This window comes from Schistocerca gregaria, chromosome 2 (assembly GCF_023897955.1).
Source record: "Schistocerca gregaria isolate iqSchGreg1 chromosome 2, iqSchGreg1.2, whole genome shotgun sequence".
NCBI classification, from domain to species: Eukaryota; Metazoa; Arthropoda; class Insecta; order Orthoptera; family Acrididae; genus Schistocerca; species Schistocerca gregaria.
In genome coordinates this window covers 101,019,075-101,091,163 of record NC_064921.1, presented here as the reverse complement: position 1 = coordinate 101,091,163, position 72,089 = coordinate 101,019,075, and the positions used below count along the sequence as shown (strand labels likewise).

Sequence of the window (72,089 nt, the reverse complement as noted above, 5' to 3'; positions counted from 1 at the left end):
GCATTTTACAGGTCCACAAATCCTTTTAATTTGTACTGATTTTTCTTTAGTGTGGTTTCCATTGCCACCCGGAACGTCCGAATTGGCTCTCTGATATCTTTACCTTTTATAAAGCCAAGAAGGTATACGACTCGTGTATTCTGATAAAGAATCAGGGAAAGGTCACTTCATAAGCTACGGAAATCAGGAAACTGGCATATCAAGCTAGGGGCACTCTGAAAAAGAGAGTCTTGCGCCGCGAGACATGTTTCCCTTGTGTCGCTAGAGCGTCATAGTGGAAGAGTGGCTGAAAGTGATGGTGAAACCAGCTCCAGACTAAGACATTTTTTTCCACTCCTATAAAAAGGGTGAAGAGACTCTAGCCCACGTTCGTGAAGGGCACTGTTCTATGATACATGGCTCTAATCAGGTGAGGGTATTCAATAGCTTATGGTGGTCGAGCGGGGCACATACAGTCCAATACGCTTCTTTTCAACGGAATGTGAACAATAGTAGATATAAATGGGGACCTGGAAACGTGTACAGTGGTTGTCTCATCCATTTTTACTTCAGTAACCAATCAGGCACATATATCTGGTATAGTTTTTTAATCTCTCCTCTAGCAAAGTCTGTAGAGTTACACTTCGCTAAAGTCTTGAAAACTGATTTAGTTCATGTTGCCATCCTCTCCCTCTCCCTCTCTCTCTCTCTCTCTCTCTCTCTCTCTCTCTCTCTCTCTCTCTCTCTCCCTGTTTGTGTGTGTGTGTGTGTATGTGTGTGTGTATGTGTGAGTGCGTGTATGGACGTGCGCACATCGTATACCTTCTTCTCTACATTGATGGCAACATCAACAGCGACCAATGCCGCAAGTGGCCCACGGTCTCTCAATATGACGTCTGGTACCTGTACATATGGTTTTAAGCCGACATCGTAGCTATTCCTCCGTGAAATGCTATCATATCAGAAAGTACACTCCTGGAAATTGAAATAAGAACACCGTGAATTCATTGTCCCAGGAAGGGGAAACTTTATTGACACATTCCTGGGGTCAGATACATCACATGATCACACTGACAGAACCACAGGCACATAGAAACAGGCAACAGAGCATGCACAATGTCGGCACTAGTACAGTGTATATCCACCTTTCGCAGCAATGCAGGCTGCTACTCTCCCATGGAGACGATCGTAGAGATGCTGGATGTAGTCCTGTGGAACAGCTTGCCATGCCATTTCCACCTGGCGCCTCAGTTGGACCAGCGGTCGTGCTGGACGTGCAGACCGCGTGAGACGACGATTCATCCAGTCCCAAACATGCTCAATGGGGGACAGATCCGGAGATCTTGCTGGCCAGGGTAGTTGACTTGAACCTTCTAGAGCACGTTGGGAGGCACGGGATACATGCGGACGTGCTTTGTCCTATTGGATCAGCAAGTTCCCTTGCCGGTCTAGGAATAGTAGAACGATGGGTTCGATGACGGTTTGGATGTACCGTGCACTATTCAGTGTCCGCTCGATGATCACCAGAGGTGTACGGCCAGTGTAGGAGATCGCTCCCCACACCATGATGCCGGGTGTTGGCCCTGTGTGCCTCGGTCGTATGCAGTCCTGACTGTGGCGGTCACCTGCACGGCGCCAAACACGATTACGACCATCATTGGCACCAAGGCAGAAGCGACTCTCATCGCTGAAGACGACACGTCTCCATTCGTCCCTCCATTCACGCCTGTCGCGACACCACTGGAGGCAGTCTGCACGATGTTGGGGCGTGAGCGGAAGACGGCCTAACGGTGTGCGGGACCGTAGCCCAGCTTCATGGAGACGGTTGCGAATGGTCCTCGCCGATACCCCAGGAGCAACAGTGTCCCTAATTTCCTGGGAAGTGGCGGTGCGGTCCCCTACAGCACTGCGTAGGATCCTACGGTCTTGGCGTTCATCCGTGCGTCGCTGCGGTCCGGTCCCAGGTCGACGGGAACGTGCACCTTCCGCCGACCACTGGCGACAACATCGATGTACTGTGGAGACCTCACGCCCCACGTGTTGAGCAATTCGGCGGTACGTCCACCCGGCCTCCCGCATGGCCACTATACGCCCTCGCTCAAAGTCCGTCAACTGCACATACGGTTCACGTCCACGCTGTCGCGGCATGCTACCAGTGTTAAAGACTGCGATGGAGCTCCGTATGCCACGGCTAACTGGCTGACACTGACGGCAGCGGTGCACAAATGCTGCGCAGCTAGCGCCATTCGACGGCCAACACCGCGGTTCCTGGTGTGTCCGCTGTGCCGTGCGTGTGATCATTGCTTGTACAGCCCTCTCGCAGTGTCCGGAACAAGTTTGGTGGGTCTGACACACCGGTGTCAATGTGTTCTTTTTTCCATTTCCAGGAGTGTATGTAGTTCTTGTTGCTACACGATAGGTTATGATTGCTATTGACGGGCCTGCTCGATTTCTCTGTGGATACTGACAATAAGTGCGAGCCAGTATTCATTAAGTGCATACTGTGTTGCCAAAGATTCGCCATTTTAGTGGTGATTTATTGGACGAAGACACAAAGGAACACTGAAAAAACCTAAGATTTGCACCATGTTCTTGTAACTGATTAATATTTGTGAGTGAAACTTCGCAGTGCTATGTAAAGGTAATTAAATTTGTGCAGCCATCTTTGGAAAGTGTGAACAATTCACCCTACTTTGTCGTATTCACAATATGAAGCCACATCCTGCGGACGCAGACTGGGTGTTGTTAAGCGATTCACTGTGCGTTGCCTTGAAGGGACCACCTAGAAATTTTGTGTAATCTTACGCCTAAGTTTGCAGCTATGAACAAAATTTAAGTAATGGTTTTCACTTTTTGTTTCCTAATAGTTTGTAAGTGTATTCATAATCAGTCAGATTTCTTTTTTTAATTTTTTGTTGCCTCCGAAGGCGACATTTCTTCTTTTAGCCTTCTTGGCTTCGAATAGAAAACTCCTAAAAATAAAAATATGAATATATTAAAAGACATACTATTTACACCATGAGTTGCACTAAAAATGTTATTTTTCCAAAACCGGTTTTCGTGTTTATAACCCATCTTCAGAAAAGCATTATCAAGAACTGTTACTCCCTAAAATTTGACAGCACTAACACACATGACAAACTGTGTGCAATGTCATAGGTAATATTTCAGATCCTGTCATATTAACTGACTAGCATGTTGTTGCTGTAGCAATGCATTAATCTGTCACTGAGGATGGGTTCTAAACCCTAAAACCGGTTTTGACAAACATAAAATTTCTAGTGAACTCATGGTATATGGACGATGTCTTCTAATAAATATCTGAAAGCCTCGGAGCACCAATCATTCAAGGTGTATCAAAAAATATAAAATGTATTGACACTTAGACGTGCATAGTATTTAACAGCTGTTACACTATACCACATTCGAGGAAACTATCTGGCCCAATAAAGGAAACAAGTCCCTTGACTGGGCTGATGATACGTGATCCTATTTTTTAACTATTTCATTAACAGTGAATATTTATGACTTCTTTGTCTACTATACTGAAAAGCAAAATATAATATTCAACTTACAATGCAAATAAAATATTTATTACAATATGCGAGATTTTATTAAATATTTTCTTTACATGGCCCATCAACAGCAACCTTCTCACATGCCGGTACCAATACAATACGTCAGTGAAAACTTTATTCGTATGGCAACATTGGTTAAAGAAGTTCACTGCTTCAGAGCACACTGGTGTATTTCGGTATAATCTGTGGCCTATTACACTGGGACAATCTCTGAACTAGTGTACCGTTATCTTAAAACTTATTACCGTGGAACAAGCTACACAAATACATATTACGTAAGTGAGAATCCATTAAACCTTTTCCAGTCTCATTGATAGTTCAGCTTTTATCTTAATGTGCGTCAAGGAAGCACGACAGTTCTTCACTGACGTAAAGCTATTTCAACAACCCAAACGCAGTCGAAATATTTTAGACCTCGCAGCTAAAAACTGACCTGAACTTACCGACTTTTTCTGTTTTCTTTTTTTTAATTCTTGCCGGACCAAACCGCTGAGGTCATCCGTCCATAGACTTACACACTATTTAAATTTGAACTAATTTATGCTAAGAACGACACACACAAACGACACACACACACACACACACACACACACACACACACACACACACACACACATTCCCGAGGGAGGACTCGAACACCCGGCTGGAGGGGCCACGCAATCGGTGAGATGGCGCCTCAAACCACACGGCCATTCCTTGCGGCAATTTATAAGTCCATCATTATTTTGTAAACAGCAGATAAGCTATTTTTATCATCCTACTTAGACGGTGAATGGACTATATTTAGTTCCAGTATAATGGACATAGAGGAATTACGGCAAAGATTAAAGTGATTCTAAATCTCGCTCTACTGAAATATGCACCAAATATATGGATTTAGGACGGAAATCATCCATCACGGTTTAGCAAAAAAATTCAGAAAATTCTGAAAAAAAACAGGTATTATTGCACTCTCGGCTCAAAAATGGAAGCAGAAATATCGACAGGCAAAAGTTATCAGACGTTCCTCTGCCAATGAAAAACATCGATGGGCGAAGCATTCACGACTTCTGTAGCCATACGTTAGCGAAAGATATTGTGAAAAATACAAGACGATTCTGATCATACGTAAATTGCTAAACAGATCGAAGATTTCATGCAGTTCTGTCACTCTTCGACCTGTCTGTTGTGGCAAAAAGCTAAAGTTTTAAATCTGCATTTTAAAAAAATCGTTCACGAAGGAGGATGGTACACACGTATCATTGTTTGATATCTCGCACTGAACTTCGTACCGATGACACAGACATCCATGGCGCTCAGAAGCAACTAAAGAGTTTTCCTTAGGTCACGAGGACAGGATGGGATTATAATTCTGTTTTACACTTTTAAGTTCTGGTCGCTTATTTTAATCCCTGATCTATCGCTCAAGGCATAGTCTTACGCGAGGGGAAAAACCGCAGGTGATACCCGCGTACAGAAAGGGCAAGAGAACGGATCCGCAAATTACTGATTAATATCCTTAACGTCGGTTTCAGCAGGATTCTGAGGACATTCTTAGTTCGAATGTAAGAAATTTCGTTCAGACAGAAAAGCTCGTGTGCATAAATCACCACGCATTTTGAAATCACTCATCATCCGAAACTCAGCTTTCCATTTTCTTGCGCGGTATTCTGCGTTCCATGGATGAAGGACAAAAGGCCATTCCATATTCCGAAATTTCCAGAGAGAGTTTTACATAGTGGCCCACTGTAGAGTGTTGATGTTAACGAACGTCCCTGCATACGTAATAAGTTGTCGTATAGCGGTGGCCGACCGGTTCTAGGCGCTTCAGTCCGGAACCGCGCTACTGCTACGGTGGCATGGATGTCTGTGATGTCCTTAGGTTGGTTAGGTTTAAGTAGTTCTAAGTTCTAGGGGGCTGATGACCTCAGACCCATAGTGCTCAAAGCCATTTGAACCATTCGTATATGTATATGGGCCGAAGGCTTCGTAAGTAGTAGTTCCTTGTGCTGAACAGGGAGTGTTTATGAGAGATAAGGGTATCTTCATGAGCGCCCAGTGAGTTGTGTTGGGAGCGCTCCTGTTCTCTGGAGGTTGCTTCCGTAAGAGCGTGTAAAAATTTAACAGGTAGGGAACCTACGGCCAGAGAAGCCAGCTTAAGGAGAAAATAGGAATGATATCACATTACGTGTACTTCTCTCTTATCCATCTTTTTGATTTGCAGCTCCTTGTATTGGCCGTGTTTGCAGTTAAAATTTTTGGATCTGAGGTCCGCCAGTTACGCAAAACACCGTTTTTCTCAGTACCCAAATATGTTTCGGCATCACTGTGCCATAATCAGTGCGTTTTCGTTTTTATTTTTCTGCAGTGTGAATATTTTGTTACATGATTGTAAAATTATGTGAATTTTTAGTTCAAACAACAAATGTAAAGATATTTACAAAAAGAAACGATCTGCTGCTTGAACTAAAAATGCACATAAATTTATAATCATGTAACAAAATGTTCACATTGCAGAAAAATAAAAACTAAAACGCACTGATGATGGCACAGGGATGCCTAAACATGTTTGCGTACTGAGAAAAACGGTGTTTTGCATAATTGGCGGACCTCAAATCCTAAAACTTTTTACTTACATTAATTACAGTTAACTGCAAATGCCATCATTTGCGGATGTACCATTTATACTGTATCTTACAAAATATGCTGAAACTGACGGCCATCCACCTCAATGGAAGCATGACACCGGCGAACAAGATTCTGAAGCACTCTGAAAAATATCCCTGGTGTGTTTCGAATCACATCACAGATTGCTAAGATTCTGGCAACCAGTGACTCGTCGATCGAGAGAAATAAGCAATCGTCGTTACGGATGATGTCCGTTAGGAAATCGTTGCCTGTACAACCTTTCAGCTGCCAGTGCACTGCAACATACTTCCCCTATACAGAAGGTGCTTGTTAGTGAGTTCTACGAAAGTGTACCGGTACTGCTCCATAGTATTGTACTGTACGTCTGTGAATAACACTGAGTAATGAATGGGTCTGTCGTTGATTCACGGCACGGCGAGTCATGGAGGAATGAAAGTACGATATAACAAAGCTACCTTATGGATTAGTAAAGTAAACGAAACCTGCATCATGACTTCCTAGTAATCAGGATCGTTCTCCTTCTTTCATTGCAGGAAATAAAGAATGTACACTTGTGTATTTGGAAGACGAATGGGCAACGTCGGTTTATTCGGTGTATGTGAGATGTTAAGGAAGTATAGCTCATCTATGGAGGAGTTGCTTACAAAACACTTGTAAATCAGTTCTTTAGTACTGTTTGGTATACCTGCCTGATTGGATTAAAGGAAGACCTAGAAGTGGCGGTGATCTGCTACATTTGTTCCCGGCAGGTTTCACCAACGCGCTAGTATTAGAAAAATGCTTCGTAAACACATATCGAAATCGCTGGAAGGAAGAAGGTGTTCTTCGCAGAAAAGAAGTTTGACAAAGTTTAGAGAACTGGCGTTTGAGGTTGACTGCAGAACGATTCTACTGCCACTAAAGTATATATCGCGTAAAGATCCTGAAATCTAAATAGGAGAAATTATGGCACTTGCGCAGACAGACAATAGTTTCCTACTCGCTCCATTTGCGAGTGGAACAGGAAAGTTAGTGACTACCAGCAGTAAAAGGCACTCTAGGGAAGTAGCCTACTCACGCCGTATAAAATTCACAGCAGTCTTTCCATTGTGTGCCAGCCAGTCCGCTGTAACTAGCTCTGACGTCATAAATGTTGCGCAATACTTTAAAAATCATGTATAGAACCTGAAATGTTGCTAGCATGTCAGGAGTAATGCCATATAATTATGTGTTGAATATCAGTTCAATAACTTTTACCACTTTCGAAATTGGGTAGACTTTTTCTGTAAAAATCATTGGCGCAACAGAAAAGAGCTATAAACTTAAAAATTTATGTTTAGATTCCTTTTGCATAGGAATTTAGTAGAAACAGTATTCTGGATCTCATAAATTAAAATTTTAGTTGAAATTAATGATTTTCTGGTTTTTGTCTTAAAAATTAAAGAAGCAAGATAGATTAAGTAGGTGAATAAATAAAACGAGGATGTTTAAATTTAAGTAGAAGGGAGATACGCTACAATCATAAAGACGTGAAAAGTTTCAACTGAATAACTATAAAACTATAGCGATAGCGTATCTCCAAAGGGCAATTTCAGAGCTCGTCTACTGCGTGTAGTGTAATTAAATTAATTCTCTCGCCCAAAATATTGGACTTAGCCACGTCAGACTTTACTTACCTGTGTGATGATTGCACATTTAAATTGAGAGCTTCATTGGCCATCAGCAAAGGAAGCAATGATTTATTTAATAACTTAAAGTGGTGCATTAATAGCCCAGCGACTAGTCGGGACAGCGAATTTAATCAAGCGTTCCCTTAGCCGTCCGCACCGCGGCCTTATATTTAAGAACGCTGCGGGAGTAAAATAAGGCCCCAGTTCTCTCCAGACGCTGATCAGCGCACCATCTGTGCCGGGAGTCGCGTAGCGTCGGTATCATTGCTATAAACAGCCTCGGATGCCGTAATAAGTTACTCGGGATACGCGTAACCATGAAATCGTTTTCTAGTGAAGTGTTAATTCTGGGATGACTTTAATGATCTATCTTCAGTTTGCGAATGTCATATTTTCACGTGCCGCCGCGAGACAGACATTCTACCATTATTTAGCGTGGCGTTTGATGAACATTATCATCAAATTATAGCGAGCATTCACGTAAACATTTAATTGGAACAGTTATAGTTCCATCAGCGCATTAGAATCTGAACTGCTCTGGTAGTTGGATTGTGTGGGTTCTTTTTGGTCTGTGACTTTCTGAATATAGCGAACATTTTTGAAAGAATTTTTTTTCATTATGAATCCCAGACAATCTCCTAATTCCTCAGAGCTGTAAGCTGTGGCTATAAGTGTATTTCTCAGTTGAAGTGGCCACTAGGAATTCTAATTACAAGCTTCACGTTTTGTTAATCACTTTCTCGTTGCCAATATTGTAGTTAGAGAGCCAGTGTTGAGAGCGGAAAACAACAGCATTAAATAAATCATAGGAACATTTAATAACCCGATGCTCCACATATGGTGTATCGTTGGGAAGGCATTTCCACATTACATTTCATTCAACAATTATTTCCACCCGCCGCCCCACTGCACCCTCCGCCATGCACCGTGGGATGACCTGCGGAGTACGTCTGCAGGTAGAGAAGATAGTGAGACTGTTGTTTGAAACTGTGATAACTGTTATTATGCATGTAGTTGTGATACATTTAAACAGATTCTGCCTCTATTTTTAGGCAAGTCAGTGGTGCTAAAAACGGCGTTACTTTAAAGTGCATACAACTTCCTTAACATCGAACTCGGTTCATCGTGTGGTAACATATCGGCAATGGATATGTACGTGTTCCACCAAACCTCACGTTTTCCAGATATCACATTCTTTTTACGTCTATTCACAGCTCGTTGACAAATTTCCATACGGTAGAGGATTTTTGATGACAAGAAAATATTCATCTTCATTCTCAGTACGTTGCAGATGATTACAAACTATACCGCTTAGTAGATCAATCCAAATTTTGCTCTCATATGACTGAAGCTGTGCCTTCAATTGTAGAAAAACATGTATACGCTTTAGTTCTGATGGCAGAAAATACTTTTAAATGGTTGTCATGGATTGTGTGTAGAATATCTTAGTAATTCGAGTTGCTGTACGGTTATCATGTGGCGTCAGATCTCCAACGGAACAATGACTCTGTGTCCAGATTGTCATAGATCCTCTCACCACTTCGTTTGTGTAATCTCTTGTGCCGTGAGTACTTTCTAGCCAACTGTGCGGGGCCTAAAGTATTTTAAGAGACTACGTGAAAACGTAAAAATACCCTATGTTTTTCAGCCGTGTCGTGGAGTTTTTCACGAAGCTAAGATCAATTACTTACTTTTTAAAAATGTACTCTTATTACTATCTAATGAATTTACTTAGGTATTACAATATTCTAAATTGGACATGATTTGACATTGCATACAGTGCATTGTGGCTACTCAATACTCGGAGGCCGGCTCCACGAACAGGGGTGGAGTTTCTTCCTTCCCAGGATCTGACGTACAGTGTTGCTGCATCTTGATGTTCAGAGGTGCTTTTTGGTTTGTTATTACTGTTGAACAGCTTGTTTACTACCCTGGTTGCTGAACGTCACCAAAGCTTTTTAAAGACTGTGTCTAATGCAATGGCTAGAAAGTCTATGCAAATTCCCTCATATTTTGGTAGTTTGGTCGAACAGATAAGCTAGAAATTTTAATTTCTAAGTGTGTCGCAGGTGGTAGATGGTGTGCACTGTGTGGGCGACTATCCATGCGGTGGCTGATCTCTTGCAGAGAATGGCTTTAAGTCTGAGGACGTTACTGTTGTTAGGGCGAAATTGTTCGGTGCAGTTCTTCTTAGCAGGCTGACTATTAGTTTACTAGTTCTCAAAACACCAGCGCCCGTTAGACACATGAGTCTATGCTTTGGAATGTCTGATTCACTGATTGGGACGGAAGCGTCTATCCTGACAAAGTCTATGCCTGGTTATTTTTTAATAGGTCGATGCTGTCCTGTTACTAAGCGTGTGTCACATGCTGCGGGCCTTAGGTGATAAAAAATTCACTGAATATTTTATGTACGATGAACTACTGGTAATTTAGTTAAATCCATGTTCTGTAGATCATTGATATGATATTTTTCGTAATGATGTATAATGAATCACTTTACTGGCTACGAATAGATTGCTAATTTTCACATATGGGGATATGTTAACAATGTACTGATTAACTAAATACCATAGAGACTTAAATTTATAAGAACGTGTAAGTCTTTAGTATTTTATTCGTTCCACTACTGTAATTTACTTCTATTTAAGAACAGAAACATACGTTTTTACTTTTTTCTTCTCTCAGGTTCACTTGGGATGATGTCAGATAAATGTTAGGTATTTATGGGTAATTTTTGCAGCCCAAAATCGTTGCATTCTTTCTTTGATCGCCTGTCTTCTCTCGTCTATCCAGTCACTGTTTTGCTTTTGCCCATCATGAAAACCTCGATTTTAAGTGATACATAGTTTTACTGTTACTGAAATCCTTTTTTTTTTCACTCCAATCCTCTTGAGGTTATTCCCTACATCCTTGAGAAAGTCGTCGGAGACTTTGGGCTTGTTGTCCCGTATACTAAAATTAAGCTTCTTTTGTCATGTTGCATCAATCAAAAAGATGTCCGTTAAACTTTAGTCATTGTTGCCTTGCTGACTCCATCAACCGTTCATTACTCCTGTATAACCTACAACGCTTCTGCTACATTTTTAGTTAATATTTTTTCTCAAAGTTAGCAAATATGGTGCAATACTTTTGAAGTGAACAGATATGGACGTCTTCGAGCCTTTGACGCAGCAAAAAGGGACAAAGTGGGCCCAGTATCACTGATAAGACAAGAAGCCTGTCATTATGGGCCACTTCAGCTCATAATATCCAACCAGCATGCATTAGACCAGGCCTGGCAAAGTGTGGCTCGTGAGCCATTCCTCACCAGTAAGTGCTTCCCCCTCCAACTCGACTCCTGTGGTGACGTCACGGCCCCGACTAAGGCCACGCCGGGTGACCGACTATCAAGTCATCGTACGTGGTAAGCTTCATAACATTAAATCCCTAATACAAAGTCCAAAAGACTTACACTACTAAAACGTTAATTTTTGTTTAGTTACTAGACTCCAACTCTTGTACTTACATTAATGAGATGTTTAATGATTTAAGTCAGATATATTTAACTTGGTCTTGGCAAGTATTGCCATTCGATTTCAGTTTTATTTGTAGCGAAACGAAGTTAGCCCTCCAACGCCTCATATTTGACACAGCATTACGCTGAACATGTTAAATGTACTTCATTTAAGAAAATGTATTTTTACAAACGGATAGTCACCCAAAAAAGAATTTATTTTAAGAGTGAAGTATGTGAATTTTGCTTACCGATCTTGTGGTCTAACTAAGAAATTTTGACATCAGTTTCTGTTATTATTCTGTAACCTGCAAATTTCTGCTTGAAGATTTCTCTAATACTCACAAGGTTAATTTTCATTTGACAAACAAAATGGTATCTGGTTCTATACATTTAAAATCTTTAAAACGGCTATGAAACTCATTGGAGACTTCACCAATAATGGAAGTAAATCTTGAAAATTTTACTTCTATGTAGTTTTGTTTAAACTCGCAGGAACTTGGGAAATACAAAGTCCGTAGCTCAGATGCAATTTAAACAACATGAATTTTCACCGGAATCCATTAATACCCGTAAACATATCGTAAATAGTACGTTCCTTTCCTTGGAAAAGAAACTTAGAGTTATTTAAATGATTTGCAAAATTTGTAGCAAATGATGACTAGAATAAAAAATTGAATCCTTCAGCTTATCTTCAAATTTCCTATTATCTAATTTCAATTCTCTATTCAAAATCTTGAATCGTTATATTACAATTGAAAAAAGGAGAAAGAGAGTTTAACATTTTCTGGCACTCAACTAACGAATTTCGGAATGAAGAAGGATATCTCCGTACACTTGTAAGTAGGATGTTTAGGTTTTTTTATTGGTAACGCCGCCATGTAGCGCTCTGTATGAAAATCACTGGCAGTGCCATGTGCAGTCTGTGGCTGGTTTGCATTGTTGTCAGCCATTGTAGTGTTGGGCAGCGGCAGCTGGATGCTAACAGCGCGTAGCGTTGCGAAGTTGGAGATGAGCCGGCAGCAGTGGTGGACGTGGGGAAAGAGATGGCGGAGTTTTGTAATTTGTAAGACTGGATGTCATGAACTACCATATATATTTTGACTATTAAGGTAAATACACTGTTTGTTCTCTATTAAAATCTTTCATTTGCTAACTATACCTATCAGTAGTTAGTGCCTTCCGTAGTTTGAATCTTTTATTTAGTTGGCAGCAGTGGCGCTCGCTGTATTGCAGTAGTTCGAGTAACGAAGATTTTTGTGAGGTAAGTGATTTGTGAAAGGTATAAGTTAATGTTAGTCAGGGCCATTCTTTTGTAGGGATTTTTGAAAGTCAGATTGCGTTGCCCCAAAAATATTGTGTTTCAGTTTAAGCAAAGTCTTGTATAATTGTTATAAGAGGACGTTTCATATGCCGACCCTTAGCCGAGGATACCTCACTGGAATCTTCTGATTTTTTCTTGTAGTTTGTGTAATTAGTGTAGATTTTGTTTATTGCTAGTGTGTAATTGTAGAGAGAATCTCCTTTGTAGTTGCAGTCTTTCATTGTTGTACAGTAAAACAGGTGTGACACGCATGTAAATTTGCATCAAGTATTTCGCTTGCAATTAACTAGTTATTATTTTCAGTTCTATGTTAATGTGTTTTCTTATTTTTCTCTTCAAATTGTGCTTTTCTGTGTTGTCGTGTGAAATATTGTGACTATAATGGCGTGTGAAAAACGTAATACTGGGCTCCAAAGTAAATTGAGAAATGACAGTGAAGACGAAAGCAGTGTGTTAGCGCCACCATGTAATGAATTAACTAATGTTCAAAGTAGTAATTTGGTAATTGTACATAGGGAAATGGATCGGGCTGTAGACAGTGAAACAATTAGTGAACAGGGAAGCATTATCGATCGATCGGTCGGCAACAGCTCGCCTCAGGAACGTGGAATGACAGGACACATTCTTGCAAATACTGTAGATTCAGGTTTTGCGTCCTCACCGTTTTCTCAAATAAGTCAAGACACATTTTCTGTTTTTCAAACTGCGAATATTGCCGGTTCAAATGCATTGCCGAATAGCAATAAGGAACATGTTTCAGACACCAGTGCACTGTTATTACAATTACTGCAACAAATGGGACAAAAGCTTCAAAAGTTAGACACAATGGAACAAAATCTTTGGACGATAGACACCAAACTTGAACAAACACGTGAAGATTTAACTACTGAGTTACATAACATTGAATCGAAATGTCAAAATATCTGTAATGACGTTAAAACACAAATTTGTGAGCATTTTCAACCTATTTTGTCGCGGCATGAAAACGCATTACAGAATTACGAAGCAGCCATAGAAGAATTGCGAACTATTGTTCGTGAAAATCACGACACCTTGCAAGCTAAAATGGACTCAGTTGCATGCACCGATTCGGTTACGCAACTTGCAAGAACTCAGGAAAACTTAAAGTACACAGTAGATTCGATTTCCACACAAATGGACACTCTGAAACTTGGTTCAGAAAAACACACTGAGGAAATGTGTTCACTATCGGAGAAAGTAGCCGAACTTTCGGATCAGTTTACTAATTTATCTGCAAAGGTAGATGATGATCTGAATGACACAAGACCTGTAGCCATCACTGACACAGAAGAGTATTAACAAATTAAGAAATTCAAACAAAATCAGAATCAAATTAATACGCAGTACAAAAGAGAAATCCGGGAAGTACAAGATCTGTTGACGCAGGTAATACAAAAATTACATATTTCAGAGGACACTCGCGCTCCAACACGGGAAGAGGAACTTAGAAATACGGAAAAGCCACAAAATAATAACACAGGGCATTTCGGAAATCATGAAAGAAATTGGCAAGGTATACCGAATTTTGAGATGGAACCGCCGACACGACGTAACAATGACCGATATGCTACTCGCAGACACGATGATTTTGACTATAAGCTGTTCATTACTGCACGTAAATTCAAAACATTTAAGAATTCTGGCAACGACATTCATCCACAAGAGTGGCTCCATCAATTCTCTCATTGTTTTCCTCCCAACTGGTCATTAGAGCACAGATTAGAATTTATTTGTGGCTACTTGGAAAATGAACCAGCTGTAAGAATGCGATCGGTCATTCACGATTGCCACACTGAAGGAGAATTTTATCATGCCTTCCTCTCAGCATATTGGTCTCAAGCTACACAAGACCGAGTAAAACATAGCATCATGATGATGAAATACTTTGAACAATCTGAATTTTCCAGTCTCGTAAAAAATTTTGAAGACATGTTACATAAGAATCAATATCTTTCAAACCCATATAGCCCTTCAGAACTCATCCGCATTTGCATAATGAAATTGCCTGAACATTTAAGGAATATTATTTTGGCAGGACGCTGCAAAGATGACATTGAAACTTTTCAGGGACTGTTACAAGAATTGGAAATTGTCACTGAAAATCGCGGAACGCGAAAACAGGGACACTACAGTTACAGGTCACAACCGTCACAATTCCGCGATGACAGAAATAATAACTGGACACGACAAGGCTATTCTTACAACACAAACCGTGAACAAAACAGACACCACCCATATGACAACCAATGGCAGAGTAATAGTTACAGAGAAAGATCGCATATCCGTAGTAATGAATATAACAGAGACAATCATAGAAACAGACAATATGGCAACCAGAACTATTATTATCAGGGCAGGCAGAATAATTTCAGACGCAAGGGTCCACCGCGCAGTGATAATTCAGGGAGAAATTCTCCACCACTTATATAGTTTTGTAATTTGTAAGACTGGATGTCATGAACTACCATATATATTTTGACTATTAAGGTAAATACACTGTTTGTTCTCTATTAAAATCTTTCATTTGCTAACTATACCTATCAGTAGTTAGTGCCTTCCGAAGTTTGAATCTTTTATTTAGCTGGTAGTATTGGCGCTCGCTGTATTGCAGTAGTTCGAGTAAGAAAGATTTTTGTGAGGTAAGTGATTTGTGAAAGGTATAGGTTAATGTTAGTCAGGACCATTCTTTTGTAGGGATTTTTGAAAGTCAGATTGCGTTGCGCGAAAAATATTGTGTTTCAGTTTAAGCACAGTCTTGTATAATTTTTCTAAGGGGACGTTTCACACTGTGTCAACATCTTCGCTTTCTGATGAATGATGAAATGAAATGTTAAACTACTCTTAAATGAACAACGAAGCCATTTTCGGTTCCAACCACAACTTGTGATACATCCATAGAAATAGTGGAGCATAATTTAAATTTTATCAATACACTATTTAATGGCAATAAAATTATCCAAACCTATTCTTCTGAACCTTGGCAATAAAGCCAGTATCTCTTCAGGTACAGAAAAGTCGTCATACACCAAGTGATCAAAAGTATCCGGACACCTTGTTGAAAATGACTTAGAAGTTCGTGGCGCCTTCCATCGGTAGTGCTGAAATTCAATATGGGGATGGCCTAGCTTACACTCTCGCACGCATACGTTCAATCATGCTGGAAGGTTTCTTGGGGAATGGCAGCCCATACTTCACAGAGTGCTGCACTGAGGAGAGGTATCTATGTTGGTTGGTGAGACCTGGCACGAAGTCGGCATTCCAAAACACCCCAAACGTGTTCTATACAATTCGGGTCAGAACTCTGGACAGGCCAGTCCATTTCAGGAATATTATTGTCTTGTAACCACTAAGCCACAGACCATGAGGCAGTGCACTATGAACAGGTGCTTGATCGTGTTGAAAGATGAAATCGCGCTTCAACAGTGGGAAGCAAGACGGTGCTTAAAACATCTGTGTAGCCCTGTGCTGTGATAGTGCCACGCAAGACAACAAGGGGTGCAAGCCCTCTCCATGAAAACACGATCACACTATAACACCACCGCCTCCGAATTTTACTGTTGGCACTACACACGCTAGCAGATGACGTTCACTGGGTATTCGCTATACCAAAACCCTGCAATCGGACCGCCACATTGTGAACCGTGGATCATCACTCTACACATTTTTCCACTGTTCAATCGTCCAATGTTTACGCTCTTTACACCAAGCGAGGCGTCAATTGGCATTTACCGGCGTGATGTGTTGCTTATGAGCAGCCGCTCGACCATGAAATCCAAATTTTCTAACCTCCCTCTTAGCTGTCATAGTAGTTGCAGTGGATCCTGATAAAGTATGGAATTCCTGATCTGGACAGATGACTGCCTATTACACTTTACGACCCTCTTCAACTGTTGGCGATCTCTGTCAGTCAACAGACGATGTCGGCCTGTACGCTTTTGTGATGTAGGTGTCCCTTCACGTTTTCACTTCTCTATCAAAAATGGTTCAAGTGGCTCTAAGCAAAATGGGACTTAACATCTGAAGTCATCAGTCTACTAGAGTTAGAACTACTTAAACCTAACTAACCTAAGAACATCACACACATCCATGCCTGAGGCAGGATACGAACCTGCGACCGTAGCAGCAGCGACCTCACTATCACATCGGAAATAATGGACATAGCGATGCTTGTAGGAGTGTGGAAATCTCGCTTGCAGACGTATGACACAAGTGACACCCAATCACGTGACTACGTTCGAAGTCCGTGTGTTCTGCGGAGTGCCCCATTGTGCTCTCTCACGATGTCTAATGACTACTAAGGTCGCTGATATGGAGCACCTGGCAGCAGGTGGGAGCCAAATACATCTAATGTGAAAAACGTATATTTTTGGGGGTGTCAGACCCCACCCCCCCCCCACACACACACGCACACACACACACACACACACACACACACACACACACACACACACACACACAATGCAAACATTATGTCGTTAAAAGTGTCGTTTCCTATGTTATTGCCAATATCACGAATTCACATTGTTACGTGGAAAAGCAGCTGTTTTAAAATGTACGGCATCATCATCAAAACCAAATGCTTTTGCCATTTTTATTGCAGATTATTTCACGACCAGTCTGAGATTTTGCTAATTGTTAAGCATACGTCATTGGTGCAGTTAAACTCTTTTCTTTAAAATCTAATGCTTCAGGCAACTCTTGTACCCTGTGTTTTCAGTTATCGACGAAAATGGTTTTGTGTTGCTGCATGGCGCGATGAGAAATGTCAAGCCAGAGTACAATCTATGATTTAACTTAAGTATTTTTTTACGTATTAAACAATGAAGTTTTTTTATCGAAATTGTGTATAAAAAAGTACTTGACGTCCAAGTCTTCTTCAAAAACACGCTTTTCAGTATCTTTTCCTTTCGATTTTCGTAATAGAAGAACAGCGACGGAAATAAGGAGCATCAAAACTAGAATGATAGGCACAGTAGTAAGCACAATGAAAACATCAACGATAGCTCAATATCAGTGAGAGTAAATCTGAACTAAACGCCCGAGCAAGCCCACTAATAGTCAATCTTTTCTACCTTGCGATAGCATCTGCATCTCTGTTAGCAAAAAAATTTGTTAAGCGTCCAGTCATTCCGCAGTGATGGTGATCTGTGAAATGGGAAAGTAACTTTACTTAGTAAACTAAAGCACGTAATAATATAATAGAAAACGTAGTAGGAAGGGATTAGCCACACAGGGCGGAAACAGGTAAATGTACATGAGTTTCATAAAAACTGGATGGATTGTCCAAGAGAAGGAACTTCACAAATTTAACATGTTGATCCCCCTATGGCTCTTACACAAATACTTGTTAGGTTTGACATTGATTGAGACAGTTGTTGGATGCGCCCATGAGGGATATCATGAAAAACTATTTTTATTTGGCACGTCAGATGTAAAAATCTCGAGCCAATGGAAGGGACCTGTCCACAATACTCCAAAAGTTCTCACCTGCGAAAAGATCTGTCGACCGTGAAGGCCAAGGTAGGAATTGTCAAGCAAGAAGACAAGAAGCAGAAACTCCAGCACTGTGCCAGAGGACATCTTTCCGAATTCTAAGCCTAGATTGTCTTGCGTTATAGGGCAACAAAACGGGCTGCAGACTGTTGTTGGCTTATCACTGTGCTGTAAGGATGCAGCCCATGGCAACCAATGAATCCTGTTATGGAAGGACCTGGCACCCCAGACAATTAATATCATTCCTTAGCATTAATTGAAACAATTACAAATGTCATTCGACCAGGTACATTAGCAGTACGATTAACAGCAAATATAATTGCAGGACACTTATTATTAACCTTATTAGGAAATACAGGACCATCTATAGCAATAAACTTAATCTCAATTGGACAAATACTTCTATTAATTCTAGAATCATCAGTAGCAATAATTCAAGCTTAAGTTTTCTCAATTTTAAGAACTTTATATTCTAGAGAAGTATATTAAACTTATGTTTACAACTCACTCAAACCACCCATTCCACTTAGTAGACTATAGACCTTGACCATTAACAGGAGCAATTGGTGCAATAGTACTAGTATCCGGAATAGCAAAATGATTCCACCTATTTAACAATAACTTATTCATAATTGGATTTGGAATTACCTTATTAACTATAATTCAATGATGACAAGATGTAGTATGAGAAGGGACATATTAATGACTACATACAGGATTTGTATCAATTGGATTATGATGAGGAATAATTTTATTTATTGCATTAGAAGTATTATTCTTCGTTTCATTTTTTTGAGCATTCTTTAGAAGAAGATTAGCACCAACAATTGAACTAGGAATATTATGACCTCCAATAGGAATTCAAACTTTTAATCCTATACAAATTCCATTACATAATACAGCTATTCCTTTAGCATCAGGACTAACAGTAACATGAGCACATCATAGTTTAATAGAATCTAATCATACTCAAACATTACAAGGATTATTCTTCACAGTATTATTAGGACAATATTTCGCAATACTTCAAGCATATGAATATTGAGAAGCACCTTTTACCATTGGAGATGCAGTTTATGGATCAACATTCTTTGTTGCAACAGGATTCCATGGTCTACACGTAATTATTGGAACAATCTTCTTATCAACATGTCTACTTCGACACTCAATAAATCAATTCTCACCAAGACATCACTTTGGATTTGAAGCAGCAGCATGGTACTGACACTTCGTAGACGTAGTATGATTATTCTTATACATTTCTATTTATTGATGAGGTAGATAATTGTTTTTCTAGTATAAATAGTACATTTGACTTCCAATCAGAAAGCTTGATATAAATCAAGAAAAACAATCCTAATTCTATCTACAAGAGTTTTCATTACATTTGTTATTCCAATAATCGTTATAATCCTTGCAACAACATTATCAAAAAAATTAATTAATGATCGAGAAAAAAGATCACCATTTGAATGTGGATTTGATCCAAAAAGATCAGCACAAATACCATTCTCACTATGGTTCTTCCTAATCGCAGTAATCTTTTTAATTTTTTATGTAGAAATTGCACTAATTTTACCAATTGTAATTATCTTCAAAACATCAGACATTATAATCTGATCAGTATCAACAATATTTTTTTATTTTAGTCCTGATAGGTGGACTATATCATGAATGAAATCAAGGAGCCTTACAACGAGCAGAATAAAGGGTTGTAGTTAAATATAACATTTGGGTTGCATTCAAAAAGTATTGATATAATCAATCAACCTTAAATAGAATAAGAAGCGAAATATTGCAGTCACTTTCGACGTGGAAGATTGGTATATAAGTACCCTTATTCTTATTAATTGAAGCCAAAAAGAGGAGTATTACTGTTAATAAAATAATAGAACTATAAAGTTCCAATTAAGGAAATGTAAAACCAATATGAAAGCTGCTAACTTTTTATATTAGCGGTTAAACTCCGTTAACATTTCTAAAATTTATATATTTTAAATAAAACACTACATTTTCACTGTAAAAATAATATATCTATATTTCTAAATACCTAAAAGTAAAAATACTTCCTTAACATCTTCATTGTCACGCTCTAATTATAAGCTATTTAAGTATACGAAAAATAATATTACTAAAATAAATATTAAAAAAATAAAAGTTAAAAGATAAATCTTGAAATTTAAAATCATATCTACCCTGAAAATAACTAATTAAATAAATAAATAATCTATATAAACCAGGACCACCAAGTAATTCACCTCAATCATAATCAAATAATTTAGATGAATAATAACCTATTTTTAAAGGAATATATTTAATAAAATTAGTTGAAAGAAAGGTATAAATCATATAGAACCAGCAAATCTGATAAAAGAAAGTATACTTAAGGGAAATAAATTATGAGATAAATAGAAATTTGAAATAAGAATACCTAAATAAGCACCTAAAACAACAACTGTAAAAGTTAAAAACTTTAAAAAATAAGGCAAATCAATCACATGAGGAATAGGAAAAGTTAATCAAGACAAAAGACTACCACCAAAAACAGCAACAAACACTAAACCAATTATACCAAACGAAATATGATAACCCTTATCATCAAAAGAAAATCTGGAATAAAAATTATTATCACCAGATATTGAATAATAAAACAAACGAAAAGAATAAGAAGCAGTTAAACCAGCAGAAAAAAATAAGGAAAAAAATTAAACAATTAATTCTTCTTGAACAAACCATCTCAAGAATTAAATCCTTTGAATAAAATCCTGCTAAAAAAGGTATACCACACAAAGACAAACTAGAAACATTAGAACAAACTGAAGTTAAAGGTATAAAATTAACAATTGCGCCTATAAAGCGAATATCCTGAGAATCCTTTAAATTATGAATTATTGCACATATAAATAATAATGCCTTAAATAAAGCATGAGGTAATAAATGAAACAATGCAAGTTTTGGGTAACCTATAGCTAAAATTCTTATTATTAAACCAAGTTGTCTTAAAGTAGAAAGAGCAATAATCTTCTTCAAATCAAATTCAAAATTAGCACCCAATCCAGCCATAAATATAGTTATACAACCAATTAAAAGTAAAAATCAACCGCAGTTATAAGTATCTAATATTGGTCTGAAACGAATTAATAAATAAACACCAGCAGTAACAAGAGTAGAAGAATGAACCAAAGCAGAAACAGGAGTAGGGGCAGCTATAGCAGCAGGAAGTCAAGAAGAAAAAGGAATCTGAGCTCTTTTAGTTATAGCTGCAAAAACAATTAATATAGTACTAAGTTTTATTTCAAAAGAATTAAAAAAATCATATTAGTAAATACAATTTCAACCACCAAAACTCAATATTCAAGCAATAGAAATTAAAATAGGAACATCACCAATACGATTAGAAAGTGCAGTTAATATAGCTGCACTATAAGATTTCACATTTTGATAGTAAATAACTAAACAATAAGAAACTAAACCTAAACCATCTCAACCTAGCGAAATTCTAATCAAATCAGGGCTAATATATAAAAAACCTGTAGAAAGAATAAATATTAAAACAATAATGACAAAACGTTTTATATTCTTCTCGCCAGAATATAATCCTCTCTATAATAAATAACCAAAGAAGAAATATATATAACAAAAGACATAAAAATTAGAGATATTCAATGCAAAATTAAATTCATAACAATTATAGAACCATTTAAATTAAAAAGTTCTCACTACACAAAAACTCTATAATCAATTATTAAATAATGAATACCTAAAATAAAAATCAAGAAAAAATTTTAAAGAACAATAAGAAAATAAATTCACGGCCTAAGATGAAAAACTTAATACCACTGATTCATCAAAAGAATATTTTTAATTAAAATACTTAAGCAAACTAAACAAAGAAATATTCACCCTTTAAACAAAGAATATTTAAAGGCAATCAATCTAAAAGTAAAAGATGATATTCACGCAAATAACCAAGAGAACAAGTATAAACACCAGAATAATAGTTACCATATTGAGAATAAGAATATATATATAAAGTATAAACAGCTCTAAAAAGATAAAAAAATTAAAGCAATAAATCTAAAAGAAGATCAAAATATAATTCTATTTAATAATCTAATTTCACCTACCAAATTTAAAGAAGGAGGAGCAGCCATATTTGATTATCTTAAAAGAAATCATCATAAAGCCATTCTTGGTACCAAGTTAATTATACCCTTGTTAATTAATAATCTTCATCTACCTAAATGTTCATAAATAATATTAGATAAACAGAAATAAACCAGAAGAACATAAACCATGACCAACCATTAAAGAAAGAGAACCTACACAACCCCATCAATTTATAGTCATCAATCCACCAATAACTAATCTTATATGAGCAACAAAAGAATATGCAATTAAAGACTTTAAATCAACCTGACGAAAACAAATAAATCTTACAATAACACCACCAGACAAGCCTAAAGATAATCAAAAATATTTAAACTTTAAATCCAAATAAGAAATAACCTTTATAACACGAAAAATACCATAACCACCTAACTTCAATAAAACACCAGCAAGAATCATTCTACCTGAAATAGGGGCCTCTACATGAGCCTTAGGAAGCCATAGATAAACTAAAAGTATTGACATCTTAACTAAAAGAATCAACATTATAAATACATATAACATAAAATAATAAGAACCAAACTCAACCAATAAAGGAAAATAAAAAGTATTAGAAAAATCATTAACCTTAAATAAAACTAATAATAAAGGTAATCTAGCAACTAAAGTATAAAAAATTAAATAAACCCCAGCCTGTAAACGCTCAGGTTGATAACCTCAACCCAAAATTAAAAGTAAAGTAGGAACTAATCTAGCCTAAAAATATATAAAAAGAAAGAAGACTTAATCTAGCAAACAAACAATAAAACATAGTTATTAAAATCAAAACTATAAAAACAAAAAAATTAGAATGATATGAACTTAAATAAACTGAACCTCTAGCAGTAATTATCAAGGAACAAATTCAAAAACTAAGCAAAATTAAACTAAAAGAAAAATAATCAATACCAAAATAATATCTAATTATATTCAAATCAGCATATGAATAAACTCAAATTATAAACAAGAAACTCGACAGAAGCATTAAAGAATGAACCAACCTTCAACAATTATTCAATAAACAAAGAGGGATCAAAAAATAGTTATAATTAAATACTTTAACATAAAGATAAACCAAAAGAATTAAAAAATCATTACCATGACAACCAATTAATGAAACTAGAATAGAAAGACGTAAAGCACCCTCACAAACAGAAAAAACTAAAAAAAACAGGGAAAAAATAATCATAACAAACTCAGTAAGTAAAACAATAATTAATATAAATAAAGGAAGAACAATATAATCTGATAATTATAAATTAATAAATGTTTACGTTTAGAAGAAAAAACATGACCACCAGCAAAATAAATCAACAAAGAACTAAAAACAGAGAATATATACAATAGTTTTAATAGTTTAAAAAAAACACCGGTCTTGTAAACCAGAAACAAGTCAAGCCCCCACTTTTAAAACTTCAGAGGTGGAAAAGCTTCCATCATCAGTCCCCAAAACCGATATTTAAAAAAAAAACTAACCCCTGAAATGATTAAAATAATAATTTTTTACTATGAAATATAATAAATATTAATTTTATTAAATTGAGACACCCAATCTCAATAATGCTTTTTATTATCCTTCAAACTTTCTTAGTTGGATTAATAACAGGAACAATAATAGAAAGATATTGATTATTATATATTTTATTTGTAACGTTTCTTGATGGTATATTAGTCCTTTTATTTATATTACAAGAATTGCATCAAACAAAATATTTCAACCTAAATCGATTACTATAGTTATTACATTAACAATATGACTATTTATTATATCAACATTAATTATTCTAGATATAACAACTTTTATAGACTTTTAAAAAAATACTGAAACTATAAATATTGATAACTTAATTAATTATCAAGAAATAACAATATCTTTTGAAAAATTATATAATTGACCAACATTCATTATTACAGTAATAATGATAATTTATTTATTTTTAGCACTACTAGCAGTTGTTAAAATCACTTATTCGTATAATTAGATAAATCACTAATCAATAAACCCTTATGATTAAGACATCCATTAATTAAAACTATTTATAACTCTATAATTGATTTACCCGCACCAACAAATATTTCATTTTGATGAAATTTTGGGTCCCTACTAGGGTTATATTTGGTAATTAAAATCGTAACAGACTATTTTTAACTATACATTATACATCAAATATTGAAATACCATTTAGTAGTGTAGTACACATCTGCCGAGACGTAAATAATGGTTGAATTATTCGAACTCTACATGCAAATGGAGCATCTATATTTTTTATTTATATTTATTTGCATTTAGGACTGGGAATTTACTACGGATCTTACATATATATACATACCTGACTAATTGGTGCAGTGATTTAATTCTTAGTTATAGCAACTGCATTTATAGGATACGTTTTACCTTGAGGTCAAATATCTTTTTGAGGTGTGATAGTAATTACTAATTTATTATTTGCAAATCCATACTTAGGAACAGATTTAGTTCAATGAGTATGAGGAGGCTTCTCTGTTGATAACGCAACATTAAATCGATTTTTTACATTCTATTTTGTATTACCATTTATTATTGCTGCTATAGCAGCAATTCATTTATTTTTTCTTCACCAAACAGGGTCTAATAACCCTTTTGGCCTAAATGGTAGAGCACTTGCCCGCGAAAGGCAAAGGTCCCGAGTTCGAGTCTCGGTCGGGCACACAGTTGTAATCTGCCAGGAAGTTTCGAATTCAATAGTATCGCAATCGAGGCTATACTGAAAAAAGAAGGAAACTGAAAGTAAGTTATGAATGAGTTTACAACAGCTAACACTACATGTGGAACATGGCATGTATCGCCACCATCTGGGTTATGGGACTGCTCACACTCATTCATGGAGCTACCCAAAACGAAACATGAGCAGAATTCAAAATACCCACGAGTGTACTGCCGGTCTACAGTGTCCGATGGGCACAATATTTCGGCGATCATATATGTTGCCATCATCAGGTGAACTGACGGACTGAGCTCCTGTGAAGGTGCCGGCACGGAGATCCATACGCTATGGCTGCTCAGAGGGAACTGGGGTCGGTCGTGGCGGCGGCCGATTTAAATACCCTCCGCCCGCGGCGCGCTCCTTTCACTGTCCGCGCCCCACGCCACGGTCGCGCGGTGGAACAGATTGCGACGGCGTCTGAGATGACGTCGGTGTGATGGCTCTGTCCGCCGTGGTCGTCACAACTATACATTTGCTCGATTTACTCTAGATTAATCCAATCGCTGGTTCCCCAGCCTTGTTGAGATTATAGCCACAGTCACGGTTTATGAGGTCGTCATTGGTGCGAATTTCGATGGCGTCTCTAACAACACTGTCCCAGTATCTCGATGTCTGTACCACAATCCTCGTGCGGTCATACTCCATAGCGTGATTTTCCGACAAACAATATTCAGCGACCGCTGACTTGCTCGGATACATCAGTCGAGTGTGCCTTTGGTGTCAACGGCATCGATCCTCGACTGTACGCATCGTCTGACCAATATACGACTTGCCACATTGACACGGAATCTGGTACACGCCGACCTCCCTCAAACCGAGGCCATCTTTGGACCTCCTCCACCAGTGCACGAGTTTTATTCGGAGGACAAAACACAGTTCCGACCTGGTGTTTCTTCGAAATGCGGGCGATTGAAATACACGTCTAATTCACTATGGAGACTGAAACGGAGGATAAATTACCTTTCCTGGAGGTCTTGGTCAAGAGAAGGGCTGACGGCACCCTAGGTCATGGGGTGTATCAGAAGACAACGCACACTGATCTGTATTTGCATGCAGACAGCTGCCACCACCCTTCGCAAAGGAATGGGGTACTTAAAACTCTAGTACATAGGGCGCGCACCATCTCTGGTGCAGAGAGTCTACCCCTGGAATGACCTTGTTGTTGTTGTTGTGGTCTTCAGTCCTGAGACTGGTTTGATGCAGCTCTCCATGCTGCTCTATCCTGTGCAAGCTTCTTCATCTCCCAGTACCTACTGCAACCTACATCCCTCTGAATCTGCTTAGTGTACTCATCTCTCGGTCTCCCTCTACGATTTTTACCCTCCACACTGCCCTCCAATGCTAAATTTGTGATCCCTTGATGCCTCAAAACATGTCCTACCAACCGATCGCTTCTTCTAGTCAAGTTGTGCCACAAACTTCTCTTCTCCCCAATCCTATTCAATACCTCCTCATTAGTTACGTGATCTATCCACCTTATCTTCAGTATTCTTCTGTAGCACCACATTTCGAAAGCTTCTATTCTCGTCTTGTCCAAACTAGTTATCGTCCATGTTTCACTTCCATACATGGCTACACTCCAAACAAATATTTTCAGAAATGACTTCCTGACACTTAAATCTATATTCGATGTTAACAAATTTCTCTTCTTCAGAAACGCTTTCCTTGCCATTGCCAGTCTACATTTTATATCCTCTCTGCTTCGACCATCATCAGTTATTTTACTTCCTAAATAGCAAAACTCCTTTACTACTTTAAGTGTCTCATTTCCTAATCTAATTCCCTCAGCATCACCCGATTTAATTGGACTACATTCCATTATCCTCGTTTTGCTTTTGTTGATGTTCATCTTATATCCTCCTTTCAAGACACTGTCCATTCCGTTCAACTGCTCTTCCAAGTCCTTTGCCGTCTCTGACAGAATTACAATGTCATCGGCGAACCTCAAAGTTTTTACTTCGTCTCCATGAATTTTAATACCTACTCCAAATTTTTCTTTTGTTTCCTTTACTGCTTGCTCAATATACAGATTGAATAACATCGGGGAGAGGCTACAACCCTGTCTCACTCCTTTCCCAACCACTGCTTCCCTTTCATGCCCCTCGACTCTTATGACTGCCATCTGGTTTCTGTACAAATTGTAAATAGCCTTTCGCTCCCTGTATTTTACCCCTGCCACCTTTAGAATTTGAAAAAGAGTATTCCAGTCAACATTGTCAAAAGCTTTCTCTAAGTCTACAAATGCTAGAAACGTAGGTTTGCCTTTTCTTAATCTTTCTCCTAAGATAAGTCGTAAGGTCAGTATTGCCTCACGTGTTCCAACAAACTGATCCTCCCCGAGGTCCGCATCTACCAGTTTTTCCATTCGTCTGTGAAGAATTCGCGTTAGTATTTTGCAGCTGTGACTTATTAAACTGATAGTTCGGTAATTTTCACATCTGTCAGCACCTGTTTTCTTTGGGATTGGAATTATTATATTCTTCTTGAAGTCTGAGGGTATTTGGCCTGTCTCATACATCTTGCTCACCAGCTGGTAGAGTTTTGTCATGACTGGCTCTCCCAAGGCCGTCAGTAGTTCTAATGGAATGTTGTCTACTCCGGGGGCCTTGTTCCGACTCAGGTCTTTCAGTGCTCTGTCAAACTCTTCACGCAATATCGTATCACCCATTTCGTCTTCATCTACATCCTCTTCCATTTCCATAATATTGTCCTCAAGTACATCACCCTTGTATAAACCTTCTATATACTCCTTCCACCTTTCTGCCTTCCCTTCTTTGCTTAGAACTGGGTTGCCATCTGAGCTCTTGATATTCATACACGTGGTTCTCTTCTCTCCAAAGGTCTCTTTAATTTTCCTGTAGGCAATATCTATCTTACCCCTAGTGAGATAAGCCTCTACATCCTTACATTTATCCTCTAGCCATCCCTGTTTAGCCATTTTGCACTTCCTCTCGATCTGATTTTTGAGACGTTTGTATTCCTTTTTGCCTGCTTCATTTACTGCATTTTTATATTTTCTCCTTTGATCAATTAAATTCAATATTTCTTCTGTTACCCAAGGATTTCTAGCAGCCCTCGTCTTTTTACCTACTTTATCCTCTGCTGCTTTCACTACTTCATCCCTCAGAGCTACCCATTCTTCTTCTACTGTATTTCTTTCCCCTATTCCTGTCAATTGTTCCCTTATGCTCTCCCTGAAACTCTGTACAACCTCTGGTTCTTTCAGTTTATCCAGGTCCCATCTCCTTAATTTCCCACATTTTTGCAGTTTCTTCAGTTTTAATCTACAGGTCATAACCAATAGATTGTGGTCAGAGTCCACATCTGCCCCTCGAAATGTCTTACAACTTAAAACCTGGTTCCTAAATCTCTGTCTTACCATTATGTAATCTATCTGATACCTTTTAGTATCTCCAGGGTTATTCCACGTATACAACCTTCTTTCATGATTCTTAAACCAAGTGTTACCTATGACTAAGTTGTGCTCTGTACAAAATTCTACTAGGCGGCTTCCTCTTTCATTTCTTAGCCCCAATCCATATTCACCTACTATGTTTCCTTCTCTCCCTTTTCCTACACTCGAATTCCAGTCACCCATTACTATTAAATTTTCGTCTCCCTTCACTATCTGAATAATTTCTTTTATTTCATCGTACATTTCTTCAATTTCTTCGTCATCTGCAGAGCTAGTTGGCATGTAAACTTGTACTACTGTAGTAGGTGTGGGCTTCGTATCTATCTTGGCCACAATAATGCGTTCACTATGCTGTTTGTAGTAGCTTACCCGCATTCCTATTTTCCTATTCATTATTAAACCTACTCCTGCATTACCCCTATTTGATTTTGTGTTTATAACCCTGTAATCACCTGACCAGAAGTCTTGTTCCTCCTGCCACCGAACTTCACTAATTCCCACTATATCTAACTTTAACCTATCCATTTCCCTTTTTAAATTTTCTAACCTACCTGCCCGATTAAGGGATCTGACATTCCACGCTCCGATACGTAGAACGCCAGTTTTCTTTCTCCTGATAACGACATCCTCCTGAGTAGTCCCCGCCCGGAGATCCGAATGGGGGACTATTTTACCTCCGGAATATTTTACCCAAGAGGATGCCATCATCATTTAATCATACAGTAAAGCTGCATGTCCTCGGGAAAAATTACGGCTGTAGTTTCCCCTTGCTTTCAGCCGTTCGCAGTACCAGCACAACAACGCCGTTTTGGTTAATGTTGCAAGGCCAGATCAGTCAATCATCCAGACTGTTGCCCCTGCAACTACTGAAAAGGCTGCTGCCCCTCTTCAGGAACCACACGTTTGTCTGGCCTCTCAATAGATACCCCTCAGTTGTGGTTGCACCTACGGTACGGCCATCTGTATCGCTGAGGCACGCAAGCCTCCCCACCAACGGCAAGGTCCATGGTTCATGAGGGAGGAATGACCTTACTAGACGGAAAATTACAACATCATCTGCGAACAACCTAAGAGAACTGCTCAGATTGTCACCCAGGTCATTTAAATAGATCAGGAACAGCAGAGGTCCCAGGACGCTTCCCTGGGGAACACCTGATACCACTTCAGTTTTACTCGATGATTTGCCGTTTATTACTACGAACTGCGACCTTCCTGACAGGAAATCACGAATCCAGTCCCACAACTGAGACGATACCCCACTGGCCCGCAGCTTGATTAGAAGTCGCTTGTGAAGAACGGTGTCAAAAGCTTTCTGGAAATCTAAAAATACGGAATCAGCTTGAGATCCCTTGTCGATAGCGGCCATTACTTCGTGCGAATAAAGAGCTAGCTGCGTTGCACAAGAACGATGTTTTCTGAAACCATGCTGATTACGTATCAATAGATCGTTCCCTTCGTATTGATCTCTATTCCAATTTTCTAAACAGGTTTCGGAACTCTCGGAACTGAGGTGACGCAATTTTTTCTACGATTAGTCGCATTAGTGAAATATTAATTCTCTTCGGATGTTTCACTGCCACGTTTGTAGAGTTAAAAACTTTTTTAGAATTAATTTTCTCGTCTATGTGATTAATATTTGTTGATGCAAAGAGGACAACAAAACCTTCCCCTTGCTTCGCAACAGGGCATGTAATTCTTTAAAAATTGTTGCTATTAATTTTATAGACGCCGTTAGTCTATTATTGATGTTACAGTCTGCCCCGTGTGATTTACAGATGTGTACATTATTTAAAAGTTTCAGGCATCTTCTTGCATGATCGTTTCTCCGAAATTTCCCGTATCGTACATATAAAGCCTACAGCAGCAGCCCAATCAAATGGGAATGAATGAATCTCCACAAGAAAATTAGATATAAATCAGCACCAGTGATTGCCGGTATTATTTAGATTACAGAAACTTATGATGAATTGCATGTACACCTAAGTAAGCAGCCACAGTGAAGCGTCGTCGAACTTGGCTGTGGGCGAAGGGATGAGCTTCAGGGCACAGAAACCGGCAGGGACCCAGTTCCCAGCGATATTTATCCAAGGATCGCGAAGTGACAGGCCAGACAATCAGACCGAGCAATGCTTTGGAGGAAAAACCGGCTTGGCGCCAACCAATCAAAGTAACACATACAGTCGGTATCTCCTAGTTAAGCAGGAAAAATTAATACTATTTCAGAGAGAAGTGTGTGATCATCGGATGCATGCCGTACATGGCAGAGTTCCGGAGGAACTGTTGTGGAAAGAACTGCTGGTGGGAAAAATTCACCCAAAAACGCCGGCTGTTAAGGTATAATATTATAAAGTTAAGAAGGAAAAGAAAGTTAAGTGTCCTTCGAGGATCCTGAGACTTGAAATTACGCCAAGACCGAATATTTAAGGGAAGGCAAACATCGTTTCCTCTAGTTAACGTAAATAATTTATAAGATGGAGTAAGGAATACGTTTAGAGACGTCAATCCTTATTGCTCATCACATGAATGTACACAGAAAGAAGGGAGATTGAGACACAGTTTTGGAGCTGGAGCACCGAAACTTACGAATTATTTAACTGGTTAACCACCGGAAATGCAGTAAGGGAGGGAGACCAAAATATTTTAGTACAACTTCTTGAACATTCACAAAATTTATCATTCAGCCAAACAAAATTAAGTGACGCGATAGGAAGAAAAGGGGAGAGTTTTCCTTGTCGGAAGCGCAGTGAAGTAACTTACTTCATACTTCAGCCTCTTGATAGGCAGAATTCACTTTCAAACGACTTCCCCTGGCTTGTGTCGGACGAGAGCCACACATATAGTTGAGTTGAACTTATACACAAGTTTTGGTGCAGAGGCAAAGACGGACTTTGCAGCCGCTTGCGAAACCACCCGCATGTTACGAGTATGGTGAGATTTAGAGGCAACAGCGAGGTGAATTGTAGGAATATTCCGTGACTGTAAATGTTTTATTCGGATAAGCGTTCATTCTAACCATATTTCAGATCCCTTGTGCAAGTCTTCCAAAGCTGTAGGTTAGTATTTTCCATGTTTCTTTGAGTTTACGTGTAATTAACTGATGTTATTGAGATACTTGTCTAATGTCATAATCAGATGAATTTCTTCATCAATATTTTGGGGAGAAATGGTTAGTTTACGTCGAGTATACAGGCCGATATTAAAATATTCAATTAAAGACTCAATTAAAGCACCCTAACACCGTGCCACACACCACCTTATCAGCGCTTACATTCTGTTATTTCATATAGCAGAAATTGTTCTTAAAAGGAACAAACATTTTATTTGTTTTCTTCTGTAGGTAATGGCAGGATATAATTCTTCGTGCCTTGACCGTAAATTTACTACTGTCAACTTTTGTACCGATGTGTTTTGGATTTATTGATGTTAAACTCTATTCTGTCTTATGTAACCTGAAGGTGGAGGAGGAGAAAGGAAAGGGAAGGAACTATTGATGCCAGCTGCATCGGGACTTTATCGGAGTTAGCGGCCGCTATAGAATATGTATGCTGGTCCGGGACTGGAACCGAGAATCTCCTGCTTATTAAGCAGTTCTGTTAACCACTGTGCTATCTGGTTACAGTGTTTATCACACGGGAGCGGATTATTTTTGTATCCCCTCGGCCGAACCACACTCCCGCCTAGAGGGACCTATCTGCAGTCCCTGTCCATGTCCTCAATTCCCACAAGAGATCAAACGTAATTGTGCATCCGCTCTGACGGTTGTGTATGCGCTGCCCATCAAGGCGAATCAATTATATGAATGAGTGGCGCCTGTTCTTCTGAACGTGTCCAAAAGGAGATACACCACGCAATTGTATATCTGTTCTGTCTGTCCCAAGGGTTTATATTACTTCCAGTGTCAGTTATCTACTTTTAAGTATTTCACAAATTTTTGTTAGAGAAATTGTGACGATATTTGTGTACGAACAAGCACTTTTGCTCTTGTTGATTAAAAATTAGCCTATGTGGTAAATAAATAATTTTATTACACTTATTATTTTATTTTCCCTCAGCACCCTTCTATTATCAGAACCTGAATTCCTATCGCAACAAATACTTCGCAGCAAATTTGTGTATTTGGTTTCACCTTCCTTTAGTATGTTCACCTCGTGGAACTCTGATATGCTTGTAAGGTGTCAGACAAATCCAACACCTTCCATGAAGCCCCTGACATGATAGCAAATCCGGCAGTATGTCACATAGCTCCAAATAAATCCTGACATTAAATTAATCAAAGTAATACGATTAACGAGTGAGCAAATGGAATACCACAGACTAACACAAGAATGCCTATATGCATGTCACACCTTCCCATCCTGAAACAGACGCAGTTCGGAGGGGAGAAACGAGAACAGAAGACGAGAGCAGAACCGTGTTAAGCTACACCCACGTCGCCAGCCAACCGCCAGGACAACCCCCCCCCCCCCCCCTACCCATGTTAAAAGATAGAGCCCTCCAGAAGAACAGTATAGATCTCACGATAACACTAAAAGGGCCACACCAGCTGCAAGTTTTAACCTGAGACTTTTTCGGGTCTCTGTTACGTTGTAAACGTTAAAAACATTGCCCCACCACGAAAAGTACGACTTTTCTCATTGGATTGACAGAATTTTTGTAGGCGGAGCTTAAGGTTAACATTGAGACCCTGATTGGTCAGATGAAAACGCAGCCAGATAGTTTTTTCCTAAACCAACTTCGGTAAAGTGTAGTAAGGAGAAGTTAGGAGAGTGTTTGCTTCCGAGACGGCGAGCCGTATGGAGCTGCGCCGCCCGTCGCCCCCTGACGCTGCCTAACCAACGACAAGGTAATGAATGCACGCAATGCTGCATAACAGCACATAAAGCTTCACTCAGAACTGCAGAAGTCTCTTCTGTTACACCTCCTTTTTACGTAATACTAGTGTCGATCGTCCAAAATCTCATGGTGTTCACATTTGCTACTTGAAGTAAAAATCTGAAACGTAATGATTTTTCTGTTATATAATTACTGAGAAGCCACATCAGCCACTGTAATTTACGACAAGTTAGATAAGTAATTAAAGATAATTGAGCGTCACTTTAGAACATTCTGATAGTTTTCTCTTTTGTGAAACTTAATTTAAACCTAGATTATAGGTGTGATATGGCATAGGTCGTCCTTCGATCCACTGTAGAACTTGGAAACCCATTCAGGGAATATTCGTTCATATTTTTGTTGAACGCAGTTGGTTTTTATCATCCTGTATTAAATCATTTCCTTTTTTCAATAGTACAATTTATAAACGATGTTTTGTGAGTAGAATAAAATTTCCAATAGTAAACTTAACTACATTTTCGACGTTATTTTACCAGCTAACTAAAAATAGGAAAGCCTTGAACCCCTTCCACTAAATTTAGTTAGTATTAAGATTCTTTGACAGGGAGTGCAGTGGAGCTGATGCTGAAATCATTAAGTATTTGGTTATATCTCCGCTAGTCTCACTGAACTCTTCTGAACTCTACACGTCATGTGTGGCCTGGCGTCTCCTTACCAGCACCAGATCCCAGTTTCAAACTAGTCAATTCCCTAAAAAACACGCTCTGAGCGTCGTTGCACGAAAGTGGTAGGGAGACACGACTTAGAACGAACAGACACCACGCAGAATGTTAGATGCTTCCTGTATTTTTGTTACCTTTAGGAAAATCGGATGTATTAAAACAGAACAACAGTTGTTTAAAAAGTGTTTATTGCGAGATCCGGTTACAGGTTTGCGTTGACGAATTCCAGGTGGGCAGAGACGCTGGTGAAGACAGAAGGCGCGCCCCAGATGGCGCAGGGGTTGACTCCCCAGGAGACCAGCCCGATGAGCACGCCGTCCTGCACCAGCGGTCCGCCAGAGTCGCCCTGCAAGCACAGGCACGCGCCGCTGTAGAAAGGTGTGGGCCGAACATCAAGGCTTTCAGCATTAGTATGAGGTCCATATCGGGCCACTGGCAGATCTGAATGCCCCACAAAATAGGATGTTACAATATTGGACCAGCTGTCCAAATAGAGAACATTAACGTCGTCCCTTTCACATTCTGTTATGAGCCGAAAACGCTGTCTGGCACGAGCACACATCTCCGTTTCCTTCATACTGATTATTCAGTAACTGATACTGTTCAAGCCTCCTATATGAGTATACCCTCCCAGGGGAGTTAACAGCACTAAACAACGAAAAAATACAAAGCTACTCTACATAAATCTCAAATCAAAAAACCTTCAACCGTCTAAAGTTGTAGTTTTATTTTATTTGTGCAACCAGTTTCAGCGTTACATTACGCCATCTTCAGGCCCCTTGACCGACGTTTAGGGTGAAACCCACCTCTTGCGCAGTAGAAATAGGGGCAAGCATTCAGTTACGGGTATCCACAGATGTCATCTTAACACAGAGATACCATTGATTATCACTAGCCGAAAAAGCAAGCACTGGTTCCTATTTTGATTGTACAAGACGTCGGTTTCTTCTTACACTTCGATCAGGGAGTTTGAAGATGGAGTGATGTAACGCAGAAACTGGTTGCACAAGTAAAATAAAACTGAAAATTTAGGTGACTGAAGGTGTTTTGATCTGACATTTACACTAAACAGCCGAGGTTCTGTGAACCACTCTGGTGGGCGTTCTACCTTTACAGAGAATCGCAACTCTGTAATCGTATACATGCCCACCAATGGTGTGTACATGTATGGAATTACGTTACCAGGTCTTGTGGGTCCTTCACATTTTTTCTTAGGCAATGTAGTTAAATATTTATAAACTGTGATAAGAGATAAGATCAGTAATCTAACACTGACCCCACTCTCTTATTCTCTTTTGCACTTTCATACAGACGCGTACAGTGCGTAAAACAAGACCAAGAGTAATTACTGAAATCCTTCGTATTAAAATACAGCTAAAATACCACTAAGTCAGCTGAAACAATGATGCAAAGAATTATGCATGGCTATTATTAGTAAAAGAAATTAATGAGGCAAGGTGCGTACAATGTGAGCATAAAAAAATCTGTGCATAAACAGCTGATACAGTCGATTCTAACGAATGAAGCACATCGGTCAATAGGTGGAAGCATTCTACAGCGACCTCCCTTCGGAAAAAATGATTGGATTGTTCGAGCACTGACAAACAGATTGCATTTCTGTGCAGGTGCCAAATTACTTTGCGCGAGGTATACTCTCTTTCTAGTTAGCGGAAATAGAGGACGAATCAAGAAGCAAACAGGCTGCCGTTGTTTTTGTGCAAAATACATTCTGCTGAAGTACGAGTCATGAGAGGGAGAGATTCCTCATTCGACAAATTATAATACTTTTTCTTTCTTCTATAGCCGGAAAAAGAAAATATATGTCTGACTCTTGAGCCTGATTGGTTACAGCTCTTTCCTTTCGTCTAGTTGACGTCACTGTGAAGCAGGATTTTGTGCATGGACGGCGTGCCGAGTGCTTATAGTGGTAAGCCAGATTTTCATGCCATATGCTTATTAGCTTTTCAGAGGCCTCATTTCCTTAATAGGACCGCCAATAGCAAGTGACCAACGGAACTTCGCAGTTTTATTTATGAGCTGGGAATTTTTAGAGATACGTTCCTAGAAAGTCTTCAAACGAGTGAATATTCTACGAAGCCTACTATTGTTAATATGGAATGATAAAGATATCGGTCAGCTAGACACTGACAATTGTTCAATTCGGAGATGTGTCATACTCAGCTGCTGCTAACTAGCAAGCTGTTTATCTACTCTGATATCAGATTCATTATAAATATTGCACCATGTGACTAGTCATTCATGCATCTATGAACGTCATGGTGATCCTTATCAAATATCCAAAAGTCGTGGTCCATCTGCCTTCCCTTTCAACGTCTAAAATTCCTCTATCCATGTTGTACGTCAAGTCGGAGCCCAGCAGTATCTTTGTCTGTGTACCTCTGATATGTTTCACGTTGTTTTCTTTCCCTTCATTCCTGTATTTTTTGTATCGTGTATCGTTGTTAATGTTTTCGGCGTCGCTTCCCTCTATGGAATGCGAGGCACATTATTCGTCAGAGTATTCAGGCAGCGCGTACCTTATTGAACAGCACATCCACTAGTCCACCGACTGTACAATCGCCGCTAGTGTTCCAAGGTATGAAAGTAGCACTGCCATGCTATCCTATTCCTATTTCCATTGAGACCACTCTACAGTATTTTCCACCGGCTTTTATCCGTGCTTTCATATACTCCGGGCGCCTAGACTGAAACATGTTTTTCCTTCTTTATTCTTGTATTCACTGTCACCGTTCAACTCGTATTAATAGAAAACCACTAAAAACCATATTAAATATGTTAAAAGTGGACAAAATTGCGGTTTGTTCGTGAGTTGAGCATGGGAAACTACTAGATTAAGCTTGTTAAATTCTTTTCTGGTGAGACTTGAATTGACTGAGGAAAGAAACAATATGTACAAGGAAGGGATAGTGAGCAGAGATGTATGGTCCTGGAAACTCAGGTACTGCAATACTATGAAATAATGGACGAAGGACTGGAGCAACGACTGGTATACTGAGATATTTTAAGGCACAAACGGTTTCATCCTTGAAGATGAACTAGGTGTTGGATCGATCGGAAAATATACCGCTTCATACGCGTTTCTCAGCTGAATTAATATAATGATATGTTGAAATACTATTCTTAACAGTCATCAGATGAATAATACGGCTTCAAAAGTTGGAACACCTGCATCGGGTATATTTAATCCTGATGATGATGACGTCCCATACTCCTTCACAGAGCGTAGGGGACGATACAGGAGACCCGCACCGAAGTACTAGACAAGGTCATAGCGGAAGTGGTTTGCCATTGCCTTTCTCCGACCGTGCCAGCCGGAGTGGCCGTACTTTTCTAGGCGCTACAGTCTGGAACCGAGCGACCGCTACGGTCGCAGGTTCGAATCGTGACTCGGGCATGGATGCGTGTGATGTCCTTAGGTTAGTTAGGTGTAATTAGCTCTAAGTTCTAGGCGACTGATGACCTCAGAAGTTGAGTCGCATAGTGCTCAGAGACATTTGAACTATCTGAACCTCCGACCGTTATGGGGATGAATGATGATGATGGGGACGACACAACACCCAGTCATCTCGAGGCAGGTGAAAATCCCTGACCCCGCCGGGAATCAAACCCGGGGCCCCGTATTCGGTTAGCGAAAACGCTACCGCGAGACCACGACGTGCGAAGCAATAGATGGTTCGTTTTGGATGTATGGAGGTATGCTAAAGATGGTCCCACATCTCCAAAGATTTCCTCATATATCTTTCCATAGAGACTAGTGTAAACTTAGTAATCGACGCGATACCAACAGCAGTGTGACTTCATTTGAGAGTGCACTGATTATCACATTTCTTTCCTGACGTGCGAAACCGTAAATTCTTCCTCACATAGTTCTTGTTTTATCCTTATAAATACCCTCCGCCTTCATTTTCTGTGGCATTATACGTAGACGAACACCTATATAGGAATAGGGGCTTGTAGTGTTATTCAGTACTAAATTTACAATCTTAATCACTTCTAATCATCCTGTATTTACACGAGTATCAGGAGACTGAATGATTAGATCCCTATAAACCGCGTCTAATCCGTTCCTTGCAATTGTGTTTAGTTTGTCGGATGCCTGCGCCAACGAGCAGAAAACTAGTCTCACGGGGGAAAAATGGTTCAAATGGCTCTGAGCACTATGGGACAACATCTATGGTCATCAGTCCCCTAGATCTTAGAACTACTTAAACCTAACTAACCTAAGGACAACACACAGACCCCAGCCATCACGAGGCAGAGAAAATCCCTGACCCCGCCGGAAATCGAACCGGGAACCCAGGTGCGGGAAGCAAGAACGCACCATGAGATGCGGGCAGTCTCACAGGGGGGCCACACTGAAATTGGGTACTGTTGTCGTTAGATATCACGTTTCTTGGGAGACATAGTTACGTTGCAAGTGGATGTTCCATCGTAGACAGGGCCCGTGCAAATCATGGTGTCGGTGAGGGGGTTGGAGCCCATCTGCAGCTCGTCGACGAGTTTGCTGCACGTTTTGTGATCGATGATCGTAACATCGAGCGTTTGCAGGACGTTCGGTGTCGTGGCGAATCTCGTGCGACCCCAGCCAGACACCACAGCAGGTGAACCACCTGCGGAAACAGGAAGTATCTGTTAAACTTTGTTGAGTGAGCACTGTTTCAGGTTTACTGACCAACTCCCAACTTAGGAAGACATTACATTCAGAGCTCCGACTTTAAGTTACTTCCACGTAGAAACTATGCCCCTACAACATAGAATAAAGTTAGAAATTCAGTGTCACATCAGAATGGAACTTACCGACGGGAGTGAATCCAGCGCCGACCAGAGGAATAATCCGAACGTAAGAGTTGAGCGTGAAGGCGGACTTGAGCTTGAAGACGGCTATGTCGTGAGGTGCCACAACGCCGCCTCTGTGGAAAATGAAATTTACTGATCAGCGCTTAATATTATCTTTGCAATGCTACAGACGCGTTTCTGCATCAACATTTAAAGTGTCATTATAAGCAAAGTCCGTGCAACGTGAACAATTAGTTTATATTGTTCCACACTGCCGTTCGGTATCGGCATTTCCAGTATTGTCAAGTGCACCTTTCATATTCTAAGGCTGCTGTATCTATCTTTGCCAAGTTATTAGGTAACCTGTGAGACAGTCGTTGAGCATTGAAGTGTTTACAACCAGAAGTTTTTCATTCAAGAACTTGTGCATTTTTGTGATGAATATGAAGTATAAGATTATTGTATACAATAAGTAAAATAAGACAAATGCGATTAAGCAAAGAATATTAATTATAAAAGCAGATGAAAAGCTTGTAATAAGGAGTTTTCGAGGAAGTAGCATTCCGATTAAGAATGGCTCCAGCGGTTGACGTTTGCCAGTCGTATGTGACGTTTAATAATCGGCAGTTGTCATGTATGACATTTAGGGATTGTCTTGGTCTTCATGCGGAGCAGTCCAGAATGTCGCTGTCCACAGAGAAGGAGGTAATTTGACAACACTGACGAGTGGGTGTACCGAGTGGAAGCTGTGAATTACTGAGTATAAACATTGCAGGCAGTGTTACCTATATGAAAAGCGCCATATTTCAGCCGCCAAGAGCTATTTAGAAATAAGTCTTTACACAAAAGGGGTTTCGACAGTATTGATTTTCAGATCATAATCAGGTAACTGAAGTTACAAATAACAGCGTACGTGGCAAAACGAGAACTGTGGCATCAGATGAAATGAAAAACTTTCTGAGCTAACTGGTAATCGCAGTCTACATATTGCAATCGAGTTCCACCTTTTCGTGTGGAGAGAATCTACATACTTGTTCGTCATCCGAGGTGTATAACGTTAATGATTTTATTTCATAACGATGTTCTAATTCATTTGCATTTGACAAAGAAGCAAGTCTCAAAATCGATCGATAATGCATATTTGCATTAAAATATTTATTTCAACTGAACATCCTTTGCAGAAATGATATCGTCGTTTTTGGACGCTGAAGGGCAGTGGAGTTTTTGAAACTTGACTGCTGATACATGTTACTCGCTCTTACATTTCTTTCTGTATTTCGTTAACATCAGTACTATAGACAGCATTTCTGATGATTGAAGCATAAGACGAGTGACAAATTCTGTAACATCGATCATCCTATGAAGTTATCTCCTGTAATGAAATAGCTGCCAAATGTTTGTTGCAGTCATAATCATATATTGAAGCCGTTACCCAAAAAATGATCATAGAAAGATTTTTTTTCTTGTGATAAGGTCTTATGGGACGAAACTGCTGAGGTCATCGGTCGCAAAGCCTACACACTACTTAATCTAACTTAAACTAAATTACGCTGTGGACATCACACACATCCAAGCCCGAGGGAGGACACGAACTTCCGAAGGGGAGGGGGGAGAGGGGAGCCGCTCGAACTGTGTCAAGGCTTCTTAGACCGCGTGGCTACTCCTAGTGGCTAGAAAGATTGAGAACGTCAAATTTTATAATACAGTCACCATGGATACCGTTCGAAATAAACCTTCAAATTTAACAAGTAGTTCACGTATTTGTACTTGCGAACGAAACATCCAGAACATTGGGACAAAATGTTACAGTTTTCAGTTTTGGAAATCATTTCAGAAATTTTTACATCTTATTTAGGTAGTGCACAGGAGATTCAAATCAGGATTTTTGGAAAGTAATTTAAAAGTCACTCCTTCAATTACGAAACCACAACGCTCAGCGGTATCCAGTTGCAGTCTTCCAGAAACGATACGTCAGAAATTGTCTTAAAGCTAGAGAAGGCAGTGTGCCGTCTAATATACAGGGTGTTTCACAATTAACAATACATGCTCCCATGAATACAGAGGTGAGAATGAGCTCACACCTATGTGCTCTACGTGAGCTCACGGCCTGAACAGTATTTCGAATACTCATCGTTGGGTTTTCTCAGACTCGAGGAAGGACACCGATTTCAAAATAGAAACTGCGGTGCATCCGTGGAGCACCGCCGTCTACCGTGTAAGTGAAGAATGTACCAACTTCAAGCAGCAAAACGTTACGTTTCGCCATTCCCCTCGCAAGAACCTTCATCTAATTACCCCCTCTATGATCTCTAGCAGACTGTAAGAGAAATTGTTGAATACACGGTGTCGTTATGAAAGATCAAATTCAGTGTTATATTACTCTAATTTGTCTTTCATCTGAGTTCCCGTCACGAACAATGTGATTTGACATAAGTATTAATAATATCTGGACACATATTTACGTAAACAAATTCATGTTTAACTTGTATAGTTTTGCAGAAAATCCATATGGTCTGAAGAATATTTGAACGCTACGAATACCCAATAAAACTCCTGTGCCATTTATGATGAACTCTATTGTCAATTTTCTTAAGGGAAAATAGCAGTGAATAAAAAATGATGATGTAATCCACACATGTGACCACAATGATCGTGTTTAATGACAGGGAAACCATTATAGTGAGTGAACACGGATAAAATATTCCTGACTAAAAAAAGTGCGGTACTCACCCAGGATACCTCTTGTCGGCGATCTGCTGTGATACGTAGATCTCCTGTTCAGTCCCCTCATTTTTGCTGAAGTCATGCTCACCAGCCACTGCCTTTAAAGGAAAATAAGTCGCTCTATTACTAAATTCAAATTTTTGGCAGTGGTATAGTTTTTTATGATAGTCATATGTTGCTATTGATCAGACAAAAAGGAAATTAAATAATCTGTAAGGATAATTTTGTGGCAAAAACCGACATAAATTACCATTAGATTAAAACATGCAAAGCAATATTTCGCTCTCAAATTGCATGTTTTAGGCGGGTGTTCTTGTTCTCTGCCAGTTTCCGTTGAAATAATGGCGAATTTGTGGTGGTACATCATGGAATATCCCCGGTTTAGCACGTATTGTTTCAGAAAGTTTCGATGGAAAGTTAAAGGTAGCCTTCAAAATAACGTCTGTAACGGAGAGCTGTAACAGAATTTTTGTACAACAATATACTGGTAGCCAAGATCGCAGGATTTCTTTTTATTCCATGATTATCGGTTTCGGAGAAACTAAAGCCGCCGTCATCAGTTCTTAGGACACATATAGGTTACAACATCAAGACAAACAATGGTGTTATTAACAGGTGCCTATAACACGCAGGCCTTACAAAATTGTCGTAAATAGCGCATAGGCGCCCAAGAGTGATGACATTATAAACGTTAAAAGTCTCCATCACATACAAACGCAACCTAGGTGATGGAGACATTTAACGTTTATAATGTCATTACTCTTGGGCGTCTATGCGCTACTTACGACAATTTTTTAAGGCCTGTGTGTTATAGGCAACTATTAATATCACCATTGTTTTCCTTGATCTTGTAATCTGGTTGTGTCCTAAGATTCGAGGATGGCGTTTTTACTTTCGCCGAAACCGGTAATCATGGATTAAAAAGAATTCCTTCGACCTTGGCTACCAGTTTATTGTTTTACACGCATCTAGATCGCTCCCACATGAGTACAATATGCTCCCTACAAAAAAGTATTTGAATTTCTTTTGGCGGAAAAGCAGAGCATCGCAAATACTCATAGGAGTTTGCATAATGTCTAAGGAGACATTCTACTAAAAAAAAAAAAAAAACTAAGTGAGTCGTTCGGAGAGGCGTCTATCGTCATCGCAACGTGGTCCAGCAATCCTGTCCGACCTCCTGAAAGCCGGCTGTGACTCCTGCAATGGCGGGACACTCTCATCCGAGGTGACAGATGGAGCGCAGTCAAACACGTCGCTGCACAACTAGACGCCTCTGTTAGTACTGCTGACACACTCCTCCACCAGTCGGAGAACTCAAAGGAGAGTGCCCGCAGGGTTCCTTCCCTTCTAACAGAAACCGTTAAAATAAATAAAGGACCATCTGTGTAGAATTGCTTGCGCGTTACGAGGCTGATGGTGACAATTTTTTTGTCGAACTTCATCACAGATGATGAAGCATGGATTCATCTTTTCGAACCGGAACCAAAGGAGCAATTCATGAAGTGGTGCAACACCGTGTCTCCACCGAAGATAATGTGAAAAATTTGCCCTAAATCGGCAAAGACCAGCCTAAGGTCTTCGCAGGCTGTAAACAGGTTATTCTGTTTGACGGCCTCGCCCTCATTGCAACGATTACTTCTTGAAACGTATTGCGCTTCCATCACGAAACTGAAGAGAGGATTTCAGCGTGTTCAAAAATGGCTCTGAGCACTATGGGACTTAACATCTATGGTCATCAGTCCCCTAGAACTTAGAACTACTTAAACCTAACTAACCAAAAGACATCACACAACACCCAGTCACCACGAGACAGAGAAAATCCCTGACCCCGCCGGGAATCGAACCCGGGAACCCGGGCGCGGGAAGCGAGAACGCTACCGCAGGACCACGAGCTGCGGACTCAGCGTGCTCGTCACCACAAAAATGCAAGCTAAACTTTCCTTCTCCGTGAAAAGGCATCACAAAAGTCCGGGGATCCGAAAGGACTTCAAAACCTCCATTACACTGTTCTTCCACATCCATTCCATAGCCTGGATCTCGCACCTTCCGACTTCCATCTGCGTGGCCCAATGTAGGATGCACTCCGCGGGAAGCAGCACGTGGGTGATGGGGAGGTTATTAATGCACCAAGAGGCTGGGTCCGACACCGAGCATTAGAGTGGTATTATGCGGGCTTATTGGCCGTAGCAGTAAATTGGCCTAAGGCCGTGGCATTGAATGGAGATTATGTTAAAAAATTGGGGTTTGGAGCCAAGAAGAATGGTGAAAAATATGGTGTGTTGCAAGCATGAAAAAAATCAACCTGCTGTCAGAAAACACTTGTCCCATTAGCTATTGAACGCCTCTAGTAAATTAGAAACTTCCGATCCCAAGGGATTATAGTAATTAAATAAACACAAATTAGGCAGAATCTCGCAGAAGAAGCCATTATTCTTTTATGTAAAGAATGATCCACGTTACTAACCTCTACCCTAAAGCGTTCCAACGGGATCACTCTTCCTTGAAAAGCAGTAATGTGTTGTTTTGTTGCTTTACCAATATAATAAAACACTCTGCATAATGTATGTTGAAGTACAACAGCCTTGTGCACCTCTCGTTGGAATGAAAAATAATGGGAGAAAAAATATCTTTACAGCAGTGTAACAAATAATACGAAGTACTAGCTGAAAATGGACCGTTTCGCTAGGTCAACTTGGTCCACTTGTTGTCCGAGTTGGACAAAAATGCGGAATTATATCAGTAAATACAGTCTTGACAACTTATTTTTTTTGCCGCATCCTCTTTCCCCTATTCTTTAATTTTTGTGACTTCATTCTTTGTAGCGCGTTTCTTCTGAAAAGTAATGTATCCGAATTTTTTATGTGAAAACTTTTAAGGCTTTCTAAATAAAACAAACGTTAACATTCTGCGTCTTTATTCTTCATGTATAGACTTCTTAATGTAGTCTCCCTGGCGGCGAAACCATTTTTCCCAACTAGTGAGCCGGCCACGGTGGCCGAGCGGTTCTAGGCGTTTCAGTCCGGAACCACACGACTGCTACAGTCACATGTTCGAATCCTGCCTCGGGCATGGATGTGTGTGATGTCCTTAGGTTTGTTAGGTTTAAGTAGTTCTCAGTTCTAGGGGACTGATGACCTCACATGTTAAGTCCCATAGTGCTCAGAGCATATTGAACCATTTGAACCAACGAGAGAGTGTGTGACTGTATTGACAGGGCAACAACCTCGCCTCTGCTAGCACTGCTTGAACACTGTTAAAGTGAAGTCCTCAAAGGTATTCTTTAAGTTTTGGAAACAGTTGAAAATCGGATGGGATCGACTCGCAACTATATGGAGTATTGTGAATGTTGCAGGGCTCGTATGCGGTCTGGGATTGTCACGCTGAAGAAAAGAGTGCTTCACGCTTGGCTCTTCTCAATCACTGACATAGTTACTTTACACACCTCCACGTTAGACGCTACAATGTGGAGCTCTCTAACAGCGGAGGACTGAAAATAAGCATAAATGGTGAATATAAATTTATAATGTAAATAACCTTAAAGAGTTTAAGAATTTTTCACATAAAAAGTTTGCAGTCATTACTTTTCAGCACGCTCTGGCACATAGATTTTCTGATTAATGTTGATTTGATTTTTCTGTATCTTTTACAAGTTCTAAGTATTACTTGCTGGGAGTTGCATTTGCTCTACTTTATTGAAGACCACAATGATATTTACCTCCTGAACACTCAATTCACCCCCACTTTCGTGTCAAATATAGCAACCCATACTGCCTTTCTAAAATCTGTTGCTTGGAATGAGATTATTAGTATCTTTTTAGCCATTCCAACATTTCGAATACCTCGAAAATCATGTTACGAGAAAACCAAAACAGATATTGCATGTGTATCTACATCTAACGAATGAACATATCGTCTCTCTAAAAATTTTACAAGCGTCACAGAGATTGTAAATCCAGAGTTATAAAATTTACTTATATTTATCTTCTGTAAGTGTTCAATTTATACATGCTGAAGTATAACAAAAACAAATCTTTATTTTGGAAAATGCCCCTATTGTGAAAACATAAATGTTTCAACTCAAGTGTGAACGTTTCGACATACAGTCAGACGACTGGGTGGGAAGTACTCACGATGTAGTGACCGCGCTGCACGACGCAGTGGGCTGCCGTGAGGACGGACGTCGTAGTGATGATGGAGCCGCCGCAGTTGTGCATGCGAGACTTCAGCAGCGCCCACTGCAGGGACACTTGCCACGGGAACTCACCTGTCAACAGGGCAAAGTGGTTACACGCATCATATGCGCCTACATCTCCATCTACGTGTACATCTATGCTGCGCAGATCACCTTGTGGTGCGTAGAGGAGGGTAAATTTTGTACTACTGTTGCTTCCCTCCTTCCCTATCAGGAATGGTGCGAGGAAAAAAGGATCAATTTCTGGTGCGCGTCCGTAAGAGCCACATGAACTCGAGTCTCTCCAGTTTTATCTTTACAACCCTTACGTGTCATATGTGTAGGAGACAGATATTTCTTATTTCTTTACACTACTGGCCATTAAAACTGCTACATCAAGAATATATGCAGATGATACACGAGTATTCATTGGACCAATATATCATACTAGAACTGACATGTGATTACATTTTCACGCAATTTCGGTGCGTAGATCCTGAGCAGTCAGTACCCAGAACAACCACCTCTGGCCGTAATAACGGCCTTGTTACGCCTGGGCATTGAGTCAAACCGAGCTTGGATGGCGTGTACGGGTACAGCTGCCCATGCAGCTTCAACACGATACCACAGTTCATCAAGATTAGTGACTGGCATATTGTGTCGTGCCAGTTGCTCGGCCACCATTGACCAGACGTTTTCAGTTGTGAGATCTGGAGAATGTGCTGCCCAGGGCAGCATTCGAACATCTTGTGTATCCAGAAAGGGCCTGTACAGGACCTGCAACATGTGGTCGTGCATTATCCTGCTGAAATGTAGGGTTTCGCAGGGATCGAATGAAGGGTAGAGCCACGGGTCGTAACACATCTGAAATGTAAATTCCACTGTTCAAAGTGCCGTCAATGCAAACAAGAGGTGACCGAGACGTGTAGCCAATGGGACCCCATACCATCACGGCGGGTGATACGCCAGTCTGGCGATGACGAATACACGCTTCGAATGTGCATTCATCGCGATGTCACAGAACATGGAAGCGGCCATCATGATGCTGTACACAGACCCTGGATTCATCCAAAAAAATGACGTTTTGCCATTTGTGCACCCAGGTTCGTCGTTGAGTACACCATCGCAGGCGCTCCTGTCTGTGATGCAGCGTCAAGGGTAACTGCAGCCATGGTCTCCGAACTCATAGTCCATGCTGCTGCAAACGTCATCGAACTGTTCGTGCAGATAGTTGTTGTCTTGCAAACGTCCCCATCTGTTGACTCAGGGATCGAGACGTGGCTGCACGATCCGTTACAGCTATACGGATAAGATGTCTGTCATCTCGACTGCTCGTGATACGAGGCTGTTGGGATCCAGCACGGCGTTCCGTGTTACCCTCCTGAACTCACCGATTCCATATTCTGCTAACAGTCACTGGATTTCGACCAACGCGAGCAGCAATGTGGCAATACGATAAACTGCAATCTCGATAGGCTACAATCCGACCTTTATCAAAGTCGGAAACGTGATGGTACGCATTTCTCCTCCTTACACGAGATATCACAACAACGTTCCACCCGGCAAACAGGCAACGCCGGTCAACTGCTATTTGTGTATGAGAAATCGGTTGCAAACTTTCCTCATGTGAGCACCGGCGCCAACATTGTGTGAATGCTCTGAGAAGCTAATCATTTCCATATCACAGCATCTCGTTCTGTCGGTTAAGTTTCGCTTCTGTAGCACGTTACCTTCGTGGTGTATCAATTTTAAGGGCCATTAGTGTATTTATTGCTTTTTAATCTGACATAATTATGGCGTTTGGGCTCTCTCTTACGTCTTGGTCATTCTTCAGAGATCTCGGAATTGCAGCAGTAAACCATCATACCGTGATCCACTGGTGTAGCGTCTGACACTTTAATAGGATGGGCATCTGCGTGACGCTTATTAAACAATTCTGTGACGAAACGCGTTTGTCTTCTTTGGATGGACTTCACTTCCCTCACCAATCCTGACCAGTAAGTGACCCAGATTGACGTACCATATTCAAGTATCAATCGAATGACAGTTTTCTAAGCTATCTCCTTTGTGAACAGACTACACTAAGAGCGGATTCTTCCAATATGCCATCCTGTATTTTCGTTTCATACCGTTAATTTAACGTGACCGATGCTATTACGGCGTAACCTCAAGCGCCGACACGTTAGTCGGGAACGATAGAGAAGAGATGGCTCTGAGAAGAAGTCAGCCAATCGCACGCTGCCTACAAGACGACAACGGGACAGCAGCGGCCCTTGTGTGAACATAAGCGCCGCGACCGACTGGTGACGGCCCAGTTCAGTAGCAGCTTCAAGAGCCGCGCGGGACTGGCCGAGCGGTCTGTGGGCGCTGCAGTCATGGACTGTGCGGCTGGTACCGGCGGAGGTTCGAGTCCTCCCTCGGGCATGGATGTGTGTGTTTGTCCTTAGGATATTTTGGTTAAATAGTGTGTAAGCTTAGGGACTGATGACCTTAGCAGTTTAGTCCCATAAGATTTCCGACACCGCTGAACAATTTTGAGCAGATTTAACATTAGCAACTTCTCTTGTAATTTTTATGTAGCGCAGATTTGAAATTGTCTATACTGAGGATTGGTTATTTTGTATGTCGCCCTTTGCTTGCGACACGTCTGTGTAATAAAGCTTATTAATACGACTGGTCTGATTGTTTGTATAGCGAACTGAGTATGCAGGCTCCCTGGACGCTACAGATCCATTTTAGAACGCTTATTAGGTATGCTCTAAAGTAAAAAGACAAAAAAAAGTACCACGAAGGAACAATGCGAATGGGTCGAAAATCGTTGAATGTGATGAAAATGTACAGATAAAAAAATGGTTACAATTTCAGAAAAATTGGATGATTTATTCGAGAGAAAACGCTTCACAAACTGAGCAAGTTACCTCTGGCTTATATGCAAGCAGTTATTTTGTGTGGTATTGTTTGAGAGAGTTGTTGGATGCCGTCCTAAGGGATGTCGTGCCACGTACTGCCCAAGTGACGTTTTAGAACGTAAAAATCTGGTGCTAGTTGCAACCCATTAAGCTCCAAGCGTTGTAAACTTGGGAGAGATTCGGCGACCTTGCTGGTAAGTGTAGAGTTTTCCAAGCCCGAAGACAGGAAGCAGAAACTCTCGCCTCGTGCGGATGGGCATTGCTGAAATGAAAGCTTAGTAGGCTTGACATGAAGGGCAGCAAAACTGGGAGTAGAATGCCGTCGACGTACCGCAATGTTTAAAGGATGCCGCAGGCGACAAACAAAGGGATCCTACTATGAAAAGAAATAGCACATCACACCAACAGACCTAGCTGTTGGCTCGTATGGCGGCGACAGTCTGAATTGTACCCCCAGGTCGTCCGGGATACCCCTCAGACACATCTTCGCCTGCCATCGGAGCTCATTTCGAAGAAAGGACTGCCCACGGCTGACAAATTCTACTTCAATTAATGAGATTCTATGCCGAAGACCTGTTTGGAGGCGCCCAAGACAGCGGTTGGATACTTACTTGACTCTCAACCGCCATTACGACCAGACAAACAGGCCTGTTGGTCAGGGTTGCTATTTCTTTTCATAGGAGGACCCTTTGTTGGTCGCCCACGACGTTCTTGCAGCACAGCGGTATGTCGAAGATATTATATGCCCAGTTTTGTTTCTCTTTATGGTAAGCCATCCTAGGCTCACATTTCAACAAGATTACGCCGGCAGCAGACGGGCAGAGTTTCTACTGCTGGTCTCGGTGCTTGCCAAACCCTACCTTCGCCAACAAGGTTGCCGGATCTCTCCCCAATTGAGAACGTTTATAGCATTATTGGCAGGTTCCTCCAAGCAGCTCGGAATTACGGTTATCTGAATCACCAGTTCAACAAAATGTGGCATGATATCCCTCAGGACGACAACCGGCAACTCTGTCAAACAATGACTATCCGAATAACTGCTTCCAAATGGGACATGAGTGAAGGGACAGAAGGGTACCAACGAGTTACTGACTTGCTCAATTTGTGTAGATCTTTCTAAATTTTCTGAAATTGTAACCGTCTGTTCGTCTGTACATGTACATCTACCGATTTTCGTCCCATGCAGATAATTCCTTCGTGCTGCATCGTTCTTTCTGTATTAGAGTGTATTTACTGGGTGTTAATGTTTACTTTGGGTGTTCAGTGATATAATAGCTGGCGTTTCCTCTTATTTATGCGCGATGCATTACATTTACTGATGTCGAGAGTCAACAGCCAATTCCTGCACGAAGCGCCGATCTTCTACAGTTACTGTATTTCACTACACTTTTGTACCGTAGCGAATTATTCGGATCTTCCTACGTTATTCACTAGATTTATGTAGATGGCGGACTGTAATGCTCCAGTGGCGCTCACGGACCGACACCAGATTTTACTGGTACGTTCTGAAGTGTTGAATCTGAAGATTTCAGTACCTGTGCTAGGACCTTTACATTTCCATCATATAGGTGGTCTGACATTCCATACTCTCATAGGAGACGTACATAGCCGTACGTACCATCATTGCTTGCATGCATTACTATGTCTCCTATTTCTGACTTTCACTCGACGTCTTCAGACGTCATCGCTAAAATGAAATAAGTCTGGATATTTTTTTCACTATTTGAACTAATAGATAGTTTTAGCTGTCTGAGACCGTAGGTCTTTTTAACCAAATTACGGGTACCCGGGAGAGGAGCACAAGTGTTTCATATTAAGAATGTAAAGGGTGTCACAGGAGGAGGGATCAATATTCAGGGAAGCAAAAAAGTCTAGAAAAATGGGCTCTAAAAGGCATACCTAAAGAGCTATTAGCACTTCCTCATATTTTATACTGTGAGACAAATTTCTTTTACTGTAATTGTTTTGCCTCCCACATTTTTATAGGTTGCACATGGAGCAAACCAAGACAAAAACGTACAATAATCATGGGTGCCAAAATGCGTACGTTAGGATCTGTAGGCACTTATTAATTTTCGCTATCATGAAACATGTCTAGTCTACTGGGCAAATGTTTATAGCGCTTAAGCAATGCATTTTAGAATCCATGTCTACTTGACAAATTTATCTTGTTTTCATCGACAGTATTCCCTGCAAAAGCATGAAAAGCAAAGAGAATGTAGTAGAAAAGCATTATTTCACAGTACTGAGAAAGAAGAAGTGTGCTTAGCTCGTAAGGTATGTATTTAAGAGCCCATGATTACTGGACATTTTTGCTTCGAATGATTCTTTATGTCATATACCTGAAAATTGACCATTCCTCCTGAGACATTCTGTATAGGAGGAGAGTTGCAGTTCAAGAACCAAGCGAAACCTCATGAAAACTTTTGTCGTAACCGTTTCGGCAGAACCCATCTTTGTTGCTGCATTTTCCTGGATGTATTTCATGTCGAAAAGACATTGCTTATTAAATGCATAAATATAAATTACCTTTATTTGGCCAAATCTGTCACAGCACAGTTTTTCATTGTCCGACAGTCAAAAAGAGTTTACTGGTGCAGATCCATCAAAAAATTCAACATAATTCCAGTGATGAGGTATATGTAAGTTTTTTTTCAGTAAATAAGTGATTAACTTAAAAGGAATTAACTTTAATTTTCAGATTGCAAAGGAATCATTATAAGCGGAACGTAAACTTTAATGGACAATGGCGAGTCAAGAAACCGAAAGCGACCGATCCAAAAGAATGAATGAAGACATTAAGGTAAATCCTTCAGATTCGTAAGTCACTTCATCAAATTATAATGATGCTAAAAGTATCACACTTCACCTGAAGTTCTTGAATGAACCACCTGTATAGGCTTTACTTGTATCGGCTTTGTTATGATGTATGGAACAATACAAATAAGACAGTCTTCCTTAACGCGAGAGAGTGAGTAGATTCATCTTCATAAGACAACTGCGTAAGCTAATTATAATGTTAGAAAAACATGTAATGACGTATAAATAAATAAAAAAATTTGGTAAACAGCTCCCTCACCTCTCTCTAGATTGGAATAACAATTGTGTCTGCGTGATTGTCTGTTGTAGTTTTTCGCCAAATTGAAACGATGATAGTGGTGTCACGTTTCATCTGTTGTTCTTGAAAGAACCACCTCTATAGGCTTCACTTATTTAGACTGTATTAGGGTCTATGGAACCATACATGAAGGTAACGTTTCTCAATGTAAGACAGTGAGGAGATTCGTCTTTTGATAAACAGCTCGCTTGCCTCTTGCTGGGCTGGAATATCAGTGCTTTCAACGGGGTCGTCTGTCGATGTTGTAGTTTTCAGCCCGACGGCTGGTATGATAACAGCACCCACGAATGCCTGTCCTGTGAAAGCCTCGTCTCAGCCTACTATTGAAACGTAAGTATATCTGAGCCTGCTTAGTATAATCAAACCTCAACAGGCACCACGAAGAAATTACCCGAAAGGAACGAAAATCAGTAGAGGTGTTGAACATTTACAAACAAGCAAATGATTAAAATTTCAGAAAAACTGGGTTATTTATTCAGCGTCTAGCGACCCTCAAATAGAGGAAGGCAACTACGCGTTGGTCTATCTCTGGTCCCCATGCAGCATCTACATCTACATCTACATACATACTCCGCAATCGACCATACGGTGCGTGGCGGAGGGTACCTCGTACCACAACTAGAATCTTCTCTGCCTGTTCCACTCCCAAACCGAACGAGTGAAAAATGAATGCGTATATGCCTCAGTACGAGCCCTAATCTCTCTTATCTTTGTGGTCTCTCCGCGAAATATAACTTGGCGGCAGTGAAATTGTTCTCTAAATTTCCTCAGAAGCGATTCTCGAAAATAACGCCTCCTTGCCTCTAGAGACTCCCACCCGAGTTCCTGAAGCATTTCCGTAACACTCGCGTGATGATCAAACGTACCAGTAGCAAATGTAGCAGCCCGCATCTAAATTGCTTCTACGTCCTCCCTCAATCCGACCTGATAGGGATCCCAAACGCTCGAGCAGTACTCAAGAATAGGTCGTATTAGTGTTTTATAAGCGGTCTCCTTTACAGATGAACCATATTTTCCCAAAATTCTACCAATGAACCGAAGACGACTATCCGCCTTCTCCACAACTGCCATTACGTGCTTGTCCCACTTCATATCGCTCTGCAATGTTACGCCCAAATATTTAGTCGACGTGACTGTGTCAAGCACTGCACTACTAATGGAGTATTCAAACATTACGGGATTCTTTTTCCTGTTCATCTGCATTCATTTAGATTTATCTATATTTAGAGTTAGCTGCCATTGTTTACACCAATCACAAATCCTGTCCGAGTCATATGGTATCCTCCTAAGCAGTTATTCGGCTTGTCATTTATTGACACAGTTGTTATATGTCCTCCTGAGAGGTACTGTGCTACATCGAATTCTACTTCAGCGTCAGATCGTCAAACTCGAGAGCTGGTTGGAGATCATTGTTCATAATGCTCCTGACGTTCTCAACGGGGGACAGATGCGGCGACGTTGCTGGCCAAGGTCTACCAGCAGTAGAAACTCTCGCCTTGTACCGGGTGGGCAGTATCTTGTAGAAGTGAAGCCCAGGAAAGCTTGCCATGAAGGGTTGAAAAACGTGCGTAGAATGTTGTTGACCCATCGCTGTACTTCATTGTGTCACGGATGAAAACCAATGTCATCCTGCTATGAAATTAAATGACACCCTGTACCATCAGACTGATACTCCATCGCTGTCTGGAGCGTCATCAGCCATATCTTAGCTGGTCATCGGGGCTCAGTTCGAACGGTCTCACCACTGAAGAAAAATGCTACTACAGTCAATGAGATTCCCGAGCGATGACGTGTCTGTAGTCACCCCAGATACTGTGGGGTTGCCCGTTGCCCGCCATACAGCCTGACAACCCAGCTATGGTGTGGGGTGCCATTACTTTTCATATCAGGGCCCCTTCAGTTGTCACCCACGGCACCCCTAAAGGGAAGCGGAACGTTTACGGTATTCTACGTCCTATGATGTCGTTCATGACAAGCCCTCCCGGTCTTACATTTTATTCTTCTTACCTTCCTCTTTGGCTATCCATTTCACCAGATCTGTCCCCAATTCAGAACATTTGGAGCATTACGAGCAGGATTTTCCAACCAGACAGACATTTTGAAGATTTAACGCTCCAGTTGGTCAGAATTTGGCACGGTGTCCTTCAGGATGATATCCAACAAGTCTATCAGTCTGTCAATCAATGCAGAGCCGAATAACTACACGCATGAGGGGCAGAGGTGGAGCAACGCATTAATGGCTTGCTCAGTTTGTGAAGCTCATTCTCTGAATAAACCCTCTAATTTTTTTCTGAAGTGGGGACGTTTCTATGTATTTGTACATCACACCCCATTAGGATGATTCCTGATCAAAGTGATGCGAAATTGTTACACAGTCCTTGAGAAAACAGGACTATGTGCGAATGAAGAAAATGCAGAATATCTCGTCATAACTGAAAAAATACGATGTGTTCTGAAGCGCGTACATTAAGAGCAATGAACACTAGTTCATCTTCGCTATTACGAAGAACATCTCTTCTGCTGATTGAGTGCTCATAACTCTTAAATTATGCATTTTAGAAACATGTTTACTAGACCTTTTCCCTTCAAGAATAAGAACATAACTATGCACAAAGATCGGAAACGTAGAACAGATATCTGAGGATGGTCCCTTCTTTGACCGAAACTCTCATTTTTATTTCCGTTCAACTGGTCCACCGGGTTCTTAGCTGAGTCTTATGGTATTGCAGTGTCATCCCCGTCCCTCAGTTTTGATATTTCCACGCCTATAAATTGCCATGTATAACACAAGTAGACTGTACAATTCTCATCCAGTTCCTTTCTTCGGCTTCAGCGAAATGCGACGTAAGCAGGATCTAAAGATACAAATTCCACAGAAGAGGTGGCAATTTGCTGATTACAGCTTAATTACTTCGGATCTTTGGAGCTCAATATGGTTCCGACACAGAAAAATATGGTTCCGCGACATTAAACTGTAATATCAAAGTACTGACCTGGGGCAGCATTGTGGCCGCCGTAGATGCGTCCCCTGGCGACAGCGAATCTGCGAGCTGGCCCGCTGTGTGGTAGGCGACGGACTGGCAGCGTCCTTCCTGCAAACACGCAAGCATACTGAAGTAGTCTGAGGTAGGGCAGCCAGAAGGGAGACTAGCAGGACAGGTAGGATAGGCGCGTCCACTCACCCAGCACACAGGCGGCGATGGCCAGCAGCAGAATCGACTGTCTCAGCATCCCGGGGGCTACTCTGACTTGACTGGCAGCCTGGGCCACTATATATAGGACTACAGCTCTCTGGGAGCCTCGGCCGGCCTTTAGAGTCCAACGTCCATTGTCTTCTGATACTTCCGAAAAGTGGTCCTTCACCGTTATCAGTGTCGGAAAGACCGGTTTCCGAACGGCGTCTTAACCCACTTATCGTTAAGGTTACCGGGGTGATCGCTTCTGTGATGTAACTGTACACGGCAGGCCTTTTCCAGGTATTCGGAATTATTGCGTTATCAAAACCGAGTGCTGACCGTATTTAATTTACCATGTGCAAAGAACACAGCGACTTGGGAGTGGAGGCAGTCTTCTGAAAGTGTCCGGAACTGTAAGTAACGAGGAATGTGATAACTGCCATAGACAAAAAATTAACTAAGAGTACATTTTTGTGAAAAACTAAAGTGTTTTGCTCATAAAAAATCTCCTATTGTTGTATAGAGTCCAGGTTCGCCTGTTACTGACGTATAGACTACATGTACCAAAAACACATCGGTTATACTTTTGGACATTTATTTTCTCCGAAAAACAATCACGGAAGTGGAGACACCACGAACTATTATAGAGTCTGTAAAATCATCAAAGAACTATCTATGTATGGATAAAATTATATCTAAATGTTAGCCTACATTCTATTACATTGTATTGTCTAAATAAGTATAAGCAACGGTAGAGTTCACTAGTTCTTTGTCTATTCCAACTCAAATACTTCCGCTAAAGGAACAGCACAATTCGCTGTTACATTCATTAAAATAATATGACATGATATTTTCACAAATTTTTAATTTTGAATATTCATTAGTAATTATAAGAGTTTTTAAAGATTAACATTTGTAAAGAGGCGGAGAAGTGTGTTGAGGTGGAGAAGTGTGTTGGAGGAGAAATTCTTAGGAATATGATGATTTAGATGAATTACACAGGGAAATTATTGGATAAAAGCGTATCTCCGTATACCAAATGGAAGTCCTAAAGGAGGAAAGGCAATTAGCAGAATGTTATAGTTGTTGGTAAAAGTTAATTCTTGGTGCACTTAGATATTTTAGTGACGCTATGCTTCTATTACGGTTCATAGCTATTATAGCGCCATTTCTTCACTGTACGTTGGACTGGAAAGGACGGCATCCGTATGCTCAGATAGTCTCAGTGTTTAAGAATTTTCATAAAATAAAGTATAGACTATTACGGATACGTTATCCTTCACGATGCTGTGATAAAAACTCTATACACTGCAAATATGAATTAGTACTAAATATATTTAGAGGAGTGTACTGAAATACAAATACGATTCCCCAGGCAGGTTTGTTTGTATACATCTTCACAAGCTAATAACAGACATTTGCATAAGGTATTTCCTGTAAATAAAGAAGATATAGAATCCGATTACTTATTCTACTTAAACATCATGAGTGGAATACTCTCTTCGTTACGGGATGACGAGTTAAAAGAACTTACTTGTACAACGTATGAAATGGAATCACAAATTGGAAGCCATCGACAGACAGAATATTTTGAAAATAAGTTTGTTAGTGTTCTGGCGTAACCATAAACGCCGGAACGAAGAGGCGAAACGCAAGAGCAGAGAAGGCTGTGAAGAAATGGCGGCCAATGGTGCGCAGAATCGGACCGCACTGCATCAGGCGGTACCAAGAACTGTACTGCTTTCACGTCGCCTTTCGCTAGCAACATCTGCTGAAAAGGAAGTTAGGTGTTGCCAGTTTGCTTTCTGGGAATAAAACAGCTAACGTTATTTGATGAAAGTTGTTATATAGCATCCCGAGAACGCTGCGTCCCGTAGGCACGTAATTACCGAGGAGTGGGCAAGACCCCACAGATAGTATCAGTGATCGTTGACTGTGTGTTGCAGAAATACACACTAACTTAGAATCTGACGACACGCTACGGTACCGAACGCGCTGACCACTCTGCACCGATGATCGGTTAATGGTATCTCTATAAAACCTCGGTCGCAAGCTCATTTCCATATTTGTACTTTATTAGAGGCCTTTGAACAATTGGTAATTACTGAAAAACAACATCTAACATTAAAGTGTGATTTAGACAGGTCTTTCCGTTAGTCTGGTTTGTGCTGCATTGAATTGTATTGTATTGTATGTTAACCGGGGACCTAGAAACGACGGAGAGGCTCCATCCCTGCCGCAGCCGCAGTTGTCCAGAACCCCACGACGACTACCGCAGTCCACTTCACCCCTCCGTCGCCTCACACCGAACCCAGGGTTATGGTGGGGTTCGGCCCCCGGCGGACCCCCCAGGAAACGTCTCACACCACACGAGTGTAATCCCTATGTTTGCATGGTAGAGTAATCTACGTCTACATCTATATCTATATTTATACTCCGCAAGCCATCCAACGGTGTGTGGCGGAGGGCACTTTAAGTGCCACTGTCATTACCTCCCTTTCTTGTTCCAGTCGCGTATGGTTCGCGGGAAGAACGACTGCCGGAAAGTATCCGTGCGTGCTCGATTCCCTCTAATTATACTTTCGTGATATCCTCGGGAGGTATAAGTAGGGGGAAGCATTATATTCGATACCTCATCCAGAAACGCACCCTCTCGAAACCTGGACAGCAAGCTACACCACGATGCAGAGCGCCTCTCTTGCAGAGTCTGCCACTTGAGTTTGCTAAACATCTCCGTAATTCTATCACGCTTACCAAGTAACCCTGTGAAGTAACGCGCCGCTCTTCTTTCGATCTTCTCTATCTCCTCCGTCAACCCGACCTGGTACGGATCCCACACTCATGAGCAATACTCAAGTATAGGTCGAACGAGTGGACTACATTTTCTAAGGACTCTCCCAATGAATCTCAACCTGGTACCCGTCTTACCAACAACTAATGTTATATGATCATTCCACTTCAAATCGCTCCGCACGCATACTTCCAGATATTTTACAGAAGTAACTGCTATCAGTGTTTGTTCCGCTATCATATAATCATACAATAAAGGATCCTTCTTTCTATGTATTCGCAATACACTACATTTGTCTATGTTAAGGGTCAGTTGCCACTCCCTCCACCAAGTGCCTATCCGCTGCAGATCTTCCTGCATTTCGCTACAATTTTCTAATGCTGCAAACTTCTCTGTATACTACAGCATCATCCGCGAAAAGCCGCATGGGACTTCCGACACTTTCTGCTAGGTCATTTGCATATATTGTGAAAAGCAATGGTCCCATAACACTCCCCTGTGGCACGCCAGAGGTTACTTTAACGCCTGTAGACGTCTCTTCATTGAGAACAACATGCTGTGTTGTGTTTGCTAAAGACTCTTCAATCCAGCCAGACAGCTGGTCTGATATTCCGTAGGCTGTTACTTTGTTTATCAGGCGACAGAACGGAACTGTATCGAACGCATTGGAAAATAACATCTACCTGGGAAACTGTATCGAATATTTTCTGGGTCTCATGAACAAATAAAGCGAGTAATGTCGGTGTACGCGTATGTGGAGATCTTGTTTGCGCAGCAATCGCCGACATAGTGTATCAGGCGGAATAAGGGGAACCAGCCCGCATTCGCCGAGGCAGATGGAAAACCGCCTAAAAACCATCCACAGGCTGGCCAGGTTCACCAGCCCTCGACACAAATCCGCCGGGGGGATTCGTGACGGGCACCAGGCGCTCCTTCCCGCCCGGAAAGTTGAGCTGCATTAGTCTGTTTTGCTGTACAGCTAAATTTCCAAGAATCGGAAAAAGAAGTGCTCATGCTCCATTGGTGGATATTCCTTTTCAGGATGACTAGTGAGCACACATACAACAGGTATGTCATTATCACTAACGTATAAAGCAAGAACTTTGTTTCAGGCGTAACCATGCTGCACATGCATTTTCTTGATATTCAACACAATATACTACTGGAAAAGAGACGCTGTTTGGATACCTGAAGCTCTAGATGAGGCCATTTCCTCTACCCCATCGTCTCTTCCTCTTAGAAATAACTGGATGATCGTGACCCTGAACGAATAAAGAAAATAGATGTAAGGTGATTATGATCCCATTTTTTTAACAACAGTATTGTCTCACACAGGGTGTGACGTATAGCTTGAGGATGTGAATGACACTGTCCAACTCGTGTAACACCTTTACCCTGAGGATAGCCAGTGTTAGGATCTGTCCCCACTGCTGGATATCTCAACGAACATATCGCGCTACCTGATCGTTCCGCTGGCTGTAACGGATTCTGAATGTATACTTACAGCCCTTAGGCTTTCAACTTGAGAGCATTTTTGATAACCTTTTTCAGTTACAGCTATTATAAAACCAGTTATACTCCAACTATGAATTACACAAACTTCTCACCGCGTTTTTATTTATTTCTAATGAAACCGGTGGTGAAGATAGCATATGACATATTACCCTGCTTATCACTTACTTCTCACAATCTTAACAAATAGATTACGAAAACTTTTGGCAGTATATCGACACAGAGCGACAGCCGAGACTGTGGCGGAACGATTTAAATTATTTAATTTACTTCACAGAAACAATAGGCTTGAAAATTCCTATAGTCCCATCTGCATCGAGACATCACGGGAATAGTATTCTTTTCTTTTTATTTTTAACCAAGGGAAGGTCTAGTTGACACACATTCAGATTCCTTGACCACATCATATTGCGTTGTACGAGCACGTGCCAGCAAGTTGGCCGCATCAGTGATCTGTAAACAAACACGGAGTACTTATTTGGCTGATAACAACGGTGATGTTGCTGTGCAATAGTACCTTGAAAGCGACCTTCTCCTCTTCCTTAGAAAAGGTAAACTTAACGTACATCGTAACATGTGCAAACAGTCGTGGAAAAAGTGACAGAACCACTCTGAAGAGAGCTCTTCTACAGGTGAAATCATTATTTGCATAAACCAAAGATGACTACAGACTATCAATAAATCTGTGCACTGAAAGAAACTGCAAAGTATACTAACATTGCGCTCCTGACAAAAGAGCAATGTAAAATTTCTTCTGCATCTCACTAACTGCATCCAGAAATACTCACGGTAAAAAAGGTCACAGAATCTTGACAATGTACGTCCTAAGACTGTAGCTGCCTCATGTCCCAATCTGCAGCAACTTAGTGACTTAGCGTTTTAATCTGCATTAGCATCCGGCACTATTTCAGGTATGCTTCGGAGTTTTCAGTTATCCTTTTGTCTCTTAGTTTCTTGCCCGCATCTCGTGGTCGTGCAGTAGCGTTCTCGCTTCCCACGGGTTCGTTTCCCGGCGGGGTCAGGGATATTGTCTGCCTCGTGATGGCTGGGTGTTGTGTGATGTCCTCGTAAACATCCCTAGGTCTACTGTTTCCGATGTGATAGTGACGTGGAAGCGTAAAGGGAGGCGTACAGAACACAAATGCCTAGAGGTCGACCTCGTCTGTTGACAAACACAGATCGCCGACAATTGAACAGGGTCGTAATGTGTAATTGGCAGACATCCACCCAGATCATCAAACAGGAATTCCTAACTGCTTCAGGATCCACTGCAAGTACTATGACTGTTAGGCAGGAGGTGAGAAAACTTGGCTTTCATGGTTGAGCGGCTGATCATAAGCCACACATCACGATGGCAAATGCCAAACGACGCCACGCTTGGTGTAAGAAACGTAAACATTAGACGATTAAACAGTGGGAAATCGTTGTGTGGAAAGACGAATACGGTACACAATGTGGCGATCCAATGGTAGGTTGTGGGTACGGCGAATGCCCGTGTACGTCATCTGCCAGCGTGGATAGTACCAACAGTAAAATTCGGAGGCGGTGGTGTTATGGTGTGGTCTGTTTTTCACGGAAGGGTCTTGCACCCCTTGTTGTTTTGCGTGGCACTATCACAGCACATGCCTACAGTGATGTTTTAAGCACATTCCTGCTTCCCACTGTTGAAGAGCAATTTGGGGATGTTGACTCCATCTTCGAACACGATAAAGCGCCTGTTCATAATACACGGCCTGTGGCGGAGTGGTTTTAGAACGCCGACTTCGTGGCAGGCCTCACCGACCTACATTGATACGTCTCCTCATTGCAGCATCCGTGACGAATGCTCCGCCATTCCCTAAGAAACCTTCCAGCACCTGATTGAAGGTATGCCTGCGAGATTATAAGCTGTCATCAAGGCCAGGGGGGGGGGGGGGGGGGAAGGGCAACACTACATCAGATATTGGATTGTAAAGCTACACAAGAGCAGCAGTAGACTCATATAGCTACTTAGCGATGATGCATAGTAGACACGAGTTTAAGAGAATCGTACGGAAGAGTCGCTTTAGAAGGAAGTGGGACACTGAATTGCAGAGGACGGATGAGGTGTATTTGAAGTTCGCTAAAGATATGGATACTGCGGTAGCGAATAACACATTAGGCAGCTCAGATGAAGACAAGTGGACATCTCTAAAAGAAACAACCACATATGTTGGAAAGACCAACATAGGTATTAAGAAGGTAAATGCGAAGTAAATTTCGGTACCAAAAGAAATACATCAAGTGATCGACGAAAGAAGGAAGTAAAATGTGTTCAGAGTAGTAATACAACAATATAAAGCACACAGGAAATAAATAAAGAGGAGATGCGGGAAGCCCTGTTTTTCTCTGTTGTGGAACTGAAATGCAAAACAATCATGGGACGGCGGTCCCTTCAGAACCTAAGAAACCTAAAATACGGGACACAATAAACTAACAGATGTGGAATTATTATGAATATTACAAGAAAGCCATTCGGAAATTGAATTGGCCAATTGAGAGGATGGGTGGAAATCCAATAAAGAGTCTGACGGAGCCGAGTTTGCTTTAGATGGGAGTGTAGAAATGGCTGTGAATCCAAGCGACAGGGGAAGGCCAGAAGGAGTGGTAACAAGTGGTAACGTAGCTGATACAAGGGTTTCATGGGAAAGCGATCCAGTTGAAATGGTAGACTGCCCATTTATAAAAAAATGAGGGAGTGCTAATTCAACCAACGAGAAACATTCGCTTACATTATTTTCGTCTTTGGTGACGGACGAATTTCTATTGAAAGTTGTAGAAGGAACAAACTGAAACGCGAATTAATTATTCTTTCTGTGGGAACCAAAAAATAATTACGAATAAATTGTTGGAAAGATGAGACGGTTGGCGAAATGTCAGTGTTCTGGGGAATTTCCTGCACATGGGAAATGTAAAGATGAGGAAGTTGCAGGAGTATTGGAAAAAGGACTCCTTATTTCACGTGAAAGGAATTGCCGATGGTATTTCAAGAAATCGGTTTCTTCTAATACTATGTGCATTCCATTTTTCTGATAATCGAAAACAGTGTGAACCAAAACCATTCGACAGGTTGTATAAAATAATCCAGTTATCAATTTTTCAATGAAAGGATGTGCCAAGTTACTACCCTGGACGGGATCTATCACTGGACGAATCAATGATCCTTTGGCGTGAAAGATTATTTATCCACCAATACATTAAAAATAAATAACACAAATATGGTATAATGCCATATATTTTGACGACATCCACTGGAATCGTCCTAAAATTCTCGATATACACGGGCATGCAAGACGATTTAGGAGGAAGAGGCCATGCGCAAAAAATTGTTCTTTATTTACTGGATGAAAAGTGGAATGCTGGTCTCCACGTGTACAACACAATTACTATAGTATGTTCGCATGGGCTAAGTTGTTCCTGGATAAGAAGACTCACTGCACGGGAACTCTGATGGCGAATAGGAAGGATACAACGAAGGAAAACCCGAAGGCAAAATTACGAAAAGGTGAAGCCGTTGCCATGTTTGTGGAAGAAGTTATGATGGGTAAGTGGCGTGATAAGAGGGAGGTTTTCTACATTTCTAATTAATTTACAAATGAAATGGTTGAGGTAGAATTTTTTTTGGTGTAAACTGCAATAAATTTATGTTGGAAGTTGATCGGCACGATCAGACGTTATCATATTACCTCTCGAAACGAAAAACCATAGGCTGGTAGAAGAAGCTTTTTATCCACGTTATGGAAATGATGCTGGCAAACGCTCATGCCCTACACAACAAATATTCTGACACAAAAATGCCCCTCCAAGAATTCAGACTCAGTATTGTACGAGCACTATTGCCACAAAAGCAGATAGAGCGGCCAGTCAGTAATCCCCAACATGTTGTGGTAAGAAACGATTCACGAGTACCCAGATTGCGCAAATAAAGCAGGGAATTGATTGAATTGTTGTATTATTCACCACCTCCAAAGGCAGATAGAACTTTTGCTGTTCTTTTATTTTTCGATCGTTATGTGTGGTACTATTCTAGTACTCTGTATTTATTTTATTTGTTTAATCAGTAAAGCTCTTGATTTTACGTTTCCTGAGATTTGACACCACTGTATTTCATTACGATCTTTTGTTTGTTTTTGAATGCTGTTTCTACTAATTTTTATTCAATAAATACGTCGTTTGTCAGTTAGATGTATCATTTTATTTTTGAATATAAAATAAAAATTTAGTACTCTCAACTGTCACAATTTTCAAGAAAAATAAACGGGACGCAATAGCGTGACCAAGGCCACTCACTACAGAATGTGGCCTGGTGTGCCACTAGGGCCTTAGTGCGTCCCAAAATATATTTGATTCACGAGAGTAAATTTTATGTTTTACTTTCAATATAAATACGTTTTATATTACCTTTAGCAATAAAGTTTGAGATTCTGGTCAGGGAATAATTGGTTAGATGGCAATGCAAGGCCAATTACAGTGCCAGTGACCATGATCATAGCGTCGCAGTTTGTGTGTTTATTAGTCAATGTGAGGGTGCGAGGGATACGGCAAACTGGCAGTGGTGCATCGGAAAAAAAGATACTTGACTCCCAGGAGAAGAGTCGTACGTTAACCATAGCTCCATTACTCGCTTGTGGGGAAGTCAGTGTGGATCATATAGGCTATAATAGCGACACAATTTCAGTGTCAATTCGTCAATATGAGGTTGCGAAGGATACAGTAAACTGGCAGTGGTGCATCGGAAAAAAGATACTTGACTCACAGGAGTAGATCAATAAGTTTACTGTAGCCATGTTACTTCCTTGGGGAGTAGTTTACATGGATCCTTTAGTATTTAATAGCGACGCAGATTCTGTGTTAATTCGTAAACTTGACGGTGCAAGGGATACAGTAAAGTGGCATTGGTGTATAGGAGAAGAGATACATGACTCCCAGGATATGATCTATAGGTTGACTGTAGCCACGTTACTCCGTGGGGAGACGTCGGCAGGGATCCATTAGCATTTAACAGCGACGCAATTTCTATGTTAAATCGTGAATGTGAGGGTATGTGGGTTACAGTAGACAGACACTGAAGCATCGGAAGAAAGTACGTCACTCCCAGGAGAAGATCCATACGTAGACAGCAGGTGGGAGACTTTCTTGGAGAGATGTTGACATAGATAAATCAGATTATAATAGAGGCTCAATTTCTGTGTTAATGTGAGGGTGCGAGGGATACAGTAAACTGACAGTGGTACATGGCAAAGAAAAAAATTACTTCCTGGATAAGAGCCATACGTTGACCATAGCCCGTTACTTCTTTGGTGAGAAGTCAGCAGGTATCATCTCGTATTTAATGGAGTTATTATTTCTTTGTTAATTCCACAATGTGAGGGTTTGAGGGATACAGTAAACTGAGTGTCGGAAAAACGATACATGACCCCCAGGAGAATACCCACACGTTAACCGTACCTTGCGCTACTCCCTTGTGAAGAGCTAGCATGGATCCTTTAGTCTTTAATAGGGACACAATTCAGGTGTTAAATCGTCAATATGAGAGTGCGAGCGATATAATGACCCGGCATTGTTGATTCGGAAAATAGGTACAGTCCTCATAGGAGGAGATCCATACGTTGACAGTAGATGCATTACTCGCTTGGGAAGAAGACTGCATGAATCCTTTAGTACTTAATAGCGACGCGATATCTGCGTTAATTCGTCAATTTTAGTGTGAGAGGGACACAGTAAACAGGCAGTGGTAGATAGAAAAGAGATACTAGATTCACAGGAGAAGATCCATATGTTATACTAGCCCCTTTTCTGGCTTCTGAGTATGTGTATAGTAGTGTATAATAGCGATACAATTTCTGTGTTAATTCGTCAATGGGAGGGCATGAGGGATACAATGAACAGGCAGTGGTGGATCGGAAAGGGATACTTGACTCCCAGGGAAAGATCTATACGTTGACTGTAGCAACGTTACTCGATTCGGGAGATGTCGTCATGGATATTCAATAGCTACTCAATTTCTGTGTTAATACGTCAATGTGAGGGTGCGAGGGATACAGTAAACTGGCATTGGTGTTTCGGAGATCAGATATATCCCTCAGAGAAAAATATTTATACGTTGACCGTAGACGCATTACTCGCTTTGGTGGATGTCTGCATGGATTCTTCAGTATTTAATGTCGACGCAACTGCTGTTTTAATTCGTCAGTATTGGAATGAGAGGGCTACAATAAACTCCTACTGGTGCATCGGGAGAAAGATACTTTACTCCCAGGAGAAGGTATATAGGTTAATAGCAGCTGCGTCACACACTTGAAAAAAATTCGGCTTGGGTCGTTTAGTACTTAATAGCTACGCAATCTCTGTGTTACTTCGTCAGCGTGAAGGTACGAGGGATACAGTAGACCCTCGGTAGTGCTCAAAAAATTACATGACTCTCAGGAGAAACTCTATATCTTGACCGTAGCCCTGTTAATCGATTGTGGAAAAGACGGCATGAATCCCTAAGTGATCAATAGCGACGCAACTCCTGTGTTTAATCGTCAGTTTGAATGTGTAAGGGTTACAGTAAACAGGCAGTGGTGCATCGGAAAGGAGATACTTGGCACACACGAGAAAATTCGTACATTGACCGTATTCGCGTTACTCGTTTGTGGAGAAGTCGGCATAGATCCTTTAGTGTTTAATAGCGACGCTACTTCTGCGTTAATTCCACAATTCTAAGGTGCGACGGATAACATCAAATGTAGGGGTGAATCGGAAAATGATTTATCATTATTAGCGACAAAGTTTCTGTGTTAATTTGTCAATGTGAGGGTGCGAGGTATACACTAAACTAGCAGTGGTACCTCGGAAAAAAGATACTTGTCTCACAATAGAAGATCCATACGTTGACATTAGTCGCATTATGCGCATGGGGAGAAGTCGCTATGGATCCTTTAGTATTTTATAGCGACGTATTTTCTGTGGTTATTCGTCATTGTGAGGATGCGGGGGATACAGTAAACTGGCAGTGGTGCTTTGGAAAAATCATACTTTCTTCGCAGCAGGAAGTCCATACGTTGACCGTACCTGTATTACATGCATGTGGAGAAGAGTGAGTGAGTCCCTTTGTGTTTAATAGCGATGCAATTTCTATTTTAATTCTTCATTGTGACGGTGACAGGGATAGAGTAAACTGGCTATGATGCATTAGACGAAAGATATTTCACTCCCAGGAGAAGATCGATACATTGACTGTAGCCACATAACTCTCTAGGGGAGAAGTCGTCATGGATACTTCAGTATTTTATGATGACGCAACTTCTCCTTTAATTCGTCATTGTGAGTATACGAGGAATGCATTAAACGTGGAGTGCTGCATCGAAAAAGAGTTCCTTCACTCCCAGGAGAAGACCTATAGGTTGCCGACCGAAGTGGCCGTGCGGTTCTAGGTGTTGCAGTCTGGAACCGCGAGACCGCTACGGTCGCAGGTTCGAATCCTGCCTCGGGCATGGATGTGTAAGGATGTCCTTAGGTTAGTTAGGTAAGTAGTTCTAAGTTCTAGGGGACTAATGACCTCAGAAGTTGAGTCCCATAGTGCTCAGAGCTATTTGAACCATTTGAACCTACAGGTTGTTCGTAGCCTGTTACTTTCTTACGTACAAGTCAACATGGATCGTTTAGTATTTAATAGCGACGTAACTACGGTGTTAATTCGTCAATGGAGAAGCAATGATGCAGTAAACTAGCAGTGGTGCATCGGGGTAAAGGTACTTGACTCCCAGGAGAAGATCAATTCGGTGACAATATACCGCGTTACTTGCTCCGGAAGAAGTTGCCTTGGATCCTCCATTACTTAACAGAGACGGAATTTCTGTGCTTATTCGTCAACGTGAGCGTACGAGGGATACAGTAAATATGCAGTGGTGCATTGCAAAAAAGATACGACGCTCCCAGGAGAAGAGCCACACGTTGACCAAAGTCATGTTAATACCTTGAAGAGAAATCACATTGAATCCTTTAGTACTTAATTTCTATGCAATTTCTGAGTTAATTCGTGACTGTGAGGGTGCGAGGGATACAGTAAACTGGCAGTGGTGCATAGACAAAAAGATACTTGACTCCCAGATGAAGATCCATATGCTGACAGTAGCCATGTTACTGGCTTAGGTAGAAGTCTGCATTGATGCTTTAGTACTTAAAAGAGGCTGAAAATCTGTGTTAATGCGTCAACTTGAGGGTGCGATTGATACAGAAAATTGTCAATGGTGCATCGGAAAAGAAATTCTCCCGGGAGAAATCAATGCAATGACCGTATCCGCGTAACCCGCTGGGACAGAAATCAGCTTGAATGACTTAGTACATAATAGCGACGCAATTCCTGTGTCTATTCGTCAACGTGAGGGTGAGAGAAATACAGTAAGCTACAAGTGGTGCATCGCAAAAATGATACTTGACTCGCAAGAGAAAAGTCATAGATTGACGAGAACATTCATACACTGACCACCGCCACATTAGTCGCTTGGGGAAAAGCCAGCAAGGATTCTTTGGAATTTACTAGCAATGCAATTCATGTGTTAATTCGTCAGTGTGACGGTGAGCGGGATACAGTGATCTGGCTGCGGTTCATCGGAGAAAAGATACTTGATTCCCAGAAGAAGATCGATACATTGACTGTAGCCACATAACTCGCTTGGGGAGGAGTCGGCATGGGAGAGGAGAACCACGGCTTTCCATTCGCTGGTCCAATCTTGGATGACGTCCGTACCATTCCGAAATACACTCCTGGAAATGGAAAGAAGAACACATTGACACCGGTGTGTCAGACCCACTATACTTGTTCCGGACACTGCGAGAGAGCTGTACAAGCAATGATCACACGCACGGCACAGCGGACACACCAGGAACCGCGGTGTTGGCCGTCGAATGGCGCTAGCTGCGCAGCATTTGTGCACCGCCGCCGTCAGTGTCAGCCAGTTTGCCGTGGCATACGGAGCTCCATCGCAGTCTTTAACACTGGTAGCATGCCGCGACAGCGTGGACGTGAAACGTATGTGCTGTTGACGGACGTTGAGCGAGGGCGTATAGTGGGCATGCGGGAGGCCGGGTGGACGTACCGCCGAATTGCTCAACACGTGGGGCGTGAGGTCTCCACAGTACATCGATGTTGTCGCCAGTGGTCGGCGGAAGGTGCACGTGCCCGTCGACCTGGGACCGGACCGCAGCGACGCACGGATGCACGCCAAGACCGTAGGGGACCGCACCGCCACTTCCCAGCAAATTAGGGACACTTTTGCTCCTGGGGTATCGGCGAGGACCATTCGCAACCGTCTCCATGAAGTTGGGCTACGGTCCTGCACACCGTTAGGCCGTCTTCCGCTCACGCCCCAACATCGTGCAGCCCGCCTCCAGTGGTGTCGCGACAGGCGTGAATGGAGGGACGAATGGAGACGTGTCGTCTTCAGCGATGAGAGTCGCTTCTGCCTTGGTGCCAATGTTGGTCGTAATCGTGTTTGGCGCCGTGCAGGTGAGCGCCACAATCAGGACTGCATACGACCGAGGCACACAGGGCCAACACCCGGCATCATGGTGTGGGAGCGATGTCCTACACTGGCCGTACACCTCTGGTGATCGTCGAGGGGACACTGAATAGTGCACGGTACATCCAAACCGTCATCGAACCCATCGTTCTACCATTCCTAGACTGGCAAGGGAACTTGCTGTTCCAACAGGACAATGCACGTCCGCATGTAACCCGTGCCACCCAACGTGCTCTAGAAGGTGTAAGTCAACTACCCTGGCCAGCAAGATCTCCGGATCTGTCGCCCATTGAGCATGTTTGGGACTGGATGAAGCGTCGTCTCACGCGGTCTGCACGTCCAGCACGAACGCTGGACCAACTGAGGCGCCAGGTGGAAATGGAATGGCAAGCCGTTCCATCAGGACTACATCCAGCATCTCTACGATCGTCTCCATGGGAGAATAGCAGCCTGCATTGCTGCGAAAGGTGGATATATACTGTACTAGTGCCGACATTGTGCATGCTCTGTTGCCTGTGTCTATGTGCCTGTGGTTCTGTCAGTGTGATTATGTGATGTATCTGACCCCAGGAATGTGTCAATAAAGTTTCCGCTTCCTGGGACAATGAATTCACGGTGTTCTTATTTCAATTTCCAGGAGTGTAGTTTCACCCATCACAACACCGTACGATACGGCAATGCTGCATCACCACACGCCTCGCACAGTTCCTGAAAACACTGTTGTGCGCTCCAGCCGAATTCCACTTCAGTCTCGATCCACGTATGATTTTCATACTTTCTAAACATACTGTTAGGGCGCTTCAACAGGTCTCTTGCACTTCCAGAAAGTACACGCTCCATCTGACTCAAATACTACTGCGCCTCACTGCACTGTTTCAACTGACCTTCTGCTATCAGCTACAGGCAGCGTGCAAGCCGTTGGACGCACATCCTTCATGTCATGGTGGTGTTGCTACTACATTTTATTCAACCCAAGAGTGTATATTTTGTAGGGGTTAACTTTATACAGTAACTATCTTGTATGACGTCTAAAGATGATAGCCCACGTTACAAACAGTGCTAATAATAATTATCTACGTACAACAGGTTGCTTCAGATAAGGATTCAGAACTAAAAATGTGTCACTGCACTACAATGTAATATGTTTACGACACACAGCTGGCGTCAGTAGCACTTAATATTTCCTTTTACAGCACTTCATCTTCGTATTAACAATGTTTCTTCTGTTACACGAACTGCAAATAAAAGCTATTCTTCGGAAAATCTTCACAACAAAATTGTATTGTTACATATGGAACTATCCCGGTCTTTGTAGTGGCCTAGAAATTGCACGATGAAAACATTTCTTGATTTAACTTAGTGAAGGACCTTCGAAAGCGGAAGTAAACATTTCATCGTCTACAGCTTTGCTACTACATTTCAGTTCCTGTGTCAGCACCAAGTCGATGGACATTATTATGATTATTTTTACTGCTTTACTAGTTACTGGATGTCTGACATAGTACTTCTAGTAGCGACCCACTTTTGATTATTTGCGTACCTGTAGTTTTCGGGATTGCTTTAAATTTAAAGTACGGAGCACATTATTTCTTAGGAAGTGTCTTGATATTCTTTATACAGTGAGGAGGGGGGAGTTGTTCTGCCTCTGTAATAATTCTGTTTTTAGTTGTTCCAAAAGTAAGTATTTTAGAAAGCTATGATAAGCTATCCGCTCGAACGTCAAGCAGTTTCACTTGATCATAATTGCTGAAATTAAATGATTCTAGCACTAGCCTGACCAAACACGTAAATTCTTTCTTACATATGTTAATGACTGTATGGAAATTTCAGCTACGTTACTTAAGCCGACTTCGCTTGCTTGTTTAGTCTTCCCCGTATAGGACGAAGTATCTAAAGTTGACGTGCACGCTATCGGGGCATCGGACGTCACGAGAGACACCGCCTTCGCTACACGAGACGAGTTGGTTAACGTGATTTGGACTTTCAGCCCTCTCCAGTTTCCGCTTTCATTGACTCACAGACCCTATAGTTTGTGCACGAAAATGGACGTGCGAAAAATTCCTACGTTAGCTCTGTTATAACGCAAACGTCTCCCTCGTCGATGTGCTAGTCATGTTGTTGCGTCTGTAATGAACATAAATAAAAACTTCAATATCCGTGAACACGTTATGAGTGGAAAGGAATGTTCGTTGCACAGACAGCAATGACTTTTTCTGTGTGTCATCAGTCTTCTGACTGCTTTGATGCGACCACCAACGAATTCCTCTCCTGTTCCAACCTCTTCATCCCAGAGTAGAAAATGCAACCTACGTCCTCAATTATTTACTGTACGTATTCCAATCTCTACCTTCCTCTAGCGATTTTTCCCTCTACAGCTCCCTCTAGTACCATGGAAGTCATTACCTGATGTCCTTGTCCTATCATCCTGTCCCTTTTCCTTGTCAATGTTTTCCACATATCCCTTTCCTTTCCGATCCTGCGCAGAACCTCATCATTCCTTACCTTATCTGTCCACCTAATTTTCAACATCCGCCTGTAGCACCACATCTCAAATACTTCGATTCTCTTCTGTTCCGGTTTTCCCAGAGTCCATGTTTTACTATCATACAATGCTGTGCTCCAGACGTACATTATCAGAAATTTTTTCCGCAAATTAAGACCTGTGTTTGATTATAGTAGACGTCTCTTGACCAGGAATGCACTTTTTGCCAGTGCTAGTCTGCTTTTGATGTCCCCTTTGCTCCGTTCGTCATTGGTTATTTTGTTGCCGAGTTTGCAGAATTCCTGGACTTTATCCACTTCGTGACTTCACTCCTGATGTTAAGTTTCTCTCATTTCTCATTTCTGCCACTTTTCATTATTTTCGCCTTCTTCGATTTACTTTCAATCGATATTCTGTGCTCATTACACTTTCTTTCCATTCAGCGTATCATATAATTCTTCTTTTCAATTTTACACAGGACAGCAATGTCATCAGCGAATCGTGTCATCAATATCCAGGCACGCAACGGCGTGACTAGCTAACTATAGCGCTAATTACTCTAATCAGAGCAGTGCACCGACGTTTATCTTAACAATTTTTTCTCGGCACAAACCACCCTGAAACTCATTTCCGCTCTTTTCAGACTGTTTCTGACTACACTGTACATTTTCCCAAGGCCACAGAGTGGAACTGTATCGATCGCTTTCCGGAAGTCAAGGAATTCGGCATCTACCTCTACCCGGTATATCCTGCCTTCTGCCATTCGTACGAGCGGAAAGAGACCTGGAAAATACCAGATCGTTATTTGATTTCTACAGAGGAGATTTTCAATTTCCAGAAATACATCCCAAGAG

General features: G+C 41.0%; 1 protein-coding gene across 1 annotated transcript; it reads right to left on the bottom strand.

Annotated features, from left to right (window-relative positions):
- Positions 1–34,201: 34,201 nt before the first annotated feature.
- LOC126336164 (trypsin-1-like) lies at positions 34,202–54,990 on the bottom strand. The gene is made up of 7 exons (XM_049999656.1): positions 54,933–54,990; positions 54,744–54,842; positions 45,683–45,816; positions 41,559–41,650; positions 38,850–38,962; positions 38,463–38,662; positions 34,202–34,377 (listed from the first exon to the last, which is right to left on the bottom strand). The coding sequence occupies exons 1-7, from the start codon at positions 54,979–54,981 to the stop codon at positions 34,234–34,236; spliced, it is 831 nt and encodes a 276-aa protein (XP_049855613.1). The 5' UTR covers positions 54,982–54,990; the 3' UTR covers positions 34,202–34,233.
- Between the last annotated feature and the right edge of the window lie 17,099 nt (positions 54,991–72,089).

Coding starts and splice junctions, on each gene's coding strand:
- LOC126336164 (XM_049999656.1), bottom strand. CDS start 54,981: ATGCTGAGACAGTCGATTCTGCTGCTGGCCATCGCCGCCTGTGTGCTG. Junction 38,963..41,558: donor GCCGACAAGAGGTATCCTGG/GTGAGTACCGCA, acceptor CATTTTCCACAG/AGGCGGCGTTGTGGCACCTC. Junction 38,663..38,849: donor CGCTGGATTCACTCCCGTCG/GTAAGTTCCATT, acceptor CTGTTTCCGCAG/GTGGTTCACCTGCTGTGGTG.